We start from the raw sequence: 64,493 nt of genomic DNA on the forward strand, positions 1-64,493 counted from the left end.
TATTTCTATATTTTACCATGTGAAATTCAAAAATGTTACTATCAAAATATCTAGAATAATAAGTACGATATCATGCAAAATAAGTTGTTTTTATGAGGTAAAAATATTATAAAGTCAGAAAAAATACAATAAAATTAGTTTTGAAGAAAGTCAATCGATCAAAATTAAAATACTTTGATAACAGTGGATAAGGATTAGGAATCTACGCAAAACCTCAGATTAATCCCTTTCTTCCTGCGCAACTACAATTCAAAAACAATGAATTCAAATTTTTTTTTTCTTCATTTTCAAATTAGGATTGTTAGAACAACTTATATCATATATGATATATAATAAGGAGTATTTATCATTGATGTTGGATTACACCATTTTAATTTACTAAGGACTAATCAAATTAAAAAAAAATTGAAGGATCATAAGTTTTGTCTGGGATGACTTTCTTAATTATTTTTCAAAAACAGTCTTTCTAATATAACCAATTATATTTAATTATTAAGAAATATTTATAAATAAAGGCATATTATCAATCTCAAATGAACGCCCAAATCTGCTTATTATTCATTGCTCTTGAAGCTTTCGCTTCTGACCTATGAATGGGCATAGGATGGATGATGGAGGTGTGGTGCATTCAATGAATTCTAAATATGAAACTTATTAGACAGTAGCCTGAATGCTTCCAATTAATAAAAAAGTCCGGAATAATTAAATATTCAGTTTATGTGTCTTAGGAATATTATTAATGAGTCAAACTAATGAATGATAATAATTCTGGAAATAAATCCCTCTGAATAGATTACTTCAATTAATCTTATACAGAGCTTCACGGCACGCATTCATTAAAAATAATATGTTAGGGGACAAAAAGGACTGAGCTTCAAGCCAAAGGGGGAGGAACACTATTAAAAAAAAAACTTTCACAAACTTTTAATCTTTTAGTAACGGTTTTAAACCCCTGCTAAGAGAGCTACTAAAGCCTTCCTCATGCAGCAACACTCATGAAACCGTGTTAAAGTTATTGGGCAGCATAACGAAATACAAACGGTTTGGCAGCGGTTTTTGAAACCTTGCAAATAAATTTATGTAGGTGTTTAAACCGCTATAGTAGACCATCAAAAAGTGTTTGTGAAAGCCCGATTCATTAGTAGTGATTAAGCCTCACATAGATACATAAAACATGTGAGATTTAAAGTTTTATTTAAGAGATCAGTTTTCTTATCTTCTTAAAACAAAACATTCCTAAGTACAAAAAATAATATTTGTTACTCAATAAAATTTGATTTTAAGCAGTAATAAGAAAGCAATCACTAAGAAATCTTAGATTAAACAAGAAAAACATAATACATAGCAATCCACAGTTTTTCGATTGCTATTTGGATACTTCTCTAATAGCTAATATAGCCATAAAACAATATCAATAAGTACACAGTAAATATTAAGGCCAAGTATGAGAAGAGTTACATTAATTTCGAGAGCTCATGGTCAAACTATTCTTAATACATATTTATTCAGACTATCTCCAAACGCGTTCGGGGCACAATTCAAGGCCGAAATGGAGCGCCCGATTTTGGCAGACAGTCGCAATCAACTGAGCCTATTTGTTGGCCGGTCATCTTGACTGCACTACAGATATTATCTCATATCTAATTTTTTCACTCTCTTATCCGCAAATGCCGTACGTGAATCTCTTCTCGTCTGAGAAAAGGCGCGAAAGAAACGACGTATGATTTGGGGGCAAAAATGGCGTTACAAACGTGTTGAGATGAATCACGTACACTTTTTAATTTTACTGCATTTTTGCAGCATGAAAATGAGAATTTCGGTTGGAGATGCCCTTATAGCAGCCTTCAGTTTGAAATCCATAAGATTATTTTTTGCTGGGCGCTTTAGGTTTATAGATGGAAATACAGAAAGCGGGCTTCGCCTATCGACAAAGTGATTTGTAGTGGTATAGTTCGGAAGATCAAGTACCTGGCAAGAATGGTATTTTCAGAAATGTTTCCCATATCCAGGAAGAAAAGAGACAGCTTTCTTTCAAAGCTTCCAAAAAGAATTTATATCATTCAATGCTCAAAAACATACATTATACCTACTTTAATGGAGCTAAATAGAAGACTCTGAAATATACTCTCTATATATCCATTTAATAATCTTTCATAATAATGATAACTGATCAAAAAAATCCACTATCCTAAAAAAAACCCACTACACAATCCAGACTAAAGGAGATAAACTTAGTCTCCTAAGCATAGAATAGGCTAAAATGTCCCACATCATTCCTCCCTAGCATAGAAAGGCTGACTCCGTCGAGACGGCATCAATTATTGAAAAAGATGAATTGTTGCAACGCTAATGACAGATGCCCGGATCTGAAGATTTTGTTCCATCTATTTTTCATCTTCCAATATTCCCTTCAAATAACTCACCAACTTTTTTGGGAACAAGCTCTTGAGGGGACGTGGTCCACAATTAGTTATCAAAAGGGCATACGCTGCTCATGTCAAAAATGATTCAAAAATAATACCAGAATTGTCCCTTAGAACAGAATTCTTTATCCAACTCAGAATCGCAATCAGTGAGCTCCTGATTCCAATACCAACAAAAACTCTCAGTTCTATTTCGAGACACATCTGATTATTATTTGAAACTCAGGAATTAAGACAATTCCATTAAGAAAAGATTCTTCCTCAGCCATTTCATCAAACACTTTGGTGGAACTTTTGACAATGTCAACAACATTTAGCATGCAGGCTCATTAAACCATTGAATATAGACAAATGGCTCAAGCCATTACGAATTGGCAACCATTCAGTGCTGAAGAACTTCATCCTCATTAATAATTCTTGCAAATCCAGGTTTCGCGTGTTGTCACGTTGCTCCATGAGACTAGCTTTGTGTTTCCATTGACTTAATTTGTCTGTGTTAGCCCATTCCGTTTTGATTCTATAATTCATTGAAAATAAAAATTTTGCAAAAGAGAAGTTCTGATCTGCTTTGAATTAAATGTCCTCATAATCATGCCTTTGGTACCAAAGGACCCCAAGCATCTCGAAATCGCAGATGATCATATCCTGATGCGCTTTTTTCTCACGGTTAAGCCACGTGGTAATTAATGGCAGTATGATCTGGCAATCTCGTGCTCATTTTCATCCGGCTGGGCTGGTAGCGCCCAGACTGCCAATTCTAGCACTGGGAGACCAGTCCTATAGAACCGAGATGTTCGTCCTGAAGAGGAATAGCAACACGCTTCCCCAAACTGTACCGAACCCACGCTGTTGAACGCATAAATTGCTCTCCGAAATGAACCTCTTACCTTCCGGAAGATGGATCCCAAAAGCCGGCTCGACCCCAGACTTCTTTGGGATGCCGGACTTGATTCGGCAGGGTTGTCCCTCCCCGGAACGGCGCGTGAGGCAGGCACTAGTAGTGTGGCTGCGGACATGAAAAAAAAAGCAATGCAGGAGAAGGCCGGAGGGGAGCTGCTGGTTCTTGTGGCAAAAGAAGCCGGCGGTAAGTCGCTGCGAGGCAAGCCGGACGTGAGTGCCGCAGGCTGTGGTTGGGCCTCGTGAATCGGCAGAAAACGGGCCACTACACGCGGGGTCGCGTTGAAGCGCGCAGATACTGAAGCGTGGGGGTGGCGCGTAGGACGCGATGGCGATCTGATAAGGGGCTTTGCACAAGCTGCAGGCGGGGCGTCGGGTGGCCGATAGGCCGCCCGGGCGCGCGCGCTCTGTTGGAGATCCTCCACAGTGCGCGTGGGTTTTTGCGGAATTTGGCTGAAGGATGGAAGCCAATGCGTTTTGCTTCCTCGTATTGCCGAGCTTGGAGTCTGCTTAAACGCAAGGAGAGCCTTTTAGTGCCGGGCAACGTGATGGCTTCGAAGAATCTTCTTGCACGTTGAGAAGGAAACGAAAGCACCATGACCGAAAACTCAAACGAGATCAGTCCTAGTGCAGACGTGGAAGGCGCGTGGCCAGAATGGTATTGCTTCTCAGAGCTGGTATCACGGGAGCTGAGCGGCCAAGGTCAGGAGGGAGTGGGGCAGCGAAAACCTGAATGTTCCCTCGGAATCTGGTGACCACCGGAAAATCCTTCCCTCTTATCTTCAATCATCATTTTTCTGACATCTTCTGATGACAACCCAAAATGCATCTTCAACCCCCCGCCCCCCCCCCCCCTCATCTTGTTCTTCTCATCCCACCATCACACATTCAGTATATAGCTTTGTAGCCTTGGATGCTGCTCACAAGCAATTCACGCACTTAAGAAGTATTGTTTGATCGCCCAGGATTTATCTTATGCATTTCCAAAGGGAAAATCTTCGGTGGAGCATCAACTTGTCCCGGCCGTGCATACTTCAGTTTTCCTGGGCCGCATGGTCGATCTCCGAACTGGAGATCATTCCCGAGTTCTCATCCGCTTCCACCTTTCGTATGGAAAAAGAGGGCAACCAGAGCTAGTGTAATTTCCAACGTCGGGAGAAAAAGGGTCGGGGCTGAGTTGCAGGAAGCTGGGTTGGCGGAGGTTCTGGTCGCTGGCTGTCGGCATTGTCAATCGGTGGAGTGGGGCCGGTAATGATACTGAGATCTGGAATGTGAAAGATCAAAGCTCGGACACATGTTTGGGTCGGTGAATGCGGAGGCCAGAATGTGTGGAATCAGGTCACCGGCTGGTTTGCGAGTTCTGGACACAGGCTGAGTTGCGGGTGCTGATACTTGTCGTGTCCCCGACAGCTGCTGAACATAGTTCTACAATTGGTGGAAAGGATCGGCAATCGAAGTCGGAATCAACATTCCCACTGGAACATTGGAGTACCGCAACGCCGAGCTGAACGGGTTTGTAGGCTTGAGCGGAAGGAGGTTGCCGCACCTAGCGAAGCGAAGCTGAGCGGGCTAATCTGCCGGTGGCCCGGCCATGGACGGTGTCTGCGTGAAGGCGAATGATGAGATCGAAGAAGAAGAAGGAGAGGTACCTCCGGTATGTTGCCGAACGTCTTCCTCATCTCCTTAATTGCTCGACTAGGTTTCTCGCGCGAATCCAGAGTCAATTCAGTTTCCTGTCCTACCCGATCGAGCGATTCGCTTCGACTGAGGCTTGGTAAAAGGCGATCCGCTTCGAGCATGCGTCGTACAGCCCACTTTCTTGACGTCAAAAGCGTCGTCGAACGTCAATCTTGTTTTGGGTCTTCGAATCGTCGTTCGACAGCGACCTTCTGCAATATCATTGATCTTCACAAGCTCCAGGCTCTGATACGCAACGAATGTTTGTGGATCGTCGGAAGATCAAACGCGCAAGAAGGATTCAAGGAGTTTTCCAATCAGGGAAGAAAAGAGAGTTTCTCAAAAGCTTGCAAAAGAGTTTATACAATTCCAATGCCATCAAAACCATACATTAAACCTAATTTAAGGAGCAAATAGAAGACTCTAGACTAAGGAGATAAACTAGTCCGCTAAGCATTAAATGGCTAAAATGTTCCCACATCACAAAGTTTCTCAAAGACTAATGTAAAAGCTTCTCCAAACTTGGTTATAAAGCTTAATTTGCCCAATCAACTAAACTGTTGAAGCCTCAGAATCCAATAGATGTGGCAAGAAGAAACAAAACAGGAGACCAATTATAATTAACTTGAAGTAATCATCTAAAGATCGCTCTGCACAAGAAAATTTGAATAACAAAATGCCTTAAAAGTAAAATTTAAAGTTGCACAATAATAAAAATTTTGGCAAATAAAGATAAATCCATTCATCCAAAAAAATTTGGTCATCATTGTTAGGACTGTCAAAATCGGGTTGCAGGTTGGGTTCGGATCGAAATTCCGAATCTGACCCTAAGACTTTTAATCTGACCCATTTATTTTTAATAATTTTAGCTAAATATTTTATTTAATTTTGATTTATTTAAACTTAAATCGATTAAGGTATGATTTTACTCTCATAATCATTTAAATATAAATCAAAACTTTAACTCTCATCTTTTGAGCAACATGGTTTACTATTTTTTTGGAATACTACACTTTACTTATCTTCAATAACAATATTCTAAACCACACTCCTCAAATCCCATTATTAAAAATGGGTCAAACCGCGGATCTGATTTTTGGGTTTCTGGGTCACCGACCCGGTTTTACAATAAGTCAGAAAAACCCTAAGCCGAAACGCAACTAGGTTAGGGTCAGGATGACACAACCCGAAATTTTTAGCGCCTGATCGGGTTTTCTGGTACGTGTGCACAAAGCTTCACATATATATTACTAATTAAAAATAAACCTCTATAATCTTGCATCTAACCACAATTCCACAAAATAAGAAACCAGCCCTTTCCAAAAATAGTGCCAAAAAGGCGATTTCAATACCAAATGAAGGCAATATTAGTTGAAAATACAATAGGCCATATCAACAGTGGTCTTTCTCTTCGGAAAGTCAGCCTGAAGGAATTTCACCGGCTGAGAGAATCGTGAAGCAGGTGACGAAGCCACAAAAAGCCTAGCAAAATTATTCTTTCATAACTTCCTTCAATCTGGAAATGTAAATAAAATAAAGAACAACGAGACGTGAAAGAAAATGTGGAAAATGGCTCATTTTACCAGTGCCGGCAAAAGGGATCACACAAGAAAAAAAAAAAACGGTACCGAGCTTCCTTTGCTACAATCATTAAACCACAACTTCAAAAAAGTTTAGAAATAGAAAAGTAAATTTCTCGAATTTTCCAAAAACCTGGTTGATTGGTTCTAGCAAAGAAAAAAAAGCTATACCAATTTCATGACCTATTTGGCTTAAGTGTTGTTTTATTGCTGTTGTCAGGAATGATTCTTTTGATATACTACTGGGGAGAAATATTCAGATTCAGATCTTGACATCTCAGAGCATCAATCTGTGGCGCAAGTTCTTTGGTCAATTGGAGTATTATTATCTGTGAACTTTCACGATTCGATCTTTCCGTGTCTGTGAGCATTCTCTTTAATTTAAATATTCAAGAGGCTTTGAAAGTTTTCGACTTGTGTTTGTGACCTACTCTTCTCGTTTAATATTCAAAGGCTCCTAGAGTAACTTTTTGATTTGAAACTGCTCTGATACCCACCTCTCATGTTGCAATCGCTCGTATGACTATTGTATGTAACTCATTACTTGTGCACTTGTAGACCGGTCCACACCGACCTAACACGGACCAGTTCAGGCGACAGAGGAGGCACTTCTTAGCGGCCTCTCTTTATGCCAGCTAGCAACGCGTCGGTGTCTCAACGGAGTGCGTTTTTGGGATGGACATTTTGGGGGAGTTAGGAGGGAACCAATTTGAACTGTAGGGAACTGTTTAGAGACTTCGTTTCAAATTTATATGCCCATTAACTTATTTCTTTGTTTCCGCTAGGATTTGGCATCTAAATTTGGCTGATCGAATTTTGAGATCTCATAGGTTTTCTTTCGGGCTCTAGTGACGTCTAGAGATTTGGGAGAGATTGATTGTCCTTCTCGAATAGAGGATCATTGTTTACTCCATTGTTTTATCTGTTCTTACCGTAAGTTGATTTCCTTGCAGATAAAATGACTGTTCTTTCAACCACTGGGTTTTTCGTTATGAATCGTGGAGCATATTCTTAAACTGTTTTTCGCTTCCTTAGTAGGATTTATTGTGAATATTACAAGTGTTTGACTATCATGTAGTGGATCTACTATTTGAAGAAAAAAAAATATTTGTAAATAGATTTAAATTACTTTAATAAAAATCTGTAACTTGTAACAGCAACGGGATCAACACAAGAAATATATATCTTAAAATTGCATTGTGTTAAAAACTCTTTACAGCCAAAGAAATAAATCAGCTCATAAATGCTATGAAGTCCTCAAGTGTCTAATTATTAACTTGCGTAGGCATCTATTTATCACCTTGATCTGCAATACATTTATGTATAATAATTTTTATATTAAATCACATCATTCCTACAATTTCAATTATGATTTAATAATTGATTATATTTCTAATCGCTATTAAATACTAAAATAGAGAGAATTTTCAAAGTCTAATGAACTGTTTGATAAAATAACTTAATCAATTACTATAACTCTTTCTTTCCACCCCACTAAGTGTTTTTGATTTGGGGCTCTCCGATTTAAACAAACTGACAAAAAAATAAGACAAAGATAAGGGCTAAGGTAAAAGAAAGATGGTTCTCACTCATTCTTTTGATCAATTTCATGAAGGATATCATTATGAACCGAGGTAAAATTTGTCTTATGAGTTTCATTGGACAAACTTCTTTAATGATTCTTAAGATAGCTTTCAAAGGTACAAAATAATATTTTTTTTTTTATCGTAAAAAATTGGCTTTATAAGAATGTCAAGCGTTAATGAAAGGTTTTCCGTCCCAAACTAAACCGGTTAACCTTGCCATTGAAATGATAGTTCGAGTTCTGGACCTTGATTGTCAAGAACTATTGCCTATAATCTCCACTACTCTTGGACTACTACAGCCATTGAACAAAATTTTTTTGTATATATGCTTTGTGTAAAACCAATTATAGATTATAGAATTTATTATAGTCAACACTTGCATTAAGCCACAGATCCAAAATTACCTGATAGGATGTTCCAAAGTTAGTATCTGGAATTTTGTTGAAATTTTGTCCTTCAATCTGAGTTCTGCCTTTAAAAGTCACTTTGCAAGACAAAATAAGAGTACATTAGACCGCCTAGTTAAATTGATCTTGTTCTCGTTCCAATAGTCGTGAGCATATCACTGAGATGATAGAATGCAGCAGCAAAAATTAAAGTTTCATTTTTACATACATAACACTTGAAAGTACTGAAAATACATATCAAATACCTAAAATGATATATTTACTTATATACCACCTATTTCTTATACTTATTTCTATTCTAACACTCTCTTAGGTCTTCGTCAAAAAATTTCCGCTTGCCTTCAGTCGCGCGAGGAAACCTACAGGGCCGCTCGTTCGCCGCTCGATCTCCGCTCGGTCGCAGCTCGATTGCCACTCGAAAGTTTTCGCAGGCATTGGCTTTCCTCCGGTCGGTATGCCTAAGCAAATTAAGCCTAAGAAAATCTCGGAATCAAAATTCATGCAGCAAGAAAATTCATGCAGCAAGAAAAGTCCAGCAAGAAAAATCTGTGTTTACTCAATCTGCTACTCTCGGAATCAAAATTCATGCAGCAAGAAAAGTCCAGTTGTTAGAATAGTTTTAGTACAAAATCTAAAGTTCATTACATCAAAATCTATAACAAGAAAATCTATTACATCAAACTTCAACCTAAACAGTAACAAGAAAATCTGATACATCAAAACTTGGAGACGGCGTGCAGCAATCGAACTGGAACAACTGGCGTGGAGAAAAACTGAGCGGAAATGGTGCGCAGAGTCGTCGGCATGCAGAAATCGAAGGTTGAGTTGAGTACCCGGCGTGGAGGAATCGACGAGGCTTGGAGACGGCTGGGCGGAGTGACCGGCGTGGAAAAATCGACGACGATCGGTACGATTCCCGCACAAATGACAAGCTTGGGTAGACGGAGGTAACGGGAGTGGTATTTTAGGTTACCTATTAATGTTTTGGGTGGCTGAACAGTAAATATGAAAGTTTTAGTGTTAGATAGGTAAATAAGATAGTTTTAAGTGTTATGTATGTAAAAATCCCTTTAAATTTTAGTTAAAAAATTAAGTCATCGTTGTCATTTTTTAAGGCTTTATTAAGCTATAAATTGACTAATGATGTTAGAATTAGGGGTGTCAATTTTTGACCCGACCCGAAACCCAACCCGGACCCGACCCAGAAAAATCCGGGTTCGGGTCAACCCATTTATGAAACGGGTCGGGTTCCGGTTCAGTAAACTGACCCGTTTTAAAAATTGGGTCGGGTTCGGGTTGACCCGGGAACCCGAAAAAGACCCAAAATCGACCCGGAAATGATCTCTGCCCGGCTGCCCGCGTCGACTGCCCGGTTGCCCGACGCGTCAAGTCGCGTCCCTACCTAGCTGCCGGATTGCACTCGCGTCGACTGCCCGGTTGCTCAGCGCGGTAGAGGTGCAGAGCCCGCTTCGGCTTCGCTGCTCGCATGCCAACGCCCCACGCCCCTCGCCCAATTGGGGTTAGGCTGTTCGGGTTCAGACGTTCAGTCGCGAGTCGCGACGCATGCCGAGTGCCGACTGGTCGCTGGCCGCGATGCCGCCTGGTACGCCGCTGCGCGCATGTTGTCGCCGGCCGCCGAGAATGCTGCCGCTGCCGGCTACCGCTTCCATTTTAAATAACCGGGTCGGGTCCGGATAGAGATAGCTAACCCGTTTACAAAAATGGGTCGGGTTCGGGTTGACCCGTTTAGAACTGGGTCAACTCGGGTTCGACCCGAACCGTATCCGCCTACCCGAATTGACACCCCTTGTTAGAATAATAGAATTTGTAACAAACAAATATTTGTAGTGAATTTGTTACAAAATTGTATTAACATATATTGATACTTCACCAAAAATTACATTGTTTGAATTAAAAACTGTTAAAATTCAATTTGCGACCATCCAAACACTGATCTCAACAAATTTATAGTCAAACTATTTCAACAAGGCAAACCCTATGACATCAAAATCGGTTCAATCTGAGTTTAAATAGGCTTGTTTCAAAGGACTGAAGCTTATTTGAAAGCTTAAAAGCATTAATTTAATGACAAATTAATATTCAAGTGTGACATGCTTATAGTCGAATCAAGTGGCTCAATGAGACGAATCCAAAAGCTCAATATCACTCAATTTTGACATCATTAAGGTACTTAAATGCTTAAGAAAAGGTCTATGATCAAATGAATCAATATGGTCTGTTGGTTGAAGCACTCATAATTTATCATAAATTTTCTCCATATTTACGGATTATTCCACTCTCAAATACATGTAAATAGTTCCTCATTTTCCACATGAAAATTGTCAAAAGAGAGACGAAAGGAGAGAAGAAGGAAAAGCTCTCGAGCATTTTTCAAACGAGCTATTACCACCAACAATCACCAATTAATACCACTGACAACCATCATCATCTTCAAATATTATCAATATTTGACCATATTGTTGGATGCATTTGTCCGTCTATGGACACTTACTTTCTAAAATTTCTCCTTGGAAGATTAAGCCATGTTATTGGGTGTAAATATTTGATTTTTGTACTCTTCCTCTTCTTCAATAGCGAAGAAGGGAAGATATTTGTATCACTTACTACATAGTGGATTTTGCAACTGAGCTAGGCTCCATGATTTTTTCCCTTTCTGGATTTTTCAAGTAAAAAATTTTCTAATCCTACTATGTTTATATGTTCGTGTTAAATCTTTGTACACTGCTAAGATGTGAAATATATACTCTACGAACTAAAAATTTTTAGCACGTGTTATGACATTGGAGCCATCCTCAATATATATTGGTTGAGGATCTTTTTGTTGATGGTGGGAGCTAGGATTGATGTTGATGTTAACGACATGCATCAAGTTTTATTAATGATTATGGGCTTCATCATTGTTAGTGGCAATGAGAAATGACCTTGTTGCCATCAGTAAGAGTTAGTAGACGTTGGAGTTGATGTCAATGACATGCATTAATCTTAATATATAGGCATCAATGTTAACTTGCGACAAGGGGAGACAATCTTATTTGTGTTGATGTGCGTCAACATTAGTGTTGACGTTGAGTGGCAACTTTATTAGTATGAGAGATCTTAAATAAAAAAGAAGATAAACTACTAAACACCGAGACCTCTTTTGATATAGTGACTAATATTTCTTTAAGAAACTCCAAGTTAGCATGCTTGTGCGGTAGCAATCCTGAGATAAGTGACCTCATAGGAAGGTACACGAATAGGACAAAATCGTGTGGTCATTTGGCAAAAGTAGACAATACCTCTATAGTTAAGAGTTTGAATTGTTACAAAACCATATTAGAGAAATACATCATCTGGAAAAAGATGGATACTAAGGGTCATATAAGACAAAGTGCTATGACATTGGAGCCGCTCTTGAAATCTTTATTGTACAAAATACTACATGATGGAAGCCACCACTTGAACTTATAGGGCTCACCTCTAGAATCTAATCTGCCTGGTGGATGATTATGATTATGAGATGAGGATAATAAATATGACATCAGTTGCATAAATATTAGGGATTGTTAAAATCCTTAAGTTAAAAAAATAAAGTTAAATTCTTAAATATCAAGTTACCTTTCGATTTAATGGTTGAGATTTCATTAAGAAATTTCAAGATTAAGTGCGCTCGTGCATGATCAATTCTAAGATAGGTGACATCCTGGTAAGTTGCACCAATTGGACAAATTTATGAGGCTATTAGGTCAAAGTGGGCAATCATCGATGATTAAGAGATTGGACTGTTATAATTAGTCTAAAAAGTATTAACATTGTTGGCAATGAGATGCAATAACTTATTAGCATTGGCAAACATTGGGATCAACAGTGTGTTGGCTATGGCTTTATTGCCGACAACTGACATCGACATTACTGGTGACAATGGGCGATTATCTTGTTGGCATTAATGTTATACGGTAGAGGATGGTAACATCCTAAATATAATCCTGAGATGACAATTGACAACTATTAAATTATTACATCACGTGTTTGTATATATCAAAATCATCTAATTGAGAATAAAAAAAAATTCTTATAAGAATTTAATCATTTCTTTAGGATTTGTGTTATTTTATTAAAAATAAAATAATTATCTATTACTTTTATAAATATAAAAAAATTAAATATTACACACCTAGTTGCTGCCCCATTTCATTGCACTTTCAATCGTTCTACCACTTTCGGCGCATGATAGTGATGGTGAGATCTGAAAAAGGCTCGAATTATCAGTAATTTTAAATAATAATATAATTTTTATAGATCAAAGTAATACATTTCAAATATATAATAATAATAACAAGCTGAAAGGTACAATGTAGCGAGTGATTCCCACCTAAGTCGAACGTCTTACATGTAATATACTTCTTATGATTCATCTCCCATTATCATGGTCGGTGCACGCGTCAGCTGCTTTGGGCATTCCATAACTCTATCCCTTATCCTCTTCCTTTCGCAACTATTTGGACTCTTTTGCTCGAAGGAATCCCAAAGTCACTCCCTAAGCAAAGCTAATTAAGGATCTTTTGGGTTAATTTTGATTAATTTTATTTTTAAATCAGAAGTTTATTTGAGAAAGCTTTCTTACTGCTCCTCCTTTTTTAGCGAGAAATTATTCTGTAGGGAATCCGAATGGGAAGAACTGTCTTCTCGTCTGGACTGTGAGTGTACATGAAAGTTTAATACACACTGTGTTATAAATTTGTATATTAGTGTGCACTCTATATTTGGAGGCTTCTTTCCATCTGGTTCCGCAAAATAATTTCTTTCCTTCTTTTAAGGTCAATCATTATTTGATTATTATTTTTTTATTCTTTCATAATTTTTTATGTTTAAAAATTACTTTTACATAATTTTTTAAAAATGTACTTTCATGCTCCATTATTTATATAATACATTATAAAAAGTTACAATAATCTCATCATACTTTAATTATATTGATATTTAAATAACGACTTTCGAATAATTATAAAATTTTGGTATTAATATATTAACATAAAATTTTTTATAATATAACAAATTTTTGTGTACCAACTTTATGTCGTTAAAGTATCTGTTAGGATTTGTTTAATGTATTTTTTTTATTATTTTATTTTTTAGACTATAACTATAGTTTCATTTGATTAATATATTTTCTTACTTTTTTTATAATATTTTTTAATCAAATTATTAATGTACTGATTTTTTAGAAAAACTGCTGTTATTTTTTTTAAAAGAAGAATATTATTTATAATATTCATTGCCAATTTTATTTTTTTTCTGCAACAATTTAATAATTATTTATTATTGAATGTACACCATCTCTAACAAATTCTTGATATAAAATTTAACAATTTTACCATCTATATTTTTAAAAATTTACAAAATAAATTTTAAAAACAATTTTTTAATATAATTTCATCCCATCCTCACCACAAAGTACTATTAATAATATATATTGCAGTGGCCTTGGATTTCCTGACAAAGTTTACCTTACAATTTTCAGTTTTTTTAATTTAATTTGCAGTCTTGAAATTCTGCAATCAAGAGCAATAACTATGGTTATTAATGACAGTCAAAATTAAGGGAGAAAAATTGAACTTTTAAAAAAAATTTCATAGAATGAGCCCATCATTATAAAATTATAATTTAAAAGAAAATATGAATTAGATAATTCATTCTTATTTAAGTATAATTAAGTTGATTTATAATCATTAAATTTATTTATAAATAAATATAATTTATAATTAGTAAATTAAAAATATTATATTTAAAATAAAATTTATGACTATAATACTCTTCCTAATTAAATTTTAATGAGGATATTTTAATTCAAAAATTTTCCCTTAACATGATATAACAATTCGAATTAATGTCAATTTTTTTTTTTATGAAATCAATATATTCTATTTTTAACACTTTTAAAATATTTTAATTGCATTTATGCCCTCAGAAGGGCTTCCAAGCTAAACCAAGGCATCCATAAATGCAAAATTGATTTAAAATTCACTTATTATGTAATATTTACTATGATTACAAATACTCACTTAGGCTTTTGTATTTAACCATGCCCTACTTTAGCTTTTGCACCCTCCAAAGAATAAATATTTAATTAAAATCTTATAAGATATTAAAATATAAGAATTATAAACCATCATTGAGCACTTAATCACCTAACAAGCCTCCATAAAAGCCCCTCCTCTCTCCTTTCTTCTCACCTTGCACAAAGATCCCATAAGCCTCAACAGAAGAAACAGAGAGAGATCAGAGAGAGACAGAGAGAGAGAGATGATGAGCCAAAGCTACTACTATCAAAACATGGGCTCTTCCTACTCACAATCCCCTCCTATTCCTCTCCACCTTTTCTTCTTCCTCCTCACACTACTTCTCTTCATAAGCTTGTCATGGTATCTTAGCTATGAGTCGATATTAGAGAGCATAATGGATCAAATAAAGCTATTGCTTATCGCATCGCCGCTCGTGCTTCTAATCGTTGTTCAATGGCTATCGAGTGGCTCCAAAGGGCGGCGAACGGTCCCCTTCTTCTCGGTGTTGCCTGAGGAGAGGGAGGCCCTCCATCGAGCCGGCGGATCGCCATGGGGTGTTGGCTTTCTTCTTGTTCTTCTCTTGCTCATGATCTCTTACAAGTCTTGTTTTCAGGAACTATGGTTTTAGCACGTAATTAATAGAAAATTATATGTATAATTTTCTATTAGTTTTGTGTTGATTGACAAATGCTACATTTTATGATGGTTAATGGCAGAGATCAGTGTTTGGCTTACTTTGTTTGTAGCGATTATACATTTTAGTTACAGAAGTTTATATATCTGGTTTGATTTCAGATGGAAGGATTAATGGTGTTGAGCTTCTAAGTGGAAAAATGGTTAATAGTGCATATTTTCTTAAGTGGAAAAATGGTTAATAGTGCATATTTTCTTCTGTTTTCTTTGATTTTTTTAGTTGGTTTTGCTGATGAGGAGTTTATAGTTAATGGCTGCATGGTATGAGTGGAAGTGAACTGAATAGCTCTCAAATTTATGAGTAAATGGAATAAAGGTTCATTAGGCAATAGTTTTCAGGCATATTTAATTATGCACATGATTATATAGATTATTTTAATTTATAAAAATAAAATATTTGAAATGTTGTATTTGTAATCATTGTAAATTTGACAAAAAAAAATTGAAAGATGGGAGTTCACTACAGAAAATTCATGAAATACAAGCAGCATTTCCGGCTGTTAAGCCGGCAGATTGATCGTCGGTAATAGCTGACAGTTGTACTGACGGATTGAACGTTGGAATTTCCGACGGTTACTAAGCCATCAAAAATCCCACCGGTTTATCATATATTCGACACAGTAACTGGCGGATTGACCTCCGATTTTAAGTGAAAGATTTCCGGCAGCTATAGTTGGAATTTTAAAACAAATATATAATGATGTTAGTTTTGTAGATCATTAAATTTTGAATGTTATGCATGCAAATGCACCTAATTTTTAATAATAATAATAACTTTAATTTTAAGTGTCATAATTTAAATTTGTAAATGAGCCAAGCTATTATACAATACTTCCAATAGCTTTTTTAATTCCACCCACACCACTATTACCATCTCACATTCTGTTCAAGTGGGCTCTTATGTCCCAAGCTCGCCTGTCCTCTTCCCTCATTGCCCCTGTCATTGAAGATGAGATTAAAAGCATCATATTCTCCAGCTCCAACTCTTCTTCACATGTTCTTGACAACTTTACATTTGATTACTTGCCCAAGATGGTCAAAATCAATTGCAATTGCCCTGATCCCAAAAGGACCCTAGGCAACTCATATCTTTGAATTTAGGCCTATCTCCCTATGAAATACATTTTACAAAATTATTGCTAAGATTCTTGCTTACAGGTTAAAATTTGCTATGCCATATATATATTATACATAGTAGCCAAGCTGATTTCTTACATAACAGAATTGCTTCAGACAATATCATTCTTGCTTCTAAAATTCTATCCCAATTCAAGCTCCAAAGGAAGGCTAAGCTATTTTGTGCAAAATAGGATATCTTTAAAGCTTTTAATCCAGTTTTTAGGAGCTTTCTTATTCAAAGGCTGGTAGATAAAGGTTTTTCCCTCTTTATTTATGTATTGGATAAACGCTTGTATTGATGAGGTTCATTTTGAGGTTTACTTCAATGGTGCTTTATACGGTTATTTTAACTCATCTTCTAGATTAAGACAAGGTTGTCATTTATCTTCTTACCTTTTTTGTATCACAATGGATGCCTTATCTAATTTATTCGATAACACGGTTAGCAACTATACCTTTGAGGGATTCTTGTCGAAGAATTCCTAATCTCACATCTTTTGTATGTTGACGATATGCTTGTGTTTGGTAAAGCCATACCTAATAATGTTAGCACTCTGACTGATCAGCTAAATACTTTTGAAACCCTATATTATATGAGAATTAACAAATATAAAAGCTTTGTTTGTTTCTCTATTGGTTGTGTCTACTCTAAGGAAATTATTAATGTCTTGAACTTGAAATTAAAAATGGGGGAGTCTAAATTTGTGTACTTAGGGATCCATATTTCTCCTTACATGCTACGGATCTCTGACTTCCAGTCTCTTCTTCAAAAGGTATCTTATTTATTTCATGGTTGGAAAACTAAGTTGCTATCCATTGCATGTACACTTAAATACATTCATTTTATCATTTAAAATTTCATTTTTTACTGGATCAGAGGCTCTATAATACCAAAAAAATTCTACAAGAATATCAATAAACTATGTGCCCGATTTTTGTTTCATGGGAAGATTAATGTGAAATAGCTTCATCTGATGTCTTGGAATAGAACTTATTTGCCTAAAGCATATGGTAGTCTCGACCTACTTGTTATACAGGCCCTATCTCATGCCTCTAGCTGCTCCCTCATTTAGAGGATTATCTTGTTAGACATCTTACTTGGTCATTAGAATAGCTCCCTCCTTATGACTTCGATCAATGAATCAATAAATCTTAAGAGTATCACATGGATTAACATATCATACATATTATATCAATAAGTAATTTAGTATATCATTTCATCAAAATAGACATTATCCATTCAACACATCATTGAATACATATTAGTTATGTCAATCATTTCAATCCAATCATATTCCAATATTATTAATACATAGGGCAACACTTATATTCAACCCATTTTCAATATGCCTTTTCTTTACTCATTTTACCCAGAAATTCCTATAGACATATTACTTAGTGAAATTGTAATAAAATCATATCAAATTATTCAGAATGATCAAATCTATAATATATCAAATATAACACAATCAAAGCTTATAAAATTAAGAGATAATACATTTTTTGTATATTTAGAAGAGATTAAATTTGTAGAAATCAAAATCATCAAAACTAAAAGTAAGAATATAGTAACTTATAATGAATAGAATAATTTTTGTAATGAAAAGGACAAACAAAAATGACCCAAAACCTTTTGCTCCCCTTTCTCTCCTCCTCTTCTCCTCTCTCCTTCTCCTTTGATTTCTTCAGGGGCAAGTAGTGTGAGAGCGAGGGGAGAGGGGAGATGGAAGAAATATTTATATTAAAATATATGAAAATGTTGTTAGTGCCCTAGCACCGTAGCACTCAGACCCAAACACCGCAGCACTACATGTTAAATTCAGAATTACTATAAAATAGAGACTAAAATGCTTTATCGGAGATTTTTAGCACCATTACGTTTTCAAGCATAGCTTCATAGTTCTATAAAACACAATGTCGAAGTGCTCTAGTTCAAATAAAAACTTAATGTAATTTTTTTTAATACTATTCATATTTTCGGGTTATTGCACTTCCCTCCCTCGTTCCCCGACTTCCTCTGCCATGAAATGGCTTCCATTAACATCTCCAATGACACAACAAACCCCCTTTCTTGGTGTGGCGTTTTGATTTAGACTAGCATATGTTGTAATTCATGTAAGTATTTTGTGAAATGTTGTTCTATTTATTCATTTAGACTTCATTTGTGATAACTTTTTTTTATTGTTTGCTTTTCAGACTGCAACACAGTTTTTATGTGACCACTACTTTTTCATTGCTTTTAAAATATTTTTATATTAGGAAGCTATTTTTTATAATAGGTTTAAAAAAAGTTATTTTCTCTAAAACAAATTTATAAAAAGCTGCAAATGTCTCTAACCAACCCTTAATCATTTTTATTGAGCTTTACATAGTTTGTGAGCATCATTCACACATGTATATAGGTTTTTTTCTAAGAAATTTTATCATATATGCAAAACATGAAAAAAATAAAAAATAAAAGTTGTGCATCACAAATAATGAAAACATTTACTCAAAAAATATATTTACATAAATAGATACAACCCCTAAATTAGGGAACTTGCATTTAAACCCTGAACCTACATTAGAGAATATGTATCTAAGTTTAAAAAGGACTTTAAGCCATGAAAAATTGCAAAGCCTAATATAAGAGATAAAATGAATAAATGACAAATGTAAATTCATTTTAAAATAGCTTATAAACTGTTTGGTAACTTGCAAATTCACTCAAGGTAGTAGGTGAATTTTTGTACTTAGTCTTCATTTGAAATATTTTTATTTTTTAGTAAAAAAAAATTAAGAATAATGAAAAAATAATAATTAAAAACTGTTTCAAATGAAGTCTTAATTTCAAAAAACTTAAATGAATATATATTAGGGAAGTTTTCGCAAAATCACAATTTGCTTTGTAATAAATTAATAATTATATAATTTTTTTTTTTGGGTAAAATGAGGGCTTGGCCCATTCTATTAAAAGACAAAATGATTACACTTTAAAGAAACCAAAAAGCATTGCCACAAAAAAAAAGGCAAGCAGTGAACAAAACTATAAAACAAAAATGAAGAAACAGAAAACAGACAAATAGTCTGTAGCCAGGACTCAGAAATGAGAAATAATCATTAAGCAATTAGCCTCCTTTGGTTGCCCGTAGACCGTCCAAAAGGAGCGGCAGGGTTCATCATCGTCCTGAGCTCAAAAATAAACCTGCCGTTGTATCCAAAATCCCTCTGAAACGAAGCAGCGTCAGATTTGGAATAGAGCAGCAATAAAAATTGCTACCAGCACATCCAAAACTGAAATTGAATGCCTGCCGAATATCACCAATTCCCTCCAGCAAAACAGTAGGGCCATATAAGAGTTTGGCGGAAACACAGAAAGACAGCCTCTTAAAGCCGAAATACCACCAGCAATCACAAGCAGCCCTCCAAAACAAATTCCAGCATATAACCGAACACATCAGCAAGCCAAGGAACGAGTTGAAGTTCACAGAGTATATGCCTGCCCAGTTGATACCAGCAAACCAAAAGAAGCACAAAGAAACCATTCCAGAAAAAATCCAAACCAAATCACTGGCTAGAAGTAGGATAACATAAGCTTTTCTTTTATCAGCTTTCCCCATTTCCACGTTTCAAGCTTAAGATACACAACTCTAAAAACCTTCTTAGATAGAGATATAGCACAGACATCCCTCCCCATATGTTTCCTCGAGTTACGCTCCAACCAAATAAAATATACAGCAACATTTAGGATAAGCAAAACACCCAGTTTAACCTCCCTAGAGATATCCAATCCAGCAATAAATTGAAACGCTTGAGAAAGATTGGGTCTTAAAAGAAAGCAATTAAACTGGGGAATGAGCCTGCAAATAACTTGAAAAGAGTAATCACATTCAAAAAGGAGATGCGCCGTATTTTCAGGATGAATGTGACATAGAGGACAGAAAATGTCCGCAATGGCAATATTTCTCGCAGTCAAGGCAGCAGAGGTCTTAAGGCCATTAGAGAGAGCCATCCAAGAGTACACAGAGTGTCTAAGTGAATGTTTTTTATGCCAAACCAGGTTAGCCCAATCCACATCACTTTCCAAAGCAAAGTATTCTCTGTAAAAATCCTTGAAAGAAGCATTTTCGTTGTTATCCCATGTTATATGTTTAGACTTACAGTTGGAAATAGGAATGGCATAAAAGAATTCCAACGTGTGCCGGCTAAGGGAATTAGGGAGAGCCCAGGAATCACCATTCATCCAATTAGCTAGGGAGATAGAATCTTGACAACCAGTAAGATGTTGAAAATCTGGATTGGAATCCAGAAAATGACCATTAGGACACCAGTGATCCCAGAGAGTAGCATTGAAGCCTACCTGCAAAAGAGAGAAACTTGGCTTTCCAACCAGAAAGCATGTTAGTAATCTTGTCCATGAGAGGGGAGAAATCGGTGAGCTTGGATCTCCCCAAGGAAATGGGGATGCCCAAGTAGGTGATTGAGGTAGAGCAAGAGTGGATGTGAAGGGCTTGGGCAATGGAGGAAGAGATGGTGGCAGAGGGGGAAAAAAGCAGGGTGCTTTTGTGGAGGTTAAGGGTAAGACCAGAAATAGAAGAGAATAGGTGAAGAATAGCCATAAGGTTGTGACAATTGTGAGGATTTGCTTTGCCAAAGACTAGCAAATCATCAGCATATATAGGAGAGGTGTGACAAGTGAAACCCATCAAATTGGAACCCTTCAAAATTATTCAAATTAGAATTATCATCAATAAGGCAAGAAAGGGCATCCATGACAAAGCAGAAAAGAAACGGACTAAGGGGACAACCTTGTCGAAGCCCTGAGGAAGAGCCAAAAAAACCTTGAAGACCGCCATCAATACAGATGGAAAAGTTGATATTGCTAATACATGCTTTTATCCAGTGGATGAAAAGAGGAGGAATACCCTTCTGAGCCAACCGAGCAAAAACAAACTCCCTCGACACTGTGTCGAAAGCTTTCTTGATATCGAATTTAGCACAAAAGAATTTATCCTTATGCACCTTAGAGATGAAACCAAGAATTTCAGCCGCCAAAATAGTATTATCTGAGGAAATCCTGTTAGCAATAAACGCAGCCTGGCTTTGATGGATGAGCTCTGACATATAAGGCTTAAGCCTAGAGGCTAAGATCTTAGCAATAATTTTGTGGAAAACATTACATAGAGAAATCGGCCTAAAATCTTGAATAGAATCTGCATGAGATTTTTTTGGAATGAGGGCAATTGCAGTTGCTTTAGCACGATTGGGAAGATAACATTTTTTGAAAAAAGATTTGACAGCCAGGCAGACCGAATTCCCAGTAATAGGCCAAGTTTTTTTATAAAATTCTGCATTGAAACCATCAGGGCCCGGGGCTGAAGAAGAGCAGCCAGAGAAAATAGCCAAACGAATTTCCTCATTGTTAACAGGCAAAGTGAGAAGAGCCTTTGCATTATCAGAAACCATAGCACCAACAGGAATAGAGAGAGTGTTGCTGAGTGGAGGATTGGGAGAATTGTAAAGGTTTTGAAAATGATTAATTATCCCATTGAAATGCGTGTTCTGAGTATCATCACAAGAAGAGGAGTTAATAATACATCTATTAAGAGATGTCCTCACATGAATCTTTGAAAATAAGAATTTGAGGTCCTCTTCTCCATGTTTTAGCCATTTAACTTTGGCTCTTTGAATGATCCATTTTGCTCTTAAAGAGTTGTAGAACGCAAGATCTAAATTGACCTTTTTAAGATTACCGCAGAGCACAGAGTTAAGAGGGTCCATATCAACAAGGTTTTGATAATATTGTTGAGTCGTAGAAAGCTCCTTGCATTTAACCTCGAGAAAAGATGAGGATTCCCAATTCTTTCCCTTAATACCTTCTTTCAAGGTATTAAGCTTTTGATACAGGCTATGTATTGGATTACCAACAGTAGGTGTTTCAAAAGTAGCTAACAGTAAATCCCAGAAATCCGGGAATTTGCACCAGTAATTTTTGAACATGAACCTTTTTTTGCCAACCCTTTTGATATTATTCTTCAAGAACAAAGGCGAATGATCTGATACCAAGCTATTCCCAACCAAATAATGAGAGTTGGGAAAAGAAGCAAGCCAAGCTTCATTAATGAGAAATCGATCCAGTTTGAGGTGAATGGGGTTGTCCTCCCTTTGATTAAACCAAGTGAAAAAATTTCCCGAGGAAGGAAGATCCACTAGGTTGCAATCAAAAATGAAAGAGTTAAAAGTAGCCAGCCTTGAGACATTTAGATCAACTCCACCAGACTTTTCAGAAGAGAACCGACAAGTATTAAAATCACCACAAACTGCCCAAGCCATTCCATTATTAGGACAGCACTTTCTAAGTTCATCCCAAAGAAGGTTCCTTTCCTCAAAATTATTGGAAGCATAAATCACACTAATGAGAAAGGGAGGGTTAGACCCATAAGTAACAGTCCCAGTAATAACTTGCTTGGAGATAGATGATACCACAAAAGAGATCTTATTTTCATTCCATTTAATCCAAATCCGACCTGGATTCGCCAAATGGAAATTATTTATGCTCTTCTCATTCTCAAAAACATAGTGAGTCTTACAAAACCAAGGATCTTGCAAGTTAGAAGCCATGATTCTGTTTTCCAGGATACAAAACATGTCTAAATCGTGGTCTGTTGTCAACTTCTTACAACAAAAAACTTTGTCAGGGCTATTGAACCCCCTGACATTCCAAATCGCTAAATTTGGAAGGATCATGACTTATTGCTGTTTTTAGGGCCTTTCTTGGAGCCCTTCCCTCTAGTGTTTTTGTGAGGCTGGTCAACAGACTTGGAAGTGGGGGGAGAGGGTTTATTGGTAGGAGGGGAGGAAGAGCTGGCCGAAGCCGTCTGAGAGAGCTCATTGAGACAAGCTTCCAAATTGCTGTTGGATATGGCGTCAGAGTCAGCTATGAGATTCAGTAAATTGAATTTATTAGGTGAAGTAGGAGATGAAGCTTTCGGAGGAGGAATTTTTGGAGAAGAAGTTTCAGCCAGGTCGGAAGCTGGCTCTGAAGAGGAGGAAGTCGGGATCGTGGGAGAATTGAGGTTTGGAATGTTTGCAGGAGCAATGTTGGGAGTCTGAGACTTGGACAGATCCAACATTTGTTCAGTGGATTGGGGAAGAAGAGAAGAGGACTCCTTAGTAGAAGTTTCTGCCACTACAGGAATTGTAGGAGGAGAGATATTGGTATGGTGACTTTCTGGTAGAGGATGAGATAGGATGAGAGATTTTCCAGGGGAAGTAGAGGAACGAGGAGATGGAGTAGGTAAGATGCCAGTAGGATTGCTGGACGGAGGCCTGGGCCTGCGGCTGGAACTCCTACCGCGAGGAGGTTTTGGAGGAAGAATGGCAGGTGGGTTAGGATTAGGATTAGGATTAGATGGACAGGATTCAGAAGAGTGGTTGAAAGACTTACAAAAATCACAGATAGAGGGCCGCCATTCATATTGAATCACCAGATTGAAAATTTTTCCTTCAACCGAAATCGGGACCGTAGCTGGGTAAGTTGCGGAAGAGTCAACAAGCACACAAACTCTTGCATAAGTCAGTCTGGATTTTGAGGCGGTGAGGGAGTCAACAGCCACGGGGTTACCAATTTTAGTCGCAATCTTAGAATCCCGATAGGGGTCCAGCAGCAGAGCGGCAAATCATGGATTTTAAACCATATCGGAATACTTGTAAATTCATCACGTTTTGGGCTGAAATGAGAAGTCCATTTGCGAAAAATGAAGGGTTTCCCGAAAATGAACCAAGCTCCTTTGTTCCAAACCATCTCAAAATCTTCACGACATGAAAACTTGAAAAGAAAAAAACCGTTGCTGAGGGAAGTTAGCTTGATATTACCTTTGAGATCCCAAAGCTTCTTAACAGCGTTAAGTAGAGATTCATAGAAAGGTCGTTTACCCAAGGAGTACCCAACCAGCGCAAGATTCCATTCTTCGACTGCATCAGCAATATCGACCGTCGGAAAGTCGATAATCTCTTCAGGCGTCGGCAGGGAGGAGATAGAAAAATCACCTACAGAAGGCGGGTTGGAAAAAACCCGGTCCCAAGGTAAAGGGGAAGGAGAGCCAGCGAAAGTGGAAGAAGAAGCATTTGGCAGAGGAGGGAAGGAGGATGGGTGAAGGGAGGGATCCATAGGAAAGGATCCCTCCGTGAGTGGCGGGAGGCGGAGGCGGAGAAAAAATGCGATGCGGGAACGAAAAAAACCCTAGCAGAGTTTCTCACACTAGAAAATTAGAGAAAGATTTCCTCCTCTCTTTTCTTTAATGTATATAATTATATAATTTAACCAAGAAAAATATAGGAGAAAGGCTCAGAATTTCTTGTGAAAAATCTAAAAGTTCCAAATTTCAATCTATTTATGGGAAAAGAAATAAAAAAACCATTTTTTAAAGGTGATAAAAAAACCATTTTTTTTAAAGGCGAGCAAGTAATTTTTCCTCATCGTGAGATGTTAGGATGGTTCTCTTATCTCTTGATTGGCGCTAAGTAGCACACTCCGCTCCCGGCTTCACCATTTTCCCTCTCCTCTCCGCTTGTGTTCTTTTGCTTTTTCGGAGCTAGCACCGAGAGAGCGAGCGAGGGAGAGAGAGTGAAGGGCGGGAGCCCAGCGAGAGAGAGAGAGAGAGAGGAATGGTTAGCAGCAGCCAGCTATTACTCTCATGGCCGCCCCCTTTGGCGGTCTCTCCCCGCAGTATTAGTGGAGGAAGCAGCAATAGAATCGGTGCAAGTAAGTTTTTTTTTTTCTCTCTCTCTTTACCCAGGAACTAGGTAAATTTTAGAAATTTCTGGTGTACATTCACTTTCATCTGTCGATGAAAAGAAGTTCCGCAAACTATTTCTCCCCCCTTTTCCCGTCTCACAACAGCCCTTCCACTAAATTCCACAGAAAAAATCTGTGTTGGTTAATTTAGGCACTCTATAGATTATTAAGCTTTTGTCAGGAATGATTTATATACTTTTCTATTTTATCAACCAGGGTTCTATTCTTCCTTCTTAGCTAAAGTTTCTTTCTATTATTTAAAAAACTTTATGAAGGTTCCTACTCTTTCTATTGATTGATGTGTTCAATTCTTATACCATTTTGAGATTATTCTTCTAATTTCTTGTGAGATATTGCCATTTCATTGTTCTGCAAATGCTAATGAATTCTTATCAAGTGTTTCAACAAGTAACAAAACAAGATTTGTAATTGCAAGCTCTATTTACTTGTAGGGAGATTTATTTACATGGCACCGAAATCTTCCTTATTAAAAAAACTAACATTTGGTTTCTAAAATGAGTTATCAAACTCGTGTATTTGTGTGTGCCATGATTAAATTATTGAGAATTCTTTGGTGATATGCAACAACCTTGAGCATCGCCTCGTCTCTTGCTTATGAAAGGAGGTCTAGGTTATATCTGAGCTTTTCCCCGTTGTTTTGTTTCACTCTTCTAGATTTGAGCAATGTTGTTGTAAATAGATGTAATTTGGTGTTAATTTCATAAGTAAACAAGATTTGGGTGTAGTTGGGTCTTGTGCTCTTAGATACTTGCCTTAAACGCTTACCTATTTATAATTTATATCCTGTCATATTCATTCAGGTTAATCCTATCCATTGTTTTAATTGCTTTATGTTTTTCTGCATCAGCACCAATCAACAGAAAATTAGTCAAATTTCAGATCAAATGTAACTTGAAAGATGAAGCAAAGGAGGAAGATGAAGCTACATCTTCATACCAAGGAAAGGTGAACTTTCTACAAGATTGTGCTTGCTATACTTTCTTAGGACCTTCAAATGGTCAATTTTAGTGTTGTACTTATCTCAAGTACATTGGATGCTGTTGTATGTTGCTGTTGAAAATCTCTTGGAATTATATATATGATTCTTTCTTAGGCTTGCATGCAATCATAATTGGTCACTAGGTGATTTTATTGTCTCTTGGTAGCTTATTTTGCTTCTATAAGCAGTAGTTCAATGATAAGGAAATAGCTTCTTATATGTTGAAATTCACAATTTTTTTGTTCTATTTGATATGAATTTTTAGCCTTAATTTATTGCTTGTCTTTTTGGGCATTTACTCAATGCCTTACACTACCTGTGCAGAGATCTGATGCGAAGCCTTCAAGACGTAAATCTATTGCATGTTTATGTGCGTCTCTGGTTCTAATAAATCTTTCAAAAAGTTGTATTGGTACATCTAATGGAGTTGCATCAGACCTGATTGATGATTCCTTGAAAGAAAAACCTGTTTGTCGAAATTGTGGGGGCTCTGGTGCTATAATATGTAAGGATCTTTTTTCCTTTTCCCTTTGTTTTGTTTGTTTTATTTGCATATCAAGTCGTTTATATTTGATTAACTTATAAATGTTAAATGAGCAGTGACAACTGACAACTACTACTTGAATGTTGCATGTCAGAATCACTATTTACATGAGAATCTACCAGAAATATTATGTTTTATTTTCTATCAATTCTTTATTTATTGGATTTTTAGTTTGAAATGAATTACTACAACAATAACAATAACATCAAGCCTTTTGTCCCACTATGTGGGGTTGGCTACATGAATCCTTTTTCTCCAGTGTGTCCTTTTAAGGATCAAATTCTCATCTAAATCTAATAAAGAAATGTCATTTCTAATATTTTATAACCAAGTCTTTTTTAGGTCTACCTCTACCTTTCTTAATATAAGTCAAATCTAACACCTTTACTTTCTTAACCGGGTCATCGGAAGTCCGTTGTTTTATGTGATCAATCCATCTAAAGCGACTCTCTCTAATATTATCTTCCAATAGAGCTACTCCAACCTTTTAGCGTATATGCTTATTTCATATCCTATCTCTAAGGGTAAAATCACTCATCCACCTAAGCATCCTCATCTCTGCAACACTTAACTTAGTATTATGCTTCTCTTTTAATGGCCAACATTATGCACCATAGAGCATTGCAGGTCTTAGCACCATCTTATAGAATTTTTACTTAAGTTTGAGGGAGACTTTTCTATCACACAACAAACCCGATGCATTCCTCCACTTTAACCATCCGAATGAATTACTAAATGAAATAAATATTTATAGGATTATGCGCACTGAAGTCGAATATATTTTCAGTACTTTTTGCCCACGTGGTTGTTGTTAATGCTTTTAATGCACTACTGTGTAGTTGTCCAATAACCAAGTTCCAAAATCTGTTAGTTATCTAGCTTGTAAGAAAGTTGACAAGTGCCAAGAAGCATTGTATTGAAGTTCATTGATTTTATAAGCATGAAAGATGAAGCATTAGTCGATAAAGGTTTTCTTGGCAGATGCCAAGTTAGGCTTTGGACTGAACTAGTTGCAAGCTTAGGTGTTAGGATGTCAAAAAGAAAAACACTGTTAACATTCAGAACTAGTTAAAAAGGGATCACAACTTTAGAACTACTTGGATTGACTGAGCGGAAGTTGATAGAATAATTAAAGGAGAAAGGAGTCTCTTATGAATTTGAATATAATATTCTTTAGAAAAGTAGATGGATTATGTTCGACAGTGTAAAACAAGTCTATTTGGGTAAAATTAGAAATTTGTTTAGTAGAAGTGCATTTTTCTAAGTCTTCTCTCAATCTTCTTTCTCATTCTCATTCTCGCATAAAGAATCTGGATGGAAGATATGTCCTTCAAAATCTCCTGATGTGAACCTTTCTTGTGGTCTTAGGTTCTCTATTTATTGGTGTTGTTGGGTTATGAAAGCAGGATGCGGACCTATGCTCCTTGTGAGGCACTAGGGGAGTAAAAAAGGCTCAATGTTTGTGAACAACTTGTTTGGGTTGATAAATTTCTGTGTGGCCATTCATTAAGCAAGCAAGTTAAGCTTGATTTTTGAACTAGAGTATGGTTTGGCATGATTTTTTTTTTCTCGTATCATTATTTCTCAGGACTAAGTTTGGCATGAGTTAGATACATGTAAATATATTTAAAAATAAATTTATATTTGTTAGACCAGTCCAAGAAGGACCTGTCCTGTGGCCAAAAACCAAGGCCGGCCCGCCTTGTGGGGCTCATTATTTGAATGCAAAATTAATGAGGATGGGGCGGTTTAGGAGGGAATTAAAATTGGGAGGGACTTTTTAGTAATTATCATTATATTTGTATTCTCTAAATAGATGGGAGAGGATTAGGGTTATGTTATGTTTTGATAAATTTGGTTTTCTCTTAGGTTTGTTTGGGCTCTAGCTATCGGCTAGAGATTGGGAGAGCCGGATCTTCCTCTCGAATTGAAGATTCATTGTATCTTATTTGTTTTCTTCAATGTTTCATCAATTATCAAGTTTTCCTTGTGTTTTGCCACCAAATTTCTCTCAATTTATATTTTTATCTTGTTGAAATTCCAAATTTCAGTCATGTTCTTTCGATTTCTGCAAGTATTTCCTAACAATATCCTCATGGGATCCTCATAGGATCTTTAAGACACGAGATGAATGCATAGAGGTCCTCATGGAAGATGGGATCTTCGCGGCTTAGAATCATCAAGATATGGCGTTGCTCTCAAAATGAGATCAAGATGAGCGGTTTGAACCAAAAGCGATGAGGTTTACTTGAGATTATCTTAGGTGTCGAGACAGAGACTTAAGATCGTTGTTTTGATGCTATGTTAGAAATCATAAAAAATTATATCTTTACTTCTTTCAGTATGGTGCTAGTACATGCATGCCTATATAAAAGTAAGAGAAGAGAGCAATAAAAAAAACAATAAAGGAGAATATCATTAATAATGAGGTTATATTGTAAAAACAAATATTATATATTCTTACCATAAACAAAAACCACATGGTATAATATTGATCTGATAATATAATTACCTTAAAACATTTTTTAAGGTAGAAAAAAATATAAAAATAGCAATGTTTGAAGGAGACTTTAAATCCATCCAACCATTTCATTCGTCATCCTTCTGTTTGTTACAGAGCTTCTTCTTCATTTTTAATCTCTCTAAGGATTCTAAGGTCACTTTAGGCTACATCAACCGTATATAGCTAGCTTTTATTTATCCCTTCATAGTGGTTATGTAGCCTGATTGATTAGATAAATGGAATTTTAATAAAGTATTCTGATGAGTCTTCATTACTACAAGAGGAGAATAGCAAATGCAGTCTATTATTCTGCCTATCTTCATTATTATGACTATTGGCCCTTTTTAAGTCTATATTACACATTAAGGCCATGATTTTCTTAGGCTTTGTTTAGGACGGCTTTCTTACTGCTTCTTAAAACAGCTTTTTACTCAATGAAGTCTTGCACTTTGCAGTTGGAATTTGTGTCCTAAAATTTATTTCACATGAAGGGCGTATTTTTGACCTAACATTTGATCTGATCACAGAAGCTCACTTGTGTGAAATTAGGTGACATGTGTGGAGGCACTGGAAAATGGAAAGCTCTCAATAGAAAACGGGCAAAAGATGTTTATGAGTTCACCGAGTGTCCTAACTGTTACGGTATGCCTTCAATATTCCATCATACTTGATGAAACTTCAAGTAGCAATCATTCAGGTTTCGTTTGGAACAGCTTTTTTACTGTTTCTTAAAATAATTTTTTAGTACAAAAGTTAAAAATTTTGTACTCAAATGCTGCTTTAAGAAGCAGCAAAAAAGCCGTCCCAAAAGAATCCTCAGTATTTTTTTTTAAGCTGCTACAATATTGCATCATACATAATTTTGAACTGCTTCTGCTATCATTTCCTACTTCTGCTTTGAAAGTTAGAAGAGTAAGGCTTCGTTTGGGACGGCTTTTTATGTGCTTCTTAAAGCGGAATTTTAGTACAAAATTTTAATTTTTTTAATTAGAAAGCCGCGTTAAAAAGCAATAAGAAAGCCGTCCCAAATGAAACCTAAGTTTCATAATATCTTCAGGGAAATCATTATTCCACTTTGAAAGGCAGTGTAGTGCCTGCTTCTGCTTACTTGAATCTTCTGAGACTACTGTTTTCATGCTACAGGTCGTGGAAAACTGGTTTGCCCAGTTTGTCTGGGAACTGGTTTGCCGAATAACAAGGGACTTCTCCGGCGACCCGAGGCACGAAAACTACTCGACAAGATGTACAATGGAAGGCTCCTTCCTGGGTACTAGGTGTTCGCTGCATTTGCTTACACATTAAGGTTTTGTCTGGGACAGCTTTCTTACTGCTTCTTAAAACAGCTTTCTTGTATAAAATTTTAATTTTTACACTAAAAAATAGTTTTAAGAAGCAGTAAGAAAGCTGTCGCAAATGAAACCTAAACCTGTAGGATTCTTTTCTAGAGTGCCATTTTTGCTATATCATCCTCATTAACATAGCATGATTTCCATGCGCCTATGCATCCATTAAGCTTTCGACGAAGGATTGAAAGGTTTCGTTTGTATGAATGGGGTTGAGGGCATCTCCAATCAAAAAACTTATTTTACACTCTGAAATATAATAATACTTTAAAATGCAATAGCTCGTTTCTAACTAAATTTTATTTCATAACATCAAAAAAGAATATTTTGTATATATTCTTTCTCATATTTTTTAATATTTATTTTTAATCACAACTAATGTGGATTTTATCTTAATTTATATATGAATGTAGTATTTTAATTATGCTATGGTATTTTAAATTATTTAAAATGAAAAACCTACAATTAAAAAATAATGTATATGGAGTTGAATTTCATCTTAATGATGAAGAATTTATATTTTGAAATAAATATTTACCTAGTTTTCAGATTTTACAAAGAAAAATAAAATGAAAATAAAGTGTTTATAAATAGTACCACACAAGTATTGGCATCGCACTGTTCACCTTGTAAAAATGCCGATGAATTTCACGTTCAAAATGAGCTCATGGCGGATGGAAAATATATGTTTTGCATTTGGTTAGAGATGGCCTTAGGGCATTAAAACAAACATGCATATTTGGAGTTGAAATATGTTGATTAAATAGAGGTGAAGAGAGAGAGAGGGGGAGAGAGGGGGGAGAGAGAGAGGCATGTAAGTATCAAAGGAAAATAAAATTATTGAAATTTGACAGAAAAAAAAACTATCATAAGATTGTTTCACTATGAGATGATGAGCTTAATTCGACACGTGCGTGTGTGCATGCATGTTGTTGTTGATCGAAACTAATGTTTCAATTATATAAGAATTTAATGATAACAAGAGCATTTTTTTTAGTCCAAATAACTATAATTCAATCATTCAAAATTATAATTAAAAGCTTCTCAAAACATTTGACGGACCTAATGACATTTAAATTTTTAGTGTTTATAGTCAAGATGAGTATATTGGCAAGAAGAATCGATAAGATAATGATTATTTAATTTTGAGTTTATTAAGAACTAAGAAAGACCCTTCTAAAACCTTCAATGTAGCATTATGACAAAAATAATTAGGATGTTTCATCTAGAAGTTTATAAAATAGGTCATGCTCCTATACTTTGAGGAGGATTCTATATGAGATAATTCAGGGGATCATAATATTTCAAAGCTCACTTACAATTGACAGAATTGATGCCCATGACTAATACCAGCTATTGGCATCCATCATATTCATCATTGATCACCATTGAATAACATTAAAGACCGCCACTAATACTCTATATTGACTAACATTGAACAATGCCAAGCTCCATCAATTGTCACCAAATACCGCCTAAAGATGTCACTGTCCCCTATTTGTCGTCACTTGCCACCCATTAATATGAGTATATTAAACAGAAGAAGAATCAATGAGATTATGATTATTTAATTTTGAGTTTCTTAAGAACTAAGAAAGACCCTTCTAAAAACCTCCAATGTAGCATTATGACAAAAATAATTAGGATGTTTCACGTAGAAGTTTATAAAATTGGTCATTCTCTTATACTTTGAAAATAATTATATATGAGATAATTCAGGGGCTCATAGTATTTCAAAGTTCACTAACAATTTATCGCAATTGATGCCAATGACTAATACCAGTCATTGACACCCATCATATATTCGATTGATTACCACTGAATAACACTAAAGACCGCCACAAATACTAAATGTTGACTATCATTGAACATCATCAAGCTCCATCGATTATCATCTCACACTGCCTAACGATGTCACTGTCCCCTATTTGTCGTCACTTGCCACCGATTAATTGCAACGCTGGTCACTTTGTTTTGTAATCTCACTTTCTTTGACAGATTTACAAAGGATTACAACTTTTAATCTACATGATAAAATTGCTTTAATTGAGTTAGACCAAGTGTTATTCCTTTAAAGGAGTTTTGTAGATTAAAATATTGTTTATCTTGTGTGCTATAATCTATTTATTTGTATATTGTGAAGGATTTTATGGAACAACAAGAAGACAAGCTATCCCTCTACCATCACAATCATTCTAGGACTTACTTTTTTTGTATTAAATTGATTTTTTTAAAAGGTTAGAATGAAGGATTTGGAGCTCATTGAACTCATTGTTCATAAAATCCTCTTATTTAGCACAAATAATTTATATCTAAATTATTCATGGAATATAAATATAAAAGTTAAGCCTATTTTATTAATAGATCAGATAAGCACAAAATTATATTTGATAAATAAGAATTTAATTACCTGTAAATCCTTTTTATTTTTGGCCGTCGGATTTTTAGATAAAGGGCTACGATTTGATTCGTTTTCAACCATTGATAATGAGTGATTAAACGGCTTGGATTTATTAGGGTTTGCTCATAGGCTATAAATATATCTTTACAGCTCACTTTTATTCACAACGACAGTCCTTCGTTCGCTGTCCTCTCTATTAGATCGTGTCCGCTCCTTTTTACCCTTTCGCCACCAATGGGCTGAAGCTTCTGATCTCCCAAGTACTCTGTTCCAGCGAGCGTATCTCCTCTCACCTTCTACAGGTTCCGAAACCTAGATCTAAAATCTCAGCCCTGATTCGCTGACATCTACTGCTACCAATCTTGTAAATTTTTTTAGGTTTTATTTTTTCGTTTAGGGTTCCAATTTGATCAGGCTTGTGAGATTCATCCTCGCTGATGGTTTTGGAGCAAAGATCTTTCATGAAAGTCCAAAGGATTTCCATGTTATCGGCTTCATATATGTTTATAACTTTTAGATAAGCTTTAATGGTGATTTATACCCTTTTTTAGTTTTCTTTTTCAGATTTGAGATATTGAGTTTGTTGTGTTTTCTTCATTTTTGATCTCTTGTGATTTTGGATGAAAGCATATTGCAGTGATTTAGCGTGTTCTTTTGGCTATTTGCTAACTTCTATCATGGCAGAACTTACATTTGGTAAAATAAAAAAAATAAAAAATTAAAAAAAAAATTTGGTAACCTAGTTTGTTTGAGTTTTTTTTTTTTAAATGAGAAATTATTTTTTGGTCTCTCTTTGGATGGGATGTTTTTATAGAAATGTTTTTTTAGGAACTTCATTTTTTATTATTTCGAGAAGATTTTTTATATGTATTTTTCTGTTAGAAAATTTCATTCCCTTAACGATTTCTAAAAGCATCTTAAAAAAAAGAGGAACAACAAAAAAAAAAACCTTATATTGATTAGGATTAATAATTCTAAATTGGTTAAACCTTTTAGGGCAACTCCAAGGGAGAATTTCATTTTTCACGGCAAAATACAGCAAAACTCCAAAATGCCGTGGTGCTGCTCCAATCGAATGTCATTTTATGTGCTTTTGTGAAGGTAACGATCCTTCTCTCTTTCACGTGTTTTTTTCGAATGAGAGAGCAAAATAGCATAGGTGAACAGTGCGGCTCACCCTCAAGTAAATGGCAGAAGATTTGGCGTTTTGCTGGAGCGACTGAATGATGTCATTCGCTCGTTTGACGTTCGGTTGAAGATGTTCTTAATAGCTCTTTTATTTTTGGCTCACTAATAGATCGTTAACCTTAAAACATTGTTAGAACTTTCAGGGAATAACAATTCACATAGTTCCGAATTAAGGTTAAAATATGAGTGCTGGTTTTCTTTCTGACTATATTTACAATTACAAGATTTGAGTTTTTGGTTTGTTTTTGTTTTTAACGCTAAAAAGAATTTGGAAGAGCTGTGATGATTATAGAAAGATACCATCAAACTCTGAAAGGAGCTTTGAAAAGAATCGATGTTGAGATAATTCAACCATTTTCTGAGCTATTACTTCGGATTTAAGATATGTTTTTTTGTCTTGAAAATTGAAATTTCTGTTATAAGAGATTATGAAATTGAAGGCAATAAATTAGAGTCTCTGATGCGTTTTGTATCAATAACGTCATCAGCGCTGTACGTTGCCGAGAAGAAAACTGGGTGAGATTCTGGCAGAGTCTCTTCATTTCTGTTTGGTTTCTGCATTCGGATCCCAGATAATCGATTATTTATATTTTTTTTTCTTGAATTTGTTCAACATAATTATTGAATTTTTTTTAATACAAAATTGTTACTTTTCCCTTAAAGCTCCCCTTCTATTATTAATATTATTTATCATGATTCATATCTATTATATTACATAGGGGTGTCAATTTTGTGTCACCGGTCGGGTTTTGGTTCTCCCGAAATTGACCTGGCACCAATCAGGTCAATCCGAACCTGACCCGTTTTTGCAAACGAGTTGATTTTCTAGATCTGAACCCGCTTTGGGTTCAGGTCAACTCGACACGACCCGTTATCCATTGTGGGCAGTGGCACGGGTTCACACTTCGCAGCGGGACACGGTGGGTTCGGCGGTTCGCAGTGGGACGGTAGTTTCGCGTGGGCAGCAGGTCATTACCAAGTTTTCGGGTCAACTCGAACCTGACCTGGTTCGGGTCAACACGAAACCAAATTTTTCGGATCGGGTTCGGGTTGAGTTTTCGGGTCGTGTATTGGCACTCCTAATATTACGTTAAATTATATATTTTTATAGTATTTTATTTGTTTAGGGATTAGGATTCCGAAGTTTTTGAAATCTCATTAAAATGTTTCAGTAGGGGCCTATGATTTTATATTTGACCGTACCATCTGAGATCTGGTAAGCACCGCTTCCCTCTGATGTTATTTCTTTAACTTATGAGGCCTTTTTTTCTCCAATTTGATTTATTTGACGAGTCTCCGAGCTTATACTACAACGAAAGTTATAATTTTTTTTTTCTTTTTAAAATTTCAATCTTCTTCATAGAAAGATTATGATTGTGAAGGCAATAAATTAGAGTCTCTGATGCGCTTTCTTATCTTTAGCGTCGTCAGCGCTGTACGTTGCCGAGAAGAAAATTGGGTTAGATTCTGGCAGATGCTTTTGATTTCTTTGAGGTTTCTGCATTCAGATCCCGGACAATTCAGTGCGTGATTTATTTTCTAATTTGATTAATTTTTACAATTGTATTGTATTAGTTTTTGTAAGTGAATTTTAAATTTGTTTATGTTTTGGTTGCCAAAATAATGAAAAATAGTTCCAACTGAAAGAGCTGAAGGGCGAACGTAGTATTATGCAATTGGAGCGTAAGACCTATATTGTCAATATTGATATTTGGGATATTTATAATGTAATCTTAAAAAATGTTGTGAATGTTTGTGCTTTGTAGGTGTGTTAATATCCGGTCACGAGTTGTTTGAGTTAAGTCCGAAATTGACTCTGATCAACTTGTTCAACTTGAGTTAGATTGATTTTACCAACGGATCAAAAATATCAACATGCAACAAGTTTGTGGGGTTTATGGGTTGACTCGACCCGACTCTCTTAAATGGTTGACTTGAATCGATGGGCGACAACTTGTCTAGCAAACAAGACGTTGATGGATGAAGGCCCGAACAATGTCGACGACGACAAATTGGGAATCCCGTCGACACAGCGGCTGTAATAGACGCGATGTTGATGGCACGGTATAGTGGCGAACATGATCACTCTAATTGCTCATTCTTGTGCAAAGTCGATGGCATAGTGGGTAGATTACAAAGGCACGGTATCACTCTCATTATCCAATTTTACAAATAGGTTGGAATCTCGAACGTGATTATTTTCTCACACGGTTTAATCTTAAGCCGGGATTTTTAGGTCGAGTTTATGGGTTGTGTGAAATATTGGCACCCCTAATGCTTTGCTTTAGTGAGTTCAGCTATTGATAGGCTTCGCGTTTCATGTAATTGAGCCAAAAAATTTGTGTTAGGCTCGACTTGATGCTTAGGTTCTACATTATTTTGATCATCTAAGGTCAGTTGTCACCCACTCTTTTTTATCTATAGATGTTTTTTTAGCCAAAGCTTTCACATAACATACTGCATGGTGAGCTAAAAAACATTACATATTTCCATAGATTTATGTTTACAAATTTCATGATAAAAAACTTAAAATTTAAATATAAATTACATATTTACACATAAGAACAGAGAAAATTATATATTTGATTTGCTTACTTGTTAGATATTTTTTTGAATCATTTCCCGAACTTCTTCAATAACAAGCCATGCTTTGTGCCCTCCGATTATCTCGGCCTTCCATTCACCATCCTTCCATAGCTACAATTAAAAACCGTGAGCAGTGATTCCTCTTCAAGCAGACTATTGTGGTAAAAATAAAAGAAGAATATTGAGTACCTGAATTGTAGGCATTTTCTGAGACAAAGATCCAAGAAGAAAATACCCAGGAGGACGTTAATTTTCAATGAAATTAAAAAAATATATATATTATAATTGTTAATAAAATAGTTTTCTGCTATATGACTAATAATCAAATTTAATGAATGAATAAAACAGGTTGACTTACAGAAACGTTTCCACGCTTTACCAAAGCTTGTGGCACTTTGTTTACATCCACAAAGTAGAACTTAATTCTGGAAATTGTGAAGGAAAAGTGCTTCCTAAATTCAGATATATATTCTTTTAAATGAACTAATTCCATTGCTTTGTTAGCTAAAAGTAGTTAATTCCCAAACGATTTATTGATTTATTGAAAACATATTCCACGTAGAGAAAAATGAAAAAAAAAAAAAACTTATTTGGAAAAGTAGCCAACCTGGGGTGGAACTCAGCTGCAAGTTTCTCCAGTTTGGGCTTCAAATAAATGCATTTTCGACACCAGGAAGCAATCCTAAACACAGTTGGAAATACAGAAAAAAAATATGAAGAGGTTAGTATGTGTAAGATGCAAATATTTTCCTATTTGATATGGAAGTTACAATTTCGTCTGCTTACCTAATAAAATTAAAATTTTGGTACAATTTAGGGAAAACGAATAAGAATATTCTGACTAAAATTTGATTGAGTTTTCAAACATTTTAATTTGGTTTGAGATGATTTAATGTAACAGTTGACTAATTATTCACAAAATTTACTCCTTCAAAACAAATGTAAAGAGTTTAAAATTGATCAAACTTTAGCTAGGATATTCCTATCCAATAAAACTTCCGACCAATTTAGGAGAACGCTGATCGGTTCCTGTCAGCACACCAAGCTTCGGATGTATATAACTTAAGTTTACATAAGTTGAGATTGGAATACTATTTATAAAGTGATACATCATCAAAAATCGTCTTAATAACACAAGAATCTGGGGGCATATTTGAATGGAAAACTTCCAAAATTAAAATTAAGATCATATGAACTCCACTTATAGCAAAATTATAGTCAAACTAAACGTCTCGATGACACAGACCCAACGAGGCCAACATTGGTCTAATCCAAGCTAAAATAGGCTTAAATCAATGGCTTGAAGCATTTTGGAAGATTCATAATATTAATTGGATGACCAAATGATATCCAAATATAACATGCTTATATTGGAATCGAGTGGCATGACAAGACGAATCCAATGAGTCCAAGATCACCGATAAGGTACATAAAATCTGAACAAATGCTCATGGGTCGTCTGATAAAGCACTCCAAAATTGCTTAGGATCTTCTCCATATTTATTGAGCATGTCACTCTTAAAATCTATAAATAAACATCCACTCTCTACATGATCTACTCTCTATATGATGGGAACTTTTTGAGGAGTTATAAACCTAGGGTTAAAGATTCAAGTGAGCTATTAGGCTTGAAGAATCCCGAAGCTCCACCAAGGCACCACCGCCAGCTAACCCTCACACCCCAGCAATCATAGTCAAACATTTACCAGCGAACAAAAACCAGACATCTACCTAATTGTCATAACTGTTGGACCTCAGCTCGGGCAACGCTGTTGGACCTCTGCCTGACCTTTGTCGTGGGACCTCCATACTATCGCCACAGTCGAGTCACCGCCCAAAAATGGTCCCTCTGACCTCCGTCGCTCAAAAACGGTCACCCTGACCTCTGTCACCTGACTACTACAATCCAACAGACCTCCATTGCCTAACTATGGTTCCTCCAACCACCGTGACCCAACTACGATCTTTTGACATCAATCGCCTGACTACGGTCCTTCCGACCTCTATTGCCCGCCAAATCCAGTCCTCGAATCATTTAAGAGATATAAAGACTAAGATCCTTCCAACCTCTGTAGCCCGCCTATTATGATCTCTTTGACCTCCTTGATTTATAAAATTATTAATAATTGTTTGATTTGTTATAAAGAGGCTCATAAGGAATTTAAGAAAGCTATTTGTAATACAAAGAGTTTAACTTTTAATGATTTATGTAATAGATAAGATACTAAGGAGGGAAAAAGATATATACAAAAGTTAGTCAAACAAAGAGTTAGGAGTAGCAAGGATTTAGTTCAAGTGAAATGTATTAAGGATGAAGATCAAAAAATAATTTTCTTGGAATATGATATTCAACAAAGGTGGATGACATATTTTGCTAAACTTTTTAATAAATAATGTGAAAACACGATTGACTTTAATGAATTTAGCACCCTAAAGGCCTAAACCTAAATGAAAATAAAGTTTTTTATTTTTATCGAAGTATTAGTAAAACCGAAGTTAGATAGGCTTTAAAGAAAATGAAGTGTGTCAAAGCTGTTGGACCTGATGATATTCCAATAGAGTTGTGGAAATGCTTAGGAGATGAAGGAATTTATTGGCTTACTAAACTTTTTAATACTGTTTTGAAGACTAAAAAGATGTCAGATCAGTGATGAATGAGTGTGTTAATTCCTATTTTTAAGAATAAAGGTGTGCACAGGACTGTGCGAATTATAGAGGAATTAAGTTAATGTGTCATACTTTAAAACTATGGGAGCGAGTTATGGAGCGTAGGTTATAGTGTTATACTAATGTTTCTCAAAATCAATTTGAATTCATGCCGTGTAGGTCTACTATAGAAACCATGCATTTATTGAGAGGTTTGATGGAAAAATATAGAGAAAATAAGGAGGATCTACATATGATATTTATTGATTTAGAAAAAAACATATGATATAGTTTCAAGATATGTGCTATGGAGAATTCTTGAAAAGAAAGGAGTTAATAACGGTTATATTCAAATCATTAAAGATAAGCATGCAGGAGCTATTACTTGTGTTCAAACACAAGGTGGTTTGACCAAGTATTTTCCTATTTCAGTTGGATTACATCAAGGACCAGTCTTTAGTCCATATCTTTTTGCTTTAGTCATGGATGTTCTCACTAGACATTTGCAAGAGGATGTACCTTGATGTATGCTTTTTGCTGATGATATTCTTCTTGTTGATAAGGCTAGAGAGAGTTGAAGGTAAACTTGAATTATGGAGGTCAACCTTAGAGCTAAAGGTTTTCGCTTGTGTATATCTAAAACTGAATATATGAAGTGTAATTTTAGTAGCAATTGACCTAGTAAGGGGATTGTGACTTTGGGCGATCAAGTCATTAATAAGAATACACGTTTTAGATATCTTGGATCTATTGTTCAGAGTGATGGTGAAATAGATGGGGATATTATCAGCAGAATTCAAGTGGGATGGTTGAAGTGGAGGAATGCATCGGGCTTGTTGTGCGATAGAAAAGTTCCCCTCAAACTTAAGAAAAAATTCTATCAGATGGTGGTGAGACCTGCAATGTTTTATGGTGCCAAATGTTGGCCATTAAAAGAGAAGCATAATACTAAGTTAAGTGTTGCAGAGATGAGGATGCTTAGGTGGATGAGAGGCTTTACCCTTAGAGATAGGATACGAAATGAGCATTTACATATAAAAGTTGGAGTAGCTCTAGTGGAATATAAGATTAGAGAGAGTATCCTTAGATGGTTTGGTCACATTAAACGGAGGCCTTCTGATGACCTAGTTAGGAAAGTTGAGATATTAAATTTGATTTATGTTAAGAAAGGTAGAGGTAGATCTAAAAAGACTTGGTTAGAAAAAATATTAAAAATGATCTTTCTTTATTATATTTAAATGAGAATTTGACTTTTAACATGACACAAAGATGAAAAATGATTAATGTAGCTGACATCACGTAGTGGGACAAATGCTTATGTTGTTGTTGTTGTTTGATTTGCTAAAAAAAGAAGTGCAAACTATTCCAAATGCAACTAATTTAAAAATTTTGATGTTTAGTTTAATGAAAAGGGAATCCAGAGTAAGATTTCGGCAAACTTGTTTTTTACTTTATAGTTCATTTTTTATGTATTCTAAACTTACCCACTTTTTATTAAATTTTAAAATACACCACAAGCTAACTCCGTTGTCACTGCCATCCAATGACACCAGTCACCGCCTCCCACCATTGAGCCCGATAACATCATAGTTGAATGTTTATTAACTAAAAATCAATCCTCATTTTTTATTCTACTCTAATCCTTATTTTGATTGAATAAATTTATGGTTGGATACAATTCCATGTGGTCTTCTCTTAGTGTAATCGCAATGGCGATTCCAAATTTTGGTAAAAGTTAACTTTATGTGCCAACGTGAGGCTAGATTATATTCTTTGGTGATCTCTTACAATTTTCTTATTTATATTTTCTAATTTCTAATTATTGACATACATAAAACCTGAAACAGTCTGATTTTTTTTATTGTTGAGTGATTTCAAATCGAACATATGATTTTAGGCTTCTAAATTTCTATGCATTATTTTTAATTGATTGTTATCAAATTGTCCTGTCTCAAATTCTTTGTATCTTCGATTTTCATCCAAAAAGAAAAAAAAAGTTGTCTAAATTAAAGGTTTCTGAACCATGAATTTGAAAGTATGTGTGATTTGACCATTTCACGGTAGATCGCACTCTATACTGTAATAAGTCCTGTGCCATTTTTTTCAATATACTCCATTCTTTTGAACTACATCACTTTTATTGTTTACCAATATCTTCATATATTTTCTACTAAATCAAGCACCTAATTCATATTTTTCATATAACTGTTCATTTTACATGTATTCTGAACATGTCTTAAATTTTACTAAGGCTGCATATCTTTTTATAGCTGAACTAATGTGTGTGTGCGTGTATATATATGTTCTTTTTTTCTTTGACATGCTTGATCCATTTGTTTTAATATGATTAATCATTAAGCCTCTTTCAGAGTTTCTTTCTGTTTCCTCAGGTAGATTGTTCAGCAGCCTAACAACAGTTGTTAGTGAATGTTGATATTGCTTCATGATTTTTGAAGAAGCAATCAATCAATAACGTTGCAGGAGCATGCATAAATCAAAGAAAACACAATTACTTGCTTATCTATTACATTCTAGATTACGTGATTCACGTTACCAGGACATAAGCATACCTCGGCTAATGCTATACGAACTCACCAGTCGATAATAACCGGCTGTGAGAGCTCCTTCGAGCGGCGAAGGACCTCATCCATCTCTTCCATTCCGCCGATCTCCTCCATTTCCACCGACGACGGCTTCGCTATCCAGAAGGCTCCCGCCCTCAAATCTCCTCTCCTCCTCCGGCACACTCCTCTCCAGGTCAACAACGAGCCCGATGTCACCGGAGACCACCCCCCGCAGCCAGCAGCAGAGGAAGCGGCGCTCTGGCGCTCACGGTGGCCGAAATCGCGGTAGAGGACACAAGGGTTTGAAGCCGGAATTGCCATTGTAATGATCTAATAGTTTTGATAGGGTTTAGTGAAAGATGGCAGAGATTCGAGGCCGATTGACGGGATAAAAAGACCTAGGAGGATTCAAGCTTTGTAGGAAATCAAGAATACCAATTTCGAATCGAGAAATGGAATTGAGGAATTGAGGAGAGGCCGCTTTCTCGATGCTCAAGACGAAAAGAAGAGGCGAAGGGGAAGCAGCTTATCCAGATTCCAGAGGCAGAGGACGTGGAGCCTGTTTAGTTTGGGCTTCTTGGTTAGGAGGAAAACGGTATTAAAGAATTTTTTTAAAATATTTATTTTTTATTTAAATATTACGCAAATACCTTTGAAGTAAATAAATAGGATTTAATATTTTCAATTCATTTTTGTCTATCAACATAATGAAGTTTTAAGAAATAAAATCCTCTCATTGTATGACCTCATAATGAAGGTCTCACAAACTCTTAGGCATGTGAACAAAGAGAGAGCAAATTTTGACGAGTTGCTAAATATGTTCAAGTTGGCTCAAGATAGCCAAACATGATTTATTTTTTTTAATGAAATTAATGTTAGTGTAAGAAAATAATGAAATTTGCAGTAGAGATTGATGGTTATAGGATTTTAGTCGGAAGATGGTCGTTGAGAATTGTAGTTAGGAATATTTGTCAGACGATCATAATTGGCCAACAGTGGTCAAAAGACGGTCATACGATTGTAGTTAGAGGTTTATAATCTGATGATGACGATTGTGATGCTATAATCGAGATAGTGGTTGAGCGATAATGATATGAGGATCATAATCAACTTATGGTGGTTGAGGGCCATTGTTGAGCATAGTAGGATAGGGGATCATAATTGAGAGATGGAGATCGAGGGATCTTAATCAAGCAATATATTCGCTTAAACATTTTTGTTGGGTGATGATGGTTTAGAGATCATAGTAAGGTAATAATATTTTTTTGATCGAGTGGGCAATAGTGGTTGGAGGACTGTATTTGGAGGAAATTATTGGACGGAGGATCATAACCAAGTAATGGTTATTGCAGGATTATAGTTGGATGAGGGCGGTCGAGTGGCCATACTTGAATACCATGATTATAAGATTGTAGTTGGTTGATGGTAGTCAGGGGGTTATAGTTGGGCGATGGTGATCAAAAGATTATAATTGAATAATGATAATCAAAGGGCAAAGGTTTGATGGCCATGGTCGGATGGCAATATTGGTTGGTTGTTTAGTGGAGTTGCAGGATTCTTCAAGCATCCGAGCTCTCTTGAACCTCGAGCTAGTGATCCCCTCATTCTATTTATGTATTTTTAAAGTGCCACTTAGTAATCTAATTAGAATCTCAAAACAGTCTATCAAACATTTTGTATTTGACTATTATCCTTAAAATATTTGATATGAGCTCATTTTGATTTGTATCAGACTATTTTTTTTTATTTCGTTAAGTTTGTCTCATTAATATACTTAGTTGGATTATCGCTTTGCTTAAATTAGAGTTCATATGACCCAAAATTTAATTCCGAAAGCCTCTAATCCAATCTGCATCGATATTTCATACTTTATCAAGTGAATTTTCTAGTGACATATCAATAAGTAAAAACAATATTATTCATAATATCCACATTCTAAATAAAAACAATTTAGACCGAGTGGACACAATCTATTAATATTTCCTTAAGGTTATTCATAATAGTTTTGACAATAATTTTGTAAAAAAAATAATATTACGCGTGGAAATTGAATGATAATTGATAATAAGTAATAGTATTTTAAAAAATCTTATTATTAATTTGGTATTTTAATAAATCAAATTAAAAAATAATTATTGTAAAAATAATAATAATACTCGCCTAAATTATAGCACCTGAATGTGGGGGAGATACCCTTCTTCGGCTTCTTTGTGGCCCACAGCACACCCTTCACAATCAAGCCACTGTCACACACTAAGCAACTTCCCCACAAGTCCACAAAATTAACGCCGAGATCCACTCCGACTGCCAGTCAACGGTCTTTTATCCAAAAATTACGACCAATCACCATTTTTTTCCTAAATATACAGCCAATGCAGAAGAGAAAAAATCAGAAATTCTTTTTTATGATATGTTCATAAAGAAACTGGTATATTTAATTTTTTTTATTATTTTTATTTCTTAAATTAATTTTGAATTTAAAATGAAATTAATCTTTTGCTGAATTTCCATAACTAGAAATATTTGCATTTTAATTTATTTTTATACCATTTTAGACAAAGTATGTAATATATTATAGTAAAATAATTTTGAATTTTTATTTAAATATATGTGAAGTTAATTATCCCATCAAATATATTATCATATTCAAATTAAGGCTTTCTTTAAGATGACTTTCTTACTATTATTTAAAGCAATTTTTTGGTATAATAATTTTTTGAAAAAGAAAATTTTTATTAAAAAATAATAAAAAATTGTCCCAAATGAAACTTTAAATATAATAGAATAATAGATAATATAATTTAAATTTAAAAGTTTTGAATTCAAATTCAAATATATTTAAAAACTAAACTATTGCTTCATGAGATTTATTTTATTTTTAAATTTGAATTCAATTAATTTTGATTTGTAAATAATTATTCTAAGTAATGTAACGTTGAGGCCAAAATGGATGTAAGATGATCTAAAATAGCGTAAATTTATAGTTAAAATAATTATATTATCTTAAAAATTCAAAGGAAATAAAATCCACTAAATTTTTTTTTTTTTTTTTTTTTTTTTTAATCCTAAATCAACTAAGGATGATTGTTTTGGTTGAAGAGTGATAAGGCAAGCACATCCAAGGATGATGTTAGAATGCATGGATGCCAAGTCGGCTAAGATTTTGGTTAGGTTTGTGACAACTTTTTTATTGCTTTTTAAAACAGTTTTTTACTAAAAAATAAAATTTTTATTATATAAAATTGCTTTAAAAAACAATAAGAAAGCCGTCTCAAACGAAGCCTTTATTTGAAACAATTTTCTTTATGTTTTCTAAAACAGCTTTTTTGTACATAAATTTTATACTAAAAAGTTACTTTAAAAAACAATAAGAAATATGTCTCAAGAGAAGATTAAGTTGGAATAAGCTTTATGAGTCTAGCTAACCCTTAAAATGCCCTAAAGAACAGACCCTAATGAATAGGAACTTTTATTTGGTCCGGTGTAAGGATGCAGAGGAACATCCGGTTGTAGGCAAAATCCCGCCTATACCGAGGTGTACCGAGTTTTTCCATGCATCCGGTCGGAGGACGTAATAATTGTTCAATGAATAGGCGTCTACATTGGTTAGTTATAATTGATTGAGGGCTGGACGATAAATCAATTTATTATTTGAATGATGTGATATAGGCTTCGTTGGGGATGATTTTCTTATTAATTTTTAAAGCAGCTTTTTAGTACAAAAAATTTTAGTCCAAAAAATTTTTATACTTCAAAGCTGATTTACAAAACAATAAGAAAAATGTCTCAAATAAAACCATAACCTCCATCCCTTGTTATAAAGTTTCTTGAAATTAAGCAAAAAATATTATGTATGAGATGAATCCATACTATCTTAAAAATATTAAAAAAGACCATTGCATGTTAAAACATATGTACTTATATTATAAATTCATTATATAAATACAATTAATTTTGAATTAGCTCGAATTAAGTTATGATTAAAATATCATAACATTTTATTTAATTCAAAATTATTTTTTGAACTCAATACTCATACTTCACACCTCAATCAATACATTTTAGTTGATTTGATTAGATTAAAATAATTGACGACATTTTTATATTAATATTTTTTGGAGAATATATTACATTACAAATATACCTAAACCAATCATAGATTGGACAGGCCTAGTTCAAAAGAAAGACTTCGTTTGAGACAGTTTTCTTACTGTTTTAAGAAGTAGTTTAATAAATTGGTCAAAATGATTGACCCGAATCTAACCCAATTACAACCCAAATGATCAGAACAAACCCGATAACTTATTTTGATTAAAAAAGTTAATTTTTTAATAGATTGTCAACTACATATTTTAGATAAATTGATAAAAAAAAATAAGAATATTATATCAACAAGCAAAAAAGTTTGAGAAAGAAATTAAACAAGCATTTTTTTAGTTAAAATCAGGTTCGCCGCTCAATCTGAATCCAACCCACTTAATAAACAAGTCGAAATTCTAAAACTGAACTCGACCAAATTATCAAATGGATCAACCTAAATTTGTTTTTTTTTAGAAAGGATCTGAATCATATTGATGGATAGGATCGTTATCAGACACCCTTACTTGGCATTAGGGCTTCTTCTGTTTTTTTAGGAGACTTTTGAGTCAATTAAGATAAATTCACACGAACATTATATATCTAAGTTTTGATCCTAAACTTTTTAATTTAGAGCTAAAATCCCCTATCAACAATAGAGCCAAGTGAAATGCATGAAGGGCTTCTTCTCTCAATTTTTAGTATGGGTCTCAAGAGAGATTATTCTGTACAGTCGTCGGATGGTCCGGAGATGAATCATGATATGTCACATCATCTGATACATAACACAGATACACAAATAAAAAAAATAACATGACGTATTTTAATTCATCTCCGAATCACATCCGATGATCGCACGTAATAATGTCACGGGGCACAAAGCTCACTTGTAATTACTAACAAAAGATTGATAGCGATTATTCATTTATTCCGTCGTCAGCCCAAAAAAACGTATAACAAATCAATTATGTCCTTTCCCAGTTGCCTACTTGCCCGTTATCTAAATTGCTTCGCCACCGCTCTATCCGGTTTCTATACCGAACCGTACAACAAATCACCGGAAACACTCGGTGTCCCGGTTCCCGACCGCACGTGCCCAGCTCCATTTCCACAATTTCACCCGCTCCTCCACCTCCTCTGCGTGCCTGATGAGCTAACTGCACCATCACCTCTTTATTATTCCATACCCAATCATATTTCCACCCAACTTTAAACCCCAATTTCCACCCACCAATCAAAACTGTTTCCTCTCATTATAGCCACTATCATTAAACAAATAAGAACCAAAATAGAATAAAAAACATAATCCATTTAATTAACATTTTTTTAAAATAATTGTAATAATTCCCAAAAAAAAATAATTGTAATATATACATAATTAATATTATAAGAATATTTTAATATAGTTTTTCATTTAAATATTTTTTAAAATTTTAGTTATTCATTATGAGAAATTAAAAAAATAATAAGAAAAAGCCAGCTCTTTCCCCAGCCCCTCTCTCTCTCTCTCTTTATTATCTTGGGCCTAGAGAAGGTAAGAGATTTTGCACTCTTAGTATCTCCTCCATCCATTGCTCCTCTTCTCATCTCCATGAGAATCCGTAGAAGGCCAGGCTTCCTCCTCTCTCCTCCTCCTCCCATGCAAAGCCCGGATCTGTTAACTGAAACTCATGAGCTCAAAAGCAACCATTCATGGTGTTCCGAACCAGCTGATCAGCAAGATTTAAATAAGAAAGCTTCAGAAAGCCGGTTATTGCACTCAGTTGAAGATCTGCAACTGGAAGCCAGCAAAGCTTTTCCTTTCTTCAATCCGGATCAGGTAAATAAATGAATACTCTACATTTTCTCCTCATAAAAATACACCCTTTATTCACTTCACCCTTTTGGTTTTTTATTCTTATTATAAGTCCGATCAAAACTCCCTCTTCTCATTTCTCGATTCAAAAAGAGATCTGAAGGAATCTCATTCTCAGAATCCGTCGGTTAATACCACCAAAAGGTTAGTCAAAATCACACTTTTTAACCCAAAAAACCCCTTTTTGCCAACCATTCTGTATTATTTCTGGCCAAAGCAGCTCAGGTGCACCGCCGTCGCCGGCGAATAAGAGGAAAAAACCAGCTATTCTAATGGAGGGTTCGAGGTGCAGCCGAGTTAACGGTAGAGGCTGGCGTTGTAGCCAACCAACGCTTGTTGGCTACTCTCTCTGCGAGCACCATTTAGGCAAAGGTAGGCTGAGGAGTATGAGCTCAGTGAAAGAAGCCAAGCTTGAAAATAGCTCTCCGGACATAGTGTCAACGACAAAGTCGAAGAAGAAGATTGGAGTGGTTAAAGCCAGGTCTCTTAGTAGTCTTCTTGGTGATAACATAGCCGGAGACATGCCATTGTCGACGCAGCTCCGGCGAAGTACCGAGAGAGAAGAATGTTGAATCTGCACTGATGATTTGGTACAAGCCTGTTCATTTAATTCAAAGGATCATGCATGCTTCATTACTTCCTATGAGCAGGTGCATGATTGCCTTACTTTGATCTATATCTGTATGAACAAAGAATTTTAATGCATTTGTTTATTGAAATTTTATCAGTATTATCTCATGAACACGTAGATAATGACATGAAATGAGAAGATCTCCATAATTTTTGTTCATATATATATAGAAAGATTAATTGCTTGTTGCACCCGTTATGTTTTTAATGATGCATGCTCGTCTATGTAGTGTAAAGTGCAACTACTTAGAGCTTAATTAGCTTATCATGATTAATTTTATGGCTTTATATGTATTTTTAGTTAGAATTATTATATCTTTTGTATGTTGGGTCTAAAGATGAGCATTGGGTTGATGAGACAGATTCAGGGAGTAATAATTTGTCTAAGTTCAAGCTCAAATAAATCACTGATGGTTCGAGCTCGGTAGGCTGTTTGGTTTGAAATAGTTTTTTTTGCTGCTTTCTATAACAGTTTTCTAACACAAAATTATTCTCTTGAAAATAACAAAAAAGCGGTAGAAAAATCTATGCCAAACAAAGTCTAAACCGTTGGATGATCAAATAGAGATAAAGAGTGTTAAGATCTTTGTCGCCAACCTGAACCAATATGATAGTTAGTGAATTTATGTTTTTTTTTTTATTGGGCAGGTTGAGTGATTCGAACGCGGCAATGGCAAGAGGCACGAATGTCCTCAACTGTTGTGTCACAAAGAAATTATTCTGTGCGAACACTGGACGGTCTGGAGACCAACTAAAATACGTCACGTTATTTTATACCAAGTGGTACCCGGACACGGCACCGAGCAAAAAAAGTGACGTCGCGCGCTTTGATTGATCTTCGGACGATGTCTAGATCCGCACAGAATAATTTTTCCACAACATGACCCGTGGTTTATGCTTTTTGAGTTCATAAGAAATTATTATTATTATTATTTTGAATATTTTTTTCCCAAGTTAAATGAAGGTTTTATATATAATTATTCTTGATGAATGTATAAATATAAATGAATTGTGATTAGGGAGTCTTTATAGAAGTTTGGAATCTATATATCATGCAGGAGCAGTATTGTAATACCAAGAAAGAAAACCTAATAATGAACACAAAAGAAAAGAAGGCGTAGGCTATGCTCCTCTATTAATAATCAAGCCGAGGAATTAGTGCACTATCTGTATGGGAAAACATTAATTTAATTCTTAATATAAGTCTCACGACAGCTTGGCTTTGTTAAGGAAAATGCTGGCTTAGGTAGCTTTAAGAGAAGATTTTTGTTTCTTTGTCCTTTTCTATTAAATTATTGCTTAATATTTATTTATTTTATTTTTTGTTTATTGAAGTGGAGAAATTGTTCCATGCAGAGTCCGGACGGGAAGTTCTCGTCCGGACTGTGAGTGTACATTGTGTACATTGTATACTCACATTCCAAAGGGGAACTTCCCGTCCAGACTCCGCACAGAATAATTCGTAGTTAAAAAATTTTGAAGAAAAGAAAGGGGAAAAATTATGAGAGCAAAAGAAGTCAAAGTCGAGGACACATCAGCTGCATATTTGTTTTTATTTCATTAGAAAGGGAGAGGTGGTGATGAGACGGAGTCGATGGAGCTGTATTGGGCATTTTGTAGTCGCTATTAAGGGAAATTGCAGTGCATGAGCTTCGTTTGTCTTCATAGAGATTTTAATTTCATGAATAAGACAAATGGCCTGACTGTAATAAGAGTGGAATCCATATGATTTTTCAATAACATTCTACTGTTTTGATTAAGATAAAGTTACATCTTCTAGTCTATTCAGTTTTTAAAGGTGGCACAAAATAAGATTATGACATGTATTCTTAATTAATTAAGGTTCATTTGGGAGGGTTTTTTTATTCTTTTTTGAAGCATTTTTTTTCCAAATTTAAAAATTTTATATAAAAAGCTGATTTAAGAAGCAATAAGAAAACCGTACCAAATGAAATCTTAAAGGTGTAGCAGAAAAGATTTTTTTTTTTTTTTGAATTTTATGTAGATGTACATTAATTGAGGGTGGACTGAATAATTTAAAATATGATGCTTATTCTATTAAGAAAATTATAAAAAAAAGGATGGACAATTGCCCTCTCTCACCTAAGCTCTTCGTAGGTCAATCCCTTCTCCTTTTTTTTTTTTATTTGATTAATAGCGGGCTAGAATATATGCGACAATAGATTTAGAATTTTATGTCTTAACGTTGTACGGATATCCAGCACACAAACAAATAACACAAGATTTTTTAAGTTTAAAATCCTGTAGAAGGGAAAAATCACGGGGCCACAACTACACGGGGCCACGCTCAGTTGAAATGATTACATTAGTGTTTGAGTAGATTACATGTGAACGAACCGTCCTTGGGGACGATCAGATTATAACCATCAACCGTCAGGTTGAAATATAAAGACAAATAGAGATCAGATGAGGGTCTGGTGCTAGTTCATGGTCAGGCGGAAGTCCGGTGTCAGTCAATGGTCAGGGCAGAGGTCCAGCATTGGTCATTGGTTCGGTGGAAGTTCGGCATCAGTCGGTGGTCTGGTGGAAGTCTATGCGTCACTTGGTAGTCTGACAAAAGTCTGACAATTGTTAGTGGTGGTCTAGCGGAAGTCTAGGTGGTGGTCGAGGAGGAGCTTGGTGGCAAGAGAGATATCATATTTTTCTTTCTTGCTTTTGTCCGCTCTCATGAGAAATGAGAGCTATATTTATAGATTTATGAGAGTGGCATATTCAATAAATAGGAGGAAGATCAAAGATAAGTTGAGAGTGGTTTGAATGGATCGGACAACCTATGTTGATTCCCTCAATCATGGATCCTTTATTGGACATTTGCATGTCTTAATGATATCAAAATTTGACGATCTTGAGCTTGTTGGATTCGTCTCGTCGAGCCGCTTGATTCAACTATAAGCATGTCACTTCTGGAAAACGTTTGGTCGTCCAATTTATCGTTTGAATTTTTCAAATGTGCTTCAAGTATTTGATTTGGACCCGGCCCATTTGAGCTCGATTGAGTCAAACTTGGTGTCGTTGGGTTCGTATTTTTTAGACGTTCAGTTCGACTGTAAGTTTTCTGAAATCGGAGTTCAAATTGTTCCAAATTTAATTTTGGAAGTTTCAAATTTAATTTTGCCTTGAGATTCGTGCCCGATCAAGATAATTTTTTGATGATATATATAATTGTTTTGTATACTTATATGCCTATGTTGGAAATATTTCTGCATTGGGATAATGAATCATAATTGTTTTTACTTAAAAAAAAACAACAACAATAAATAAGACATTAATACAAACAATAAAAAAGGTAAAAAATTACAAGGCTTGGAGCAAATGAGTTTCTTCATTATTAAAAAAAAGAGCTAGTATTAGTGGATGTCCCTCACCAGGAAGCCGAGGGGCTATCAGTGGAAGATTGCCAGCCAAAAAAGAAATGTCTGAAAGTCATCATAAGTGTGTTTTTTGCATTTTACTGTAGAGTTATAGTAAATTGTCACATAATGCAGGTTGTTTGTTTGTCTGTGAGAGAGAGAGAGAGAGAGAGCAAGTGGGAATCTGAGTTCACATGCTACGGGTCAAGCTAGCTACTATGTAAAGTTTTCTTCTTCTGTGATTGCACGATGCAATAATAATAATGGTGGGCTTCAATAGGCATCAACAAGAAAAAAAAATCATCTCCCCAGCCAAATATTGTTCCTATCTCTCTCTCTCTCTATGTGGGGACAAGAAAAATACATCTTTCTAGTAATATTCTCATTCATTGTTAATTATTCAATTTATATCATAATAACAGTGTATACTCATGCATGCCTATCTTGGTAACTCGTTGGCATCTAACATAATAGTCACAAATACTAGGAGCTCCATCAGAGAGATTACGCGGTCAAAGTGCATGGTGCATGCACGAGTCAAGCGTGACCTCGTAGAGTAGTGGTTTACGCTAGCTTGTGGACAAATGACCACCCCCCTGCGAAAATCATGATATAGAGATTTGCCCCAAGAGATCAAATTGAAGGGGCAACCACATACCCTCGACGAGCACCTACAAATGACTCATTTAGAACAATCTATACCTTAAGGATCACTTGCCTCAACCGAACCTGCTCACTTGCAACACCTATCTATGATCAAGGTCACCCGCCTACACCTATCTCATTTGTGGAGACTCGCCTCTTATTCCTAAGCTGTCACCTCCATAGTCGTGTCTTACGAGTCATATCCCAATTATTCGCCAAAAACATTCACCATTGAAGACTCAACCACAACACCCACTTGAGAAGAGGGGGTCATGTCAGAAACATAGATTCGTGTGTGCATTATCCTGGTAATTAAACGTGTATATATGTCAGCTTACAACAATCATTCTAGTTTTTTTCATTTTTGGTCATAAACAGGAATTAAGAAGAGAGAATGATGCGGTGCATTTTAAGCTTTTAGCATCCCTTAGGATACCTTACCTAGTTTGTTAGAATGAGCTTCTAGAATACTCTTTTAGCTTTATAAATTGGAAGTATTGTAGAGGAAAAAGGCATTGAATGATATAATATACCCCTTGAAGCCTTAGAGCTTGCCTTCTTCTTCTTCCCTGGATTGGGATAACGAAATCCTTCTTGCAAGTCGAGTTTTTCGACGATCCACTACATCAGAATTATTGATGGCTAAACCAAGCAGCTTAATTATTAGACGCCATGGAGCTTGCAAGGATAAGGAGTCGAAGTTACAAGATTTAAGAAACAAGGGTTCTCTTGTTCTCGGCAAAAACTTACACAAATAACATTTACCGCTACCTACACAAACTAACCCATCAATATCATTACTACAAACAACATACAAATCCCCACAGCTTCCTGTTCGCAAGCTCACTCCAACAGGATTCAGATAAAAAGAGAAAGGGTTATCTGTTTTAACTGTGGTGGCAAGTTTGGCTCAAATCATCACGCCGGAGTAAATATTATTTAGGCTTCGTTTGGGATGTCTTTTTTACTGCTTCTTAAAATAGCTTTTTAGTGTATAAATTTAAATTTATGTACTAAAAAACTGTTTTAAGCAGCAGTAAAGCAACCGTCCCAAACGAAGTCTTAGATTTCATTTGAGACGGTTTCCTTATTGCTTCTTAAAGCTGTTTTTTTTTTATTAATTTTTAATATAAAAAATTAATTTTTATACTAGAAAACTGCTTTAAGAAGCAATAAAAAAACCGTTCCAAATGAAGTTTTAATGTGTCGAACAAGTGACTTTCCAATATTGATATCATCAACATCCACCAACATGTTCTTTATGTTAGAAGCTAAGTCATAAGAACACATTGGAAGAAATCACCACCTGAATGCACTTCAGGATACATAAATAGAAACCAAATTAAACTCAAATCTTATTCATCGTTTTTCATCACAAAAAACAACGCTTATTTATAGAATTTGTAGGCTACATAAAAGGCAATAGGCCTAAATAAAAATATAAAAGCCAAATTATCTAATTATAATACATGGACTGAAGTTGATAATAAAAGAATCAGCAATAGTTCGGGACTAATCCTACTATTAATGAGTTCTTAGATTACTTGAGAGGTGCAAATTTATTCTGTAAATTAGACATTCGTTAAGGATATCATCAAAACAACCAATGATTGAGGATTCAGTGTTGGCTTTATCCGATTTTTCAAAGTAGTTTCTCATTGAATTTGATGCTGCAAGCATTGGGATAGGTGCAGCCATGCAAAATGTTAATCCAGTTTCTTTTTTTAAGAAAAAATTACTTCCTAAGATACAAAATTCTCTATTTACAATTACATTCGGGACGATTTTTTTACTACTTCTTAAAGCAGCTTTTTAATATAAATTTTTTTTAATTTTGTATTATTTTTTTTTTTTAAGAAGCAGTAAGAAAATCGTACCAAATGAAGCATACATTAAAGACCTTTTTGCTATCTCTAAAGTATGTATAAGTGGAGTAAACAATACCTTTTGGGGATTGAACTTAGGACAAATCATAAAGTATTACAAGAACTACAAACACGAGTAACACAAAACTCCATGCCATTAACGTTATCTTCACACTACAGAAAAAACGCTGAAAACCGGCGGTTTTTTCCGGCGGTTAGTGTAGATTTACCGGCGGTTTTTAAAGTTACCGGCGGTCTAACGGCGGTTTGTGAACCGCCGGAAAAAACAGCGTAGGAAACCATTCCCAACGGCTTTTTACCGGCGGTTTATTTTTGCGGCGGTTTTCCGGCGGCCAATACCGCCGGTGACCACCGGAATTTTAACCGTCGGTCTACTGGCGGTTAAGCCGCCGGTACTGTAACCGCCGGAAAACCGCCGGTCAAATTACCGGCGGTTTTCCGGCGGTTAAACCTGGCTTCAATTTCCATATAGAGTACAAATCCCACAAGAATATATAACTCCGCAGCCGATTCCCTGTGGAGAGTTCTTGAGAATTGTTCAAACTTGAAGGTGGTCAAAATATGATTTTTTTGGCTTACATTGCCTCATTTAAGTTACTATGCCATGCATGTCAATGTCTGCTCTTAGACTTCATTTGGGATGACTTTCTTACTGCTTTTTAAAGCTAATTTTTTGTTAAAAAATTAAAATTTTATTACTAAAAAACAACTTTAATAAGCATTAAGAAAGTCATCCCAAACGAAGACTTAATCCTATCAATAGATAGATATTACAATGCTCGGATCACATATAGAGAAACTTGTAAGGCAACTTGACGCTAAGTACCTCATTTCCCAAGTTAAGACATCCCCTTTTAGGCAGTTCTTCATAGCTCATGAAATATAATTCTTAGATTTCCTCATTCATCAATTATTAATGAGGATGATTGGAGATGATGAGAATGATGTGCACTCCATCATGTTTAGCATTGGAGGAATGAATACATTACTTGAAGTCATTCACTTTTCTTTAGTGATTGGGTTGAGTTTAATTTGGAGAGTTCCTATTTGGTGACAATTCATTAAGGGCAAGAAGTAGCAGAATGCTCAAGAGTATTTGCACAGGGATTATAATTTGCCACTCATAAATAGAGTAATAAGCCCCAATTCCAAATTCAAATCTCCGGGCTATTTTCTACGAAAGTTGTAAGTCCCAAACTAAATCTAAATCCCTGGGTTACTTTCTACGAAAACCGTAAATATCAATCTAAATTCAAACTCCTGGGCAACTTCTAAGGAAGCCATAAGCCCCAACTCAAATTAAATCAAACTAAAATCCACATCTAACCACTTCAGTCTACTCGGGATCCCTGAGAGGAGACAACCCATGGCTGCTAATCAGATTCCCTGGACACTACGGTCAATGATTGCTAGTGTTGGTAGACTGAAATCTATGATAAACCCGGGACGACGGAACCATGGGATCTTGATCGGGTTTACCTCCATTTCCCCTACTATTGAGACTAAAATTAACTAAAATTTATTTCATCCCTAATCGAGAGTTCTCTCTTACGTTGTAAGAGGGGTAATTAACTATGGGCGCTTGCGCTCATAGGAAGTAAGAACCCAAGATCTATAAACCCTGACACTACCCTAAAGGGAAATCTGGTTAATTTCAATCTGACTTAAGAAAAATGAAATCCTACAGCTGCAAAGCGGGATTCGTGCATTCGTGCCATTTTTCTTGAGCCAACACTAACGATGACCATCAACTCTCATCGACGACCATCACCAGCAATCATCTCCATTGCCTATAGACTTCAACTAAAGATCTAACATTGTTGTTGGGTATTAACTATATGATTGTGAAAAATTGGTTTTTGCATACCCTATAGAAAAAAATAGACATTTTTTCTTAAAATAATCCTTTCTTCTGTAATTTGAGAAAGGAAAGATTCTTGTGCTTTCTTATATATATTGAATTTTTCAACTATGCTAGATTCTGAATTTTTTTTTCCTTTCGATTTTTTCATGTAAATTTTTTTTGGCCTTTTACAACATTTTAGCTATGTTTGTTGAATTTTTGTCCAACTCCAAGAAAAAAAAAAAAAAAACCAAATCTACCTATGTAAATTTTGTAACAATAATTTGACAATCTATTCGACTTCATTGGGTTTCTTTCAATAAAATATTAATTTGAAATTAATTTTATTTAAATTAGAACTCTGATGATCACAAAGTTAATTTTGAAAATTTTAATTATATATATTTGATATATCATCAAAATATTATCTTGATCGGGAACAAATCTCGAGGCAAAATCAAGTTGGAAATTTCAAAAATTAAATAGGAGAGCATCCAAACTTCAATTTCATCAAACTTATAGTCAAATTGAGCATCTCAAAAATACGAACCCGACGACACCAAATTTCACTCTATCCGAGCTCAAATGAGATCAAATAAATGACCCGAAGTGCATTTGGAAGGTTCAATCTATAATTTGGATTACCACATAGTTTCCAAACGTGATGTGCTTATAGTCGAATCTAGAGGCTCAACGAGACGAATCCAACGAGCCTAAGATCGATAAATTTTGATATCATTATGACATTCAAATGTCCAATAAATGATCCACAATCAAAGAATTTATCATCCGTCACCCATTCAAACCACTCTCAATTTAGCCTTGATATTCCTCCTAATTACTGGTCATGCCACTCATAGAAACTTATAAATAGACCTTTCATTCTTCATTGAGATGGGGAGAAAAAAAGGACCCCAAACAAGAAGGAAGAAAGAAGGAAGTAGAGAAACTTAATTTATCTTGCCACCAAGCTCCTCCTCGACTTCCTCCCGGCCACTGACCGATGTTGGATTTCATCATGTCGCCGAATTTTCGTCGAATTCCTACCCGATACTGGACTTCTGCCCATCGTCGGATTTATACGGCACCTAATCTTTTTGCCCTTTGCCGGACTTTTGCCCAACACCGTACTTCAGTCCGACGCCAAACTTTCATCAGTCGCTAGATTTTTACCCATCGTCGGACTTTTGCTAAACTTCTACCAGACACCAAACATCTAACTATTTCAGATTTTTACCCGACGTCAGACTTCTGCTAGTCGTTAGGCTACCGCTAGTCACTAGTCTATTGTCAAATTTCTACCTGATGCCGAACTTCCACCCATCGCCAGACTTTTGCCCTTCACCAGACTTTTGTTGGACTGCTACCCAGCATCGGACTTCAGCCTGTACCCGGACTTCTACCCGTTTTCAGACTTCTGCCCAGCACCGAACTTTCGTTAAACTTCCACCAAACACTGAACTTCCGCCTGTCGTCGGACTTCTTCCCATCGCCGAACTTTTGTTGGACTTCTACCCAACACAGAACTTTCTCCCGTCGTCATATTTTTGCCCGTCGTTGGACTTTCATTAGACTTCTATCCGATGTCGAACTTCCGTCCGTCACCAAATTTCTACTTGATGCTAGACTTCCTCCTGTCAATGGTCCTTCCAACCTTCATTGCCAGATAACAATTTTTTTGACCTCCGTCTCCTGCTGACTACGATCATTTCGACCTCGGCCAACCAACATCTTTCCTAGCAATTAAATGAATCATTCAACCATAATCATCTCCATGAAATAGAAAATAAGTCAATTCTTCCAAGTAAACTATAAACTTGCTACAATATTTAGGAAGAATAAAACCCCTAATCCAATAAGATATAGTATTACAAATAAAGAAATTGAGAAATTGTTGTTTACCAGCAAAAGACAGGATCTTAGCTTTCCACTCAACAAGCAAATTAGTTATTTTATTTAGCAATGGTTGGAAATCAAAAGAAGTAAACCTTTTAATAGATATAGGTAAACTAAGATATTTCAAAGTGCTATGAGAAATTGATATATTCAAAATATGACAAATATTGTCAGCCACATAAGCACCTTTGGAGAAGAAAGCCAAACTTTTATTCTGATTAACGAAAATACTAGAACAAATAGAAAAATGCTCCAATATTTTCTTTAACCTCTCAGCATTAAGAATAGAGGCTTTACCATAAACCAAAACATTATTTTCATAAAAATGGTGAGAAATGAAATTCTAATCAATATCCATACCTCAAATTGAATAGCAGTGGACTTATTATCTAACATATTAGATAAGGCACCCATAATAATGCAAAATAAATATGGAGAAAGGGGACATCCTTGTTAAAGACATGAGGATGAACTAAAAGAATAATCTAAAGTACCATTAAAAGGAAAAAAATCCTAAATACAACCCTTAATCCAAGAAATGAAAAAGGCTAGGAAAACCTTTCTAAGCCATTCTTTATAAAAGAAAATCTTCGGATACTATATCAAAGGCCTTATGAATATCAAGCATTGTACAAAAAAAAGTACTTATCTTTAGCATTATAATTAAAGTCCCTCCACAATTCAAAAGGTTGTAAAATACTATTGAAGAAATCATTTTTTTAAACAAACCTAGCCTAACTAAGATGAATAATAAATGGCATAATAAGTTTCAGCAGACTGGCCAAGATTTTGGAAACAATTTTATAAAGTAATATTATAAAGAAATATGCCTATATTCTATAATTAGAAAAAAGAATAATAACAGAAGATTTTGCTGGATTAGGCATGTGACAAGAAGAAAAAAGTACAAAATTGCTTTACAAAAAATAGAACCAACAATCTCCTAAGAATTCTTAAAAAAGTCAAAAGTAAAATCATTTGGTCTAGGGGCAAAGGAGGAAGAAGAAGAAAAAATAATCATCTTTATTCCTTCAATAGAAATAGGATATGTTGAGGAATGAATAATATTAGCCAGAATGAGTATATCAATAGGAATAGAATAAGAGGTTAAAAGAGCAAGCTTTGGAGTACTAAAAAACCTTTTAAAACACTAAGAAAAAGCAGCAAGAATATCATTAGAATTTGATACCACCCGCTTAGAACTATGGATAATAAATGAGTTTTCAAAGAAAAATCAAGGACCTCCGTTCAAACTGGAACAAAGAATTCAGGACAAAAAAATTTAAGCAAGAAGTAGATATCATTCAAAGAAATCAGACTTAAATACCTTTTAACTTCCTAGCTTTTAACATTGTTGAATACAAAGCCTTATAAAAAGGTCTTTTACTTAAAGAATAATTAACGAAGATAAACGCCCTCCCTCCAAGCCTTGTTGCTTCTACTCTTACCAATAGAAGGTTCTTTCAAGATGGTGGAAGTTTGTGGATTGATGGAACACATAGAAGAAGGATGAACAATAGAACCACAACCCAACCATGAACTGATTTATGGTTATAAATAACTTAAAAAAAAAAAATTCTTACAACAGAGACATTAATTTCCTTAGGAAGAGGAGAGACTTTATTAATCAGAATACAAACATGTGCATAAGTAAGCTTTTTTAATTAGCCGTAAAAGCATTTACACAATATGAACTAACTACTATAAAACAAGCAATCTTAGAAATCCCCTCAAAGGTCCAACAAATTAACAACATATCAAAGATTTTAATCTAAAGAGGTATATAATAAAAATTCCAACATTTGGACGAAATAATGGGAACCAATCTTGGATAATAAATGGTTTTTCAAAGAAAAACTATGGATTGCCTTCCAAACTGGAACAAAGCATTCAAGACAAAAAAATTTAAACAAGAAGAAGCCCTCGTTCAAAGAAAGCAGACTTAAATAACTTTTAATTTCCAAGCTTTTAACTAAGTCCAATGCAAAGCCTCATAAAAAGGTCTCTTACCATGCAAAAGAATAATCAACCAACATAAATGCCCTCCCCCGAAGCCTTCCTGCTTCTACTCCTACCAAAAGAAGGTTCTTTCAAGATGATGGAAGTTTGTGGATGAAATATAACAAAAAATTTACACATTTAATTGCAATTATTAATTTTTGAATTTTTAAAATTGAAACTATAGTATCAAAATTATTCTTTCTAAAATTTTCAATGTATGTAATGGTTAATCAAATGATCTTAACAATTTTTTAAAATCTTTTATAATGTCAATTTTAATGATAAAAAAATAAATTATTAATGTTGATGTTGTACTTACTAGTATAATTGCACGTGCATTAAATGCACGTTAATAAAATTTAAATAATTAAGTAATATTATTAAATTATAAATATTATTTAATTAATTCATTTTTATAAAGAGATGTAATAAATAAAATTTATCATTACAAGTAACTGTAACAACATTTATATTCCTACTTTAACTAAATTAAGATTTTAATAAAATAACAATAAAAATTATTTTATTAAAACAAAATTGATAATATGGTAAAAACTTTATATTATAATATTCTAAAAAAACAATAATGATTGAGTTTAGTGATTTTGGATGTGCTTTTACTTGAGTTAATATATAAATATTAATGCATATTACATCCATCTCAAAAATTATTTAAAGACTTTAATATTAGTCACAATAAAACTTTTAGAAAGGAAATACCACATAATTGTTAAACATTTTAATATAATGTATATCAATAGTCAAGTTGGGATATATTCTCTTGAGATGTCAACCCTAGTTTCTAATTACATCTAGAGAAGTAAGCATATAAAATATATATTGTAGTTTTATATTTCTTTTATAAATATGCAAGCATTATTTCAAAATAGTTATAATTGAGGATGCTAATTTAAGAAGAAATTATAAAAAATTGAATGATACCTTCTAAAAAACAGAATGAAAAAAGGAAGTAACTATATACTTTCATCAATTTAGGGGTGATAGACTTCTTAGAAAATTAAACAACAACATAAAAAATTTCATATCATTATGTATAAATTATAAACATCAATTATATGATAAAAAATAATCAATGTCACTATATAAAATACAAGGGTTTAAATATCTTAAAGCCTCTAGCACTATTAATATTATATATATGGAATAATTTCTAGTTATTAACTACATATGTCATATATCTATAAACAAAGAAAGAATATATGAAAGATATACGAAGGAAATTATTACTTCCTACCTACAGAGGATTAATGTAATTATTTAAATACCTCATTATCATCCACAAAAATTGACGTGATTTACAATATTAATGCTAGAGTATATATATATATATATATATATATAGGTCTTGCTACTTGTCCATAAAAACAAATTTTAAAAGCCAATAGAGATCCTAGATTCCAAAATTATGAATATACTTTAGCGTAAACCATCCAACTAAATATATAATTTGATTATGAGTGCTCAAACAAAGAAATGACAAATTTCCTAAAGAAAATGATTAAATTTCACATAGATCAATATATCTAGCAATAATAAGTTTAACAGCAAAAAAAAATGTATTGGCTTTCATTTACATGACATGAACATGAAGATTTTTATGAACATGATGATTTTTCACCTTATTGGTATTCACATGCATAGGTTGTCAGGTTCATCTCATATTTATTCATCACTGTCAATTAATACAACATTTCTAATGTATGTGATTACAATATAATACATGGTTTCTGCAAGTAGTGCACTTGATATCAATTTCAACTTTGAAACTATAGGTTAAATAAGATTAATATTGTGGATAAGGGAAAGACAACACATGATTGAGCCACACTTGCAAGGCTTACTTAAGTGACAATAATTTTAATAAGTGAAACTTCAATTGAAGCGAAGAGTTAGAGTAAGAAAAGAAATATTTACAAAAAGAATTTTAATATTTATAGATCGAAAATCAAATAATAACATGGGTGTCAATTTGATAATCACCAATTAATATTATCAATCAAATGATAGTTAACTATTAGAGATATTAACATTTTGAATTCATCATGTAAGTAAATGTGAACATAGATGAAGAGAAAAGTATAAGATTGCTATTCGAGAATATGATAATAATAATAAAAAAACTACAATTAAATAGACTATGATACATGTATTAGAGTGTTAATGATTAGTATAGACCAAATTTCTTGATTTTGTATTGGGTCTTTAAGAGCATCCAATTAAGAATATAACAGATGGAATTGTCCAACAATCCAACAGCAATACCGCATGATACTTGTTAAAGATGTATGTTTAGGGTAAGCCTTCACCACTACATGCAGAAATAATTGTTAAGCATTTTTTGGAATAGAAAAGTTGTTCAAAGTAAAAGTGCAAAGAAAATAATTTATGCAACCTGATGAAAATATAAGGTTGTAAATAACTTTAAAATACAAAAATCACCACATGATACCGAAAATTAGAACTAACACGTATATAATTTTTAAAAAACAATGCAAATCCGCCCAACCTAAAAATTTAATATTAATAACAAATCATTATGATACAATATATGATTTTTGAAAAGTAGTAAACTTGATATCAATTTCAACTTTGAAAATATAGATTAAATGAGGTTAATAATGAGTAAAAGTCATCAAAATGAAGGGGTTGGAGGTTCGTTCGAATCGCCGTTTTGAAGGCCTGGTATGATGGGGGTAGCCCATTGAGTGTGTATAGAATGATAACTTTAGGGTCTAATATATATCTGACGACATTGATGGTGTCTACTTTGAGCTTAGTGTCTGACAAATACCGCTACATTGTTTTGTTGTTCACAGAAATGTGATGCAGTTCATTCTTCAGTCGAATGATACGAGAGCATTTTTTAGTCTGAAGTATCTTATTTATCATTTGTCAAATTTTAACACATGAGTCAAGATTCAGGACATACGACAACAAGGAAGTAGAGACAGTGGAGAGCAGTTTGTAGTCTGAAGTATCTTATTTATTGTTTGTCAAATTTTAACACATGAGTCAAGATTCAGGACATACGACAACAAGGAAGTAGAGACAGTGGAGAGCAGTTTGTAGTCTGAAGTATCTTATTTATTGTTTGTCAAATTTTAACACATGAGTCAAGATTCAGGACATACGACAACAAGGAAGTAGAGACAGTGGAGAACAAGGCAATTGCAAGATTATGATAGATCAACATCTAGTTAGAGTACTGTGGATTGATATCAATTTTGTTGTGGTTGTTACTTGGCGAGGAGGTCGGCAAACAATTCCATCAAGAATTCAAGATATCATTTGAATCCATTAGCTCGAAACACCTTTAGCACTTGCGAGCACCAGGTGAGGTGATTCTCAGCTGTGAGCTGAGCCGTGATAATATTCTTAAGGGTAAACTTTAATAACTTAAGCTGAGGGGGGGATCGAAGCTCCGTTAAGAAGAGGCCGAGTTGCATCAGAACATCCACTTACAGAGCTATCTAAGGTCATGCTGATTACCTTCAGAAAATGTATAAAGGAATAGTGGAAGCTGTAAGGCTTAAACCAGCTCTAATTACCATGAAAACCTCTCTCTTGTATAAAAGTTTTGTATAGAAGTAAATATAGCAAAGAAGTGGATAAAGGTAAAAGGTGAAGGTAAAGTTACTTTGTAGGTTGCATACCTCTCTATCTCTGTAAATTACACATGAGCTGTATATACATGTAAAAGATAATGAGTTAGTTGATAATGTAAGATGAAGATGTAATAAGCCACAGGGAACATGCTCTGATCACGTACAATGAATAGCATTGCTATGCGGACCACAGGGGATGTGTGTTGAGTGTGTCTCGTTTGTGTTTGCTAGCTAATATTCTTTAGCATATCGTGATTGAAGAAAATTCATGGAAGCATGGTTGTATTGTTTTTCATTAAGATGCAACAATACCTATTGGTTTGAGAAGGAATTATATAATCTAATAATTTGATTTGTTACTTAAGATAAAAAAAAAGTTTAATAAATAAGTTAAAAAAACATATTTAAAATAAAAATAATAGTTACCCTAAATAGGCCCTAAATTATTTTACATAAAATACTTTCTATTTTTTATATTTTACAATTTAATACGAAATAAAAATATGTTTGATATTCAATAAATTTTATTGAATATTATATTTAATATTGATGGCGGACAACAATAGGGAGTGATGGTAATTATCACTGCGGGACCATAGGAGATAATTTCATTTAAAAAATATATAAAAAATCCTAATAAATACCAAAAGTTTGTTCTAAATATTTAA

At 34.7% G+C, this 64,493-nt stretch overlaps 4 protein-coding genes across 8 annotated transcripts; 3 read left to right on the plus strand and 1 right to left on the minus strand.

The window, feature by feature from the left end:
• The first annotated feature begins 14,796 nt into the window (after positions 1 to 14,796).
• LOC110096603 lies at positions 14,797 to 15,478 on the plus strand. Its single transcript, XM_020822641.2, has one exon. The coding sequence runs from the start codon at positions 14,874 to 14,876 to the stop codon at positions 15,258 to 15,260; it is 387 nt and encodes a 128-aa protein (XP_020678300.1). The 5' UTR covers positions 14,797 to 14,873; the 3' UTR covers positions 15,261 to 15,478.
• A 9,426-nt stretch (positions 15,479 to 24,904) lies between these two features.
• LOC110096593 (protein PHOTOSYSTEM I ASSEMBLY 2, chloroplastic) lies at positions 24,905 to 30,747 on the plus strand. 2 transcript variants are annotated; one of them, XM_028695624.1, is made up of 6 exons: positions 24,905 to 25,187; positions 26,089 to 26,186; positions 26,545 to 26,725; positions 29,817 to 29,909; positions 30,411 to 30,570; positions 30,668 to 30,747. In XM_028695624.1, exons 1-5 carry the CDS (start codon positions 25,091 to 25,093, stop codon positions 30,539 to 30,541), a joined length of 600 nt encoding a protein of 199 aa, XP_028551457.1. In that variant the 5' UTR covers positions 24,905 to 25,090; the 3' UTR covers positions 30,542 to 30,570; positions 30,668 to 30,747. The 2 variants fall into 2 exon arrangements, with proteins under 2 accessions (XP_028551457.1, XP_020678283.1); XM_020822624.2 differs by having other exon boundaries at positions 24,906 to 25,187; positions 30,411 to 30,747.
• A 5,916-nt stretch (positions 30,748 to 36,663) lies between these two features.
• LOC110096586 (thioredoxin-like 3-1, chloroplastic) lies at positions 36,664 to 42,532 on the minus strand. Of its 4 annotated transcripts, none has more exons than XM_020822609.2 (5): positions 42,027 to 42,531; positions 37,393 to 37,467; positions 37,144 to 37,210; positions 36,975 to 36,992; positions 36,664 to 36,887 (listed from the first exon to the last, which is right to left on the minus strand). In XM_020822609.2, exons 1-5 carry the CDS (start codon positions 42,314 to 42,316, stop codon positions 36,798 to 36,800), a joined length of 540 nt encoding a protein of 179 aa, XP_020678268.1. In that variant the 5' UTR covers positions 42,317 to 42,531; the 3' UTR covers positions 36,664 to 36,797. The 4 variants fall into 4 exon arrangements, with proteins under 4 accessions (XP_020678268.1, XP_020678267.1, XP_028551458.1 ...); XM_020822608.2 differs by having other exon boundaries at positions 36,664 to 36,896; positions 42,027 to 42,522; XM_028695625.1 differs by lacking the exon at positions 36,975 to 36,992 and having other exon boundaries at positions 36,664 to 36,896; positions 42,027 to 42,532.
• A 5,059-nt stretch (positions 42,533 to 47,591) lies between these two features.
• Positions 47,592 to 48,654, plus strand: LOC110096605. Its single transcript, XM_020822643.2, has 3 exons — positions 47,592 to 47,891; positions 47,980 to 48,071; positions 48,148 to 48,654. Exons 1-3 carry the CDS (start codon positions 47,664 to 47,666, stop codon positions 48,497 to 48,499), a joined length of 672 nt encoding a protein of 223 aa, XP_020678302.1. The 5' UTR covers positions 47,592 to 47,663; the 3' UTR covers positions 48,500 to 48,654.
• Positions 48,655 to 64,493: the final 15,839 nt, after the last annotated feature.

The sequence above is a fragment of the Dendrobium catenatum genome, unplaced genomic scaffold (genome assembly GCF_001605985.2).
Source record: "Dendrobium catenatum unplaced genomic scaffold, ASM160598v2 fragScaff_scaffold_664, whole genome shotgun sequence".
NCBI lineage: Eukaryota > Viridiplantae > Streptophyta > Magnoliopsida > Asparagales > Orchidaceae > Dendrobium > Dendrobium catenatum.

What these genes read in the sequence shown, in the direction of transcription:
- LOC110096586 (XM_020822608.2), bottom strand. Translation starts at nt 42,316, where the DNA reads ATGGCAATTCCGGCTTCAAACCCTTGTGTCCTCTACCGCGATTTCGGC. An exon ending in CAGCCGGTTATTATCGACTG is followed by an intron (nt 37,468 to 42,026) that starts GTGAGTTCGTAT and finishes AACTGTGTTTAG; the next exon opens with GATTGCTTCCTGGTGTCGAA. An exon ending in GCAGCTGAGTTCCACCCCAG is followed by an intron (nt 37,211 to 37,392) that starts GTTGGCTACTTT and finishes CACAATTTCCAG; the next exon opens with AATTAAGTTCTACTTTGTGG.
- LOC110096605 (XM_020822643.2), top strand. Translation starts at nt 47,664, where the DNA reads ATGAGAATCCGTAGAAGGCCAGGCTTCCTCCTCTCTCCTCCTCCTCCC. An exon ending in CTTTCTTCAATCCGGATCAG is followed by an intron (nt 47,892 to 47,979) that starts GTAAATAAATGA and finishes TCTTATTATAAG; the next exon opens with TCCGATCAAAACTCCCTCTT. An exon ending in TCGGTTAATACCACCAAAAG is followed by an intron (nt 48,072 to 48,147) that starts GTTAGTCAAAAT and finishes TGGCCAAAGCAG; the next exon opens with CTCAGGTGCACCGCCGTCGC.
- LOC110096603 (XM_020822641.2), top strand. Translation starts at nt 14,874, where the DNA reads ATGATGAGCCAAAGCTACTACTATCAAAACATGGGCTCTTCCTACTCA.
- LOC110096593 (XM_028695624.1), top strand. Translation starts at nt 25,091, where the DNA reads ATGGTTAGCAGCAGCCAGCTATTACTCTCATGGCCGCCCCCTTTGGCG. An exon ending in CATCTTCATACCAAGGAAAG is followed by an intron (nt 26,187 to 26,544) that starts GTGAACTTTCTA and finishes CTACCTGTGCAG; the next exon opens with AGATCTGATGCGAAGCCTTC. An exon ending in CGAGTGTCCTAACTGTTACG is followed by an intron (nt 29,910 to 30,410) that starts GTATGCCTTCAA and finishes TTCATGCTACAG; the next exon opens with GTCGTGGAAAACTGGTTTGC.